We start from the raw sequence: 72,089 nt of genomic DNA, 5'->3' as shown, positions 1-72,089 counted from the left end.
AATATGCATTAACTATCGCAAACTTAATGCCGTCACTCGTAAGGATCACTTTCCACTTCCATTCATCGATCAAATGCTCGAACGCTTAGCCGGTCATGCATATTACTGTTTTCTTGATGGTTATTCAGGTTATTTTTAGATAGTCATAGACCCTGCTGATCAAGAAAAGACCACGTTCACGTGTCCATTTGGTACATTTGCATATAGACGAATGCCTTTCGGCCTTTGCAATGCACCTGGTACTTTCCAACACTGCATGTTTCACATTTTCAGTGATATGGTTGAACGTTTTATGGAAGTATTCATGGACGACTTCTCAATATATGGAGATTCTTTCGATAGCTGTCTGTCAAATCTTGAAAAGGTCTTTACACGTTGTGAAGAGAAAAACCTTGTTCTTAATTGGAAAAAATGTCATTTCATGGTTACTAAAGGAATAGTTTTAGGACATATCGTTTTAGAAGACGGAATTGAAGTCGACAAAGCTAAGATAGAAAAAATTGCTTCACTTCTTATACCAAAATCAGTTCGAGACATTCGCGCATTCTTAAGACACGCAGGTTTCTATAGGAGATTTATTCAAGATTTCTCAAAGGTTGCTCGACCTTTAACCAATCTCCTGCTTAAAGATGTCATTTTTTACTTCAGTTTCAATTGCAAACAAGCCTTTGAGATTTTTAAAACCGCAGTAACTACCGCTCCCATAATTCAACCACCTGATTGGTCTAAACCTTTTGAATTAATGTGTGACGACGACTATGCTATTAGATATCTGAGGGCAACTCCGAGAAGATAAGAAGATAAGCCAGTTGTCATTTACTATGCGAGTAAAATCTTTAATGAAGCTCAACGTAACTATACCACCACTGAGAAAGAGTTTCTCGTCGTTGTATATGCTTTGGATAAGCTTCGTCCTTACCTAGTGGGTTCTCCAACTATTGTCTACACTGACCATGCGGCACTTCGTTATCTATTAGCGAAAAAAGATGCAAAACAAAGGTTGATCCGATGGATTCTCCTTTTGCAAGAGTTTACTCTAGAAATTTGAGATAAAAAAGGTTGCGAAAATGTGGTTGCAGACCATTTATCACGACTTGTCAGTGATATTGATACTGATACCGAACCTATTTGTGATTCCTTTCCAGATGAACACTTGTACTCTATTTTTTCGTCCCCTTGGTACGCTGACATAGTAAATTACTTAGTTACCGAAGAAGTCCCTTCATCTTGGTCTCAGTAATGACCGGAAAAAGTTCTTATCCACGCGTGAAATTTTATTTCTGGGGGTGATCCCTACCTCTTCAAGTATTGTTCGACCAACTAATCCGCCTTGCATCCCGATTGGGAACACAATGATGTGTTATCCTTCATCATCATGAACAATCTTGTGGTGGTCATTTTAGTGGTAAGAAAACTGCGCCAAGGTCCTACAATGTGGATTCTATTGGCCAACACTGTTTAGAGATGCACATGAGCATTGCAAAGCATGCAATCGCTGCCAGCAGCTAGGACGCATTACTCAACGCAATATGATGCCCTTAAATCCCATTTTAATTGTGGAAATCTTTGATGTATGGGGCATCGACTTCATGGGTCCATTTCCAAATTCACATGGCTTCCTATACATTCTAGTAGCAGTTGACTATGTGTCAAAATGGATTGAGGCATTGGCATGTCGTGCTAATGATCATAAAACGGTCGTTTTGTTCATAAAAGAAAATATTTTCTCTCGATTTGGTGTTCCAAAAGCTATAATTAGTGATGGGGGAAAACATTTCTGCAATAAAATTTTTGAATCTTTAGTAAAAAAATATGGAGTCACACACAAAGTGGCAACTCCGTATCATCCTCAAACCAGTGGTCAAGTAGAAGTCTCTAATAGAGAGATCAAATCCATTTTGAAAAAAACTGTCAATCCATCTAGAAAAGACTGGTCTCTATGATTATCTGATGCCTTGTGGGCATACAAAACAGTTTTTAAGACACCTATAGGGATGTCTCCTTATCGCCTCATTTTTGGAAAACCTTGTCATCTGCCGGTTGAACTTTAGCACCGTGCTCTATGGGCCATCAAAAGCTTAAATTATAATACTAACGCAGCAAGCATGAAGAGAAAATTGCAGTTAAATGAGCTTGAGGAAATTTGGAGTGATGCCTATGATTTCTCGAAATCCTATAAAGCCAACATGAAAAGAGTGCATGACAAGCACATATTGAGAAAAGATTTCAAAGTGGGTCAAAAAAATTTGTTGTACAACTCAAGATTACACATTTTTCCAGGAAAATTAAAAACTCGATGGTCTGGTCCTTTCACCGTCTCTGCTGTCACCCCTTATGGGGATATTTCTTTGAAAAACGTAAATAATGACAACGAATTTCAAGTAAATGGCCAACGCCTTAAACATTATCATGAGTTGCGCTCTCCAGATGTCGAAGAGACTCTTCTCAATGATCCAGTCTACATAGACTAATAGATTCGATGGTGTACTTCTTTCCATGTGTTTAAACAGAGAAAGTACGCCATTTGGGTAGCCGGGCCCTCTTCTATTTTCTTTTCTAAACATCCCTAGAGTGTGTGGTTTAAAACCATAGTCCAAAAAACTCTACTTCTATAAATGTCTTACGATGTCGAAAGCAAATGTGCCTCTGGAAAACAATGGGTACCAAAATTTCAACTTTCTTTCTCCTCCTTTTCTATTCTCTTCCTCGCTTCTCTCCAACTCATCATTTTGGTCTAAATCTCACCCCATCTCGAATAGGTAATGGTGGTAGTACTTTTGCTTTCAGCGGCGAAAAGGATGGGGTGGTGTATGAATTGTCAAACTCCTTTCTGTCCAGGTCTTGATCTTCTATCCAAGATGAGCCGGTATAAGGTATATTATTGTCTGACACCAGCTCAGCAGGATAAACTTCGTCGTCGTCCCGTTGTTCCCACAGGTTGGGATTCATCTTGAGGATCTGATGTTAAAAGACTCACATTCGTCTTGAGAATCTAACGTTAAAAGACTCACATTCGTCTTGAGGATCTGACGTAAAAAGACTCAACATGTATATACTCGTTTTTTTATTAGCACCAAGCATGGTGCCCAAAGAGAGTCGTGATATGCAACATCGGACATTTCCTAGTTCGTGCGGGCAATGGATTCCACCAGGCCAACCCCGATCGGTTTTCTATGTGGATCATCAAGGGCGGTTTGAGGTTATACCATATGTACTAAGGGTAATATTATTATTAGCCCATTGCACATTGGTCAGGGATGGTATCGTCCTGAACCCTAGGCCCCCAAAACATAAAGGTTAAGCCACAGTCTGGCTGGATTGGGTTCGCCCAGAGCCGACATAAAAGTTGCCTGAGTTAAGTTGTTGTGATGTGTTGTTTTATTTGGACTGCCGGTGTTGTTGACACGTTCCTCTCGACTTGTACATTTGTATATAAAAATTGTAAACAAATAAATACTTAAAAAAATATAATAATAATACAATAAATAAAAATAAATAAATAAAAAGGTTTGAATGTGATTTTGTCATATTCCAGTATGGCATTTTGAATCCTGATCGTTTTGATATATCATTGTTTCAATTTGGAGTTAAAACGAATCGAAATTCCACATTTGAAATTTCGGAACATTTCGGGACATAAGGGGAATTTCTGGAAATCATTTGGGCTTGGGCCAAAAATTGGACCTGACCCAAAATCACGGACCCGGTTATAAAAACCCACGCGCGAGGCATCCACGCGTCCAACCCTCACATTTCTTCCCCCCCCCCCCCCAAATCCGGATCTTGGTCTCCCTCACACTCACCTCGCACACGCGACTACACATACCTGAATTCAACCCGTGCACGCGGGCTAAACGCCACCAATTCGAACCTTCTTCCTCCATCACTCCTAGCAATTTCCACCCTCAGAAAATCATCTAGACCTCTCTATGGCAGCACGAAGGAGAATCACAGTTGAGAAACTTTTTGAAAATCTCTACAATTCCGGGATGTTTCATCCATTTTTCGATGAGGAGATTGCTAGTAGAGAGTGGGAATATCTCTTGCATCGAATTCCAGCTTAGTATTCCGAAGATTTAGTGTTGAAATTTTACAACAATGGAGGTTTCTGGGGTGATGAATTTTGGATTACGACGGATGGGTTGGAACGTGAACTCACGCTGGAGTTAATATCGAATACATCACATATTCCAATAAACTCTGATAGTCCAACTCTGTTGTTGTCAGAATATCCGACTACGAGGGACTTAATGTTTGGCACGCTTCTCGAGGGAGAGTACAATGATGACTTGAACTGCGTGTACCAACACTCGCTCAGACGAAACCAACTAGCTGTCACTCAATGGCTGGCTTGCAACGTCATTGGAACTTCAAAGACGTTTGACGTGAACAAGACATTCTTGCACCTGCTGTGGATCCTCCAGGAGAAGAAACACACTTTCTGTATGGTCCATTTCCTGGGCCATGTTCTTACGACTGAGTCAAACAATTCGACTCCTCTTGCTATACTTGTTACTCAGCTTATGTTTAACTTAGGATTCCAGTCCGCTACTCCTTTCATTCCAACAAGGTCTTTTGAGAATTTTGGAATTTTCGAGACTTGTGTTCTGGACCACTGGGACCCAATAGCTCGAGATGATATTGAGCTTGATAACGTACCTCCTCCTCCCCCTTCACCACCCGACTGTTTTAATGAGGCTACCATGCACCGAATCAACACTCCCATGGAAGCCTTGAGACACATGAATACTAGTATACGCAGGATGTTTCTTCATCAAGAAGAGATGCTTACTTTCCAAAATGACTTCCAACAAGAAATGCGCAATCGCCAAGGCCGTTTCCAGAGAATGATGATGGCAAATCAGCGGCAATTTCAAGATCAATTGCTTTCTGATCTATAGGCCACATTCCGGACTAGTCATTTCGGCCCGGAAGTTAAGTTAAAATGGCCCGGCGTATTTAAAAAACCCGGGTTCATCTTACGCTAACCCGTAAGATTCCCAGTAGCTGTTTATTTCCCTTGGTTTAGAAATGACTATGTCATTTATTTCCCTTATGCATTGCATTTTTAGTTCTATTGTGATAAAAATATTATATATCGGTTGATTTCTCATAATTTTGTATCTCCGGGCCGGGTTTGAATGAGAAATTACTTATGTTATGCAATTATTGTACTTTCTTCCTCGATGCATTGGGCCTACTATCAAAGCCCAACGGTCAGAACCCAACGGACTGATCCAAACGGTCAGAAGCCCAACGGTCATAAATCTAATTATAAATACAACTCTCATTTTTCACCTTCACTCATCCCTTTCTCTCACTCTTCACACTTCACACACAAATTCTCATTTTCTTGATCATAATGAATCCAATCGAAATTATGGGAAAAAGGAGCAACGCGAATGGGCTATCACAAGATTAGTGATAACAGTGTTTATCATTATTCTCCTGTCACTCATGCATAACATGATCCATAACATCTAGATCTATGTAACCATTTTTTTTTTCTGAATTTTTATTTTGTATATTAGTATGGTGTGTTAAATAATTCTCACACATTTGTATGCGGTTTCACGTATTAAATGGAGAAGTTTAATATTAAATATTTGTGTATATTAGTTGTCTTTTCCTCTCTAAAAAAATAATAATAATAAAAAATAAAAAATAAAAAATAAAAACATAACAAAGAAAGACCATCCAAAACTCACCAAATTAATTAATTGATACTCATGTCTTTTTCAGAGAAGACCACAAGCTACAAAGGTGCAGCGTAACACTTGTCACACATGCACTTCGATTATTCTATCCATATGCTATTACTGAGGTCTGATAATCATTTCTGAAATTATGTGTAAGTCTAACTACCTTGTGAAACTTTCCTCCGTATTTTCTAACATTGAAACATCTTATTAATTGTTTTTAGAAATCTGACATAACAAGACTTACTATGGATCCCCATTGTTGTTGTTCATAATCACATGGGTCATTAACTACACTTGGAATCCAGATTGGTACAGACTCATAGATTGGCTATAAATCTCTTCTTTTTCAGCCATTCTCATTCAAACAATTCTCACTATCCTTCCCTCAGTAATACTACCAATGGATCAACTAAGAAAAATAATGCCCGAGAAAGACTACCTAAAAGTTTTAGAAGATGGCCGGTTTTATCCTTATTTTGACACCGAAATAATATGTCGGGGATGGACGCCTCTTCTATATCATTCAGCAGTTTCTTATTCCCAAGAATTGGTTTTGATGTTCTACCAATTTATAGAGCCTGAGAATGGAAAATTCTACTTCAATGCTTATGGACGACGATTGGAATTGACTAGGGAAATTATCTCCGACATACTTCAAATACCAATGAATACCCAGGAGTGCCTTTTTCCAGAGTCATCATTTTTGATTACATCAAAAAGTTTACTAAGAGCTACCATATCTTATGGCGAAGTGGGAAATAGACATCACGTTGTTCTTCAGCGCTCTTTGAAACAGAATCAACGAGTCGTGCTCCACTGGTTGGGACACAATGTGATCGGTACATCTCACCAATCAGAAGTCACAAAGACTCAACTTCACCTACTTTGGATTTTGCAGACTCAAAGAGATGATTTTTGTCTAATCCAACACCTCTGGAACGTGATCACCAGGAAAACAAGAAGGTCAGCACCTCTACCTCTACCCACTTTAGTCACGCAAATTATGATGCGTTGGGGTTATCCAGTCATTTCTCCAGAAACACCACTTCAAAGAGCACATATTAGCGTACTCCAAACATACTACTCCACTGGTTTTTGGACTCCTGATACTCTAACAGATGAACAGAACGACCCAAGCTCAAACCCTGACCGTTTCTTTGATGAAAATGCCATGCTAAAGTTTTTTAACCCCATGGAAGGCATTCAATTTCTTCATCACGGCATACGGGAACTACACGCTCGTCAGAATATCATCACTACAACTCTTAAGGATTTCCAAGAACGTCAAGCAAAGCATGATGTTGAATAGGAGGAAATATTGGAAAATCATTCTCGGTCCTTACAGAATCACGCTCTCCTTATGGAGAATCAAACTACACTCTATGCTAGCCAAGGGGACATTCAGATGCAGCTCGGCCAACAAATGGAAGAACTAAACAGTCTGGTGCACGATATGCGTCTCCAAGATCAACATAATAATTCATAATATTCTAATATTACTAAGTCAATAAATAAATAATCGTATATGTTATTACATTTTTCGTCGTATTATGAATTTTGTCTTACCTTTGTGTCTTCTTTTGTATGAAATGCTTAATAGGATTGTCATCATTTGCGTTGTGACTAATATAATTTAACATGTGCTTACAGGAGGGTCTATTCTCTTACATACTCATTTATCCATCCAGTTTGCCTTTGTCGTTACCTATTTCTTTACTTCATCCACTATGGCATCTTCATCAATTGCATCTTCATCAAACATGGTATCTCCCAAACTCATTCCTGAGAAATCCTTTCGATTCATCTTTGGATTCCAATACCTATGGCCATCTTTTCCATGACTACATTACAAACATCGAGTGGTCTTCCCTAATTCTTCAACGACCAAACTTATTCTCCGAGTTTGGTCTGCATACTTTTATATGCTAATATGGAAGACACACCAGCATTCAACCATGCATGGTTTCTACTTACACGGTTCACAATCCAAGTTGGTGACACACCTCACATCTTTTCTAAACAACAACTTGCCCTAACTTTGGATCTTCCATACCACGAACCTGCTGCATCATGGCATTACATCTATCATAATTCTTACCGTTCCTTTCAGTGGCAAGCATTTTGCGACTCTTATGGTGATGGTCTTGAGATTAAAAGAGAAGGAAATGGCCATGTGCCATGGCGTGACATCACCATTCCATTAGCAAGCATGACCATGAACATGGGGACTGCGATGTTATTTGTTCCCCTGAACATTATGGGAGATTGGCATTTTTCTACTGCCAATGAGGCTGCCTGCGTCGTCTTCAGTGCACTGGCTCAAGGTCATACATTATTTAACATCTTAGGTTGTGTTAGCTCCAACCTGAAACGAGCTCACACTTTTCAGGATCAGTATATACTTTTACCGGTCACCGCTTGCCGAATCATGAAAACGCACTTCCCAGAGTTTGCAGCTACTTTTCATGATTGGATCAAGGTAGATTCTATGTGCCCGGCAAACAGAATCATTCGTTCATTGAGGTTTCGGCAATGGAAGCGTCCCGCTCGGTACCTGAGGCATGTTCGTTGTTACCCGAAGGATGAAAATATGAAGAAACATTTGAGGAAATCTGGAGACGAAGAATGGGCAGAAATTTGGCAGACTATTATCTTTTGGCGCGATGCTAAGGAAATGCATTTCCTTAAAGAGGACGCCAGACCTTCACATCCTGCTGGATGGTAAACTTGAGCTTGCCATTGTACATATATCTAGCTAAACCTTATGTTTGGTGTGCTATTGTTTTTCATGTTTCGTATGCTATTGTTTTCATTATTTCGTGTGTTATGTTTAGTGTGCTATTGAACATTTTATTGTTCTTTCTGAATAATATATTATGTTCTCCAACCTTTCTGTTTCAACAATCTAGCCCTAATTTTGCTCACGGTTCTCAGGTACTTTCTCTCTTTAATTATTGATACTTCGAGGACTAAGCATCATTCTGTTGGAGGTGCTTTAACCCTGTAGCAAATATTAGGCAAATTATAACCTGTATATAGTTTTTATTTTCATGTTAATAATAATTGTACTTAGTGACAAAGTCTTGTTTCCTTTTCAATGATGAAAATTGTCTAGAAATCTCACATTAGTATCCGAATTAGGATTTATTTTTAAGAAACTTAAGATAATACGTATGCAATAGTTTATACATCTTTTCATGAACATTCATGTACTGAGTATCATCGATTATACATAGCAGTAAGTTTCTGGAACCAACGGTTAGTTACTTAAACTATAAATCCTATGAGAATCTAACCAAAAACCTTGACATGAGTGATTTGTGTGTGATGACATAGAGGAGTAGTTTTCCCGATTAGAGAAAATCACGCATCTACTTACTTGATCACCACCCGAACCCTAGGCGAGAATTTAGGCCATCTTTGGATAGACATAGCTAAAAATTCTTACCTGATACAAATTTTACCGCTAGTCACTCCACTAAACCTTTCATAAAACCTTTCACTTTCACCAAAAAAAAAAAAAAAAAATCCTTACCCATCTATTAAACCAAATAAAAGAACCTACCTAAGTGATGAGTATGAGAAATAGGATGAAATATGGAAAGAATAAAGAGAAAGACTTGTCCCAAATAAAAGTCAGTTACTTGCTTCAGGAAAGAAAAATATAATCATGTTCTTAAGCCATTTAAAAAAAAAATCCATTAGGGGCTTAAGAGCAAGGTTGGAAAACTCAGTTAGAAGAAGGAAAGAAAACAAGGATTTCTCTAGTGTAAATATATGAAAACCCTATTCTCTCATACTCGTAAATTTTGATTATCCATTTCCATTTTCTTGTACACTATCACCTAAGCCCCACAATACCTAATAAAGACCTCTAGCTCAATTAGGAGTAGGGTGGTGTGATAATAAGTAGTAGACGTGATTGATCGACATCGGCTCCTCTGACTGTCATTGAGATGTGAGGAAACGTGTGCCCAATGAACACTGGAGTTAACAAAACCTGAGTGGAAAAGTTTTGAGTGAAATTGTGTTTTGACACATACCTGTGAGAACCCATTTAGGTACACTCTCCAAAGGATTCAGAAACAACCCTGCTAGTATATTTCAATGAAAAGTTCACTGCATGCATGATCATATGTAGATGTTTTAATTATTGAATACATATTAACTTGAGTTTCAAAGAAATCAATCCTCGTTCCCTGATAAGGAGATGTATGGATACCTGAGATTAATTTAGGAAACGAGTTTACATTTGAAGTCGTTGTAGTATAAATGAAGTTTGTGAGTATCTTCTCTGAAAAACTCTCATGAGGCTATAACTCGTCCATTAGGGAATTCCTAGTGGTTTAAGGCCTTGTTGCATATGGTCAATGCATCCGCACTCTACGAAATGAGAATTAGTTAGGACTACACATTTTTTGCCACTTATCTATTTAATGTCTTTTCTTTGCTTAAGGACAAGTAAAGTGCTGTTTGGGGGTAGTGTGATAAGCACCCAAAAGTGTATTATGAAACCCCGTTGAGACATATAAATTTGGTTAACTATGTGTTTAATAATCATGAAATAAATATGTTTTCATACTTTTGCAAGTATTCGCAGTAAACATGGAAATATGGTTTAAACCTGCGATAAAGCACGAGGAACGACATACATATGAATTCTTCCAAATCCGCACAGAAACATCAAACTTCCGAAGCTCCTACCTATTGAACCAGGACTCCGAATGCGACAAGTGAGCTGCTCAGACAATCAGGGCGATGAACTCTACGCATAGTCGGGAAGTTGTAAAATTGCCCAAAGACCGGACCGTCACTGGACTGCACATAGGACCCATTATGTGGGCCCACAAGATTGGATGAGTCATCAATCATGGAGCATGTCAAGAAAAAAATGATAAATTATTGGTGCAAAATTGACACCTTGCATGTAATTAATTAGATTAGGTGTTAATAGTGAAAAAAAAGGCAAGGTGTCACTTTGTTTTAATGTGGTGGATAAAAATGAAGTAAATGTGGTTTGATGTTTCACATGGGAGGAAATGAGATGTCTCTCAAATGGAGAAGAAAACAAAACAAGGGGGAGGACACTCCATTTACTCCCTTGACTTCTTTTCCTTACCTTGTATTATTTTAGTTCCTTAGCCATTTTTATTATTTAGTTTTTTGTTTTGGTAAAAAAAAACTTGTATAGTTTTAATGGAGGAAACTTTGGTTTTCTTCTAGGAAAATAAATCAAAAAGCAAGTGAGTTAGATAATTAGTCTTCTTTTTCCTTTTTCTCTCTCTCTTTTTGTATTTCTAACTAGTAATCCTTTGTCCCAAGGATCATGAGCTAACTTCCCTTTAGGGGAGTTAATCCAACTCATATGAGGAAAAATATTTGTTGTTAGGTTGGTAAGTTGTTTAGGAAGAACAACTAGACCTACATCCTATCCCAAAATGATAGTTGGTGTAGTGTCTAGTTAGGAATCAAAGTGATGAGCTTAGAGATAAGTCATTGCTTGGTTCCACTTGCTAACATGTATGAGCTTAGAGATGAGCCATACATGCTAGGGATCAAGTTTTCTTCCATTATGGCTTGTCTATGAGTCTAGGAAGAATCAAATGAACCTATTCAAATCAACATCAAAAAGTTAGTTTCACATGAGGAGGATTGGCTCTCCACATTTTCTTTAGCAATTTGTATTTTGTCTTAGTTTCATGATTTCTAATCTTAATGTTTTTCTTTAATGTTTGTGTAGGAAAGAAACTTAGTATTTGTATTAACTTACTCACTAGTTCCCTAAGAGTAAAAACCAAATTGTAGTTGTCCTAGACTTTTGGTTAGATCGAATCTTTACTCCAACTATATGAACACGAAATTTTGTGAGTAAGAAAACTTTGAATTAGCTCTTTTGCCAAATTAGAGAGACAATCTCTAACGTAGTAAAAAGAGACCATATCAGGGATCACCAACAAACTTCAACACAAAGGGTCAAAAGTACCAAATATCATCTCAATTGAGTATACTGAAGATGCTCCAATACCATCTCCTAGAGTAGGAGATGTTCCAACACCCCGAAACCTCATATGGCTTCCAACAACAAATAACTTCACAACTTCACCATGCTCATGGGCTTGAGCATCTACAACTTCAACTGTGGCTTCACTTTCATTTTCAGTTGTGTACCCATCTACATCACAAGGAGCGGCATCAATCTCCACCTTTTGAGATATCTCTCCAACATCTGAACATCTATTCAAATCAAAATTCCCAAAAGAAACAAATTTTTGTTTCTTCCTGATGTTAGGCCTTTTGATAGTTTAATGTCTTAGAGACACGAATCCTCAAAAGACACTACTATTCAATGTCACCTTACTCATGTTTGCTCGTTTGTATACTTAGAGTAGGGTGTTCGTCTAAACCTTAAAACTAGGCCAATTATTACAACTGAAATTTATCTTTTAGAGGGAACTAGTGAGAAGGATTTGATAGATAGATTTCTACTTCCTAAAGATGACATAATACACAAATTATCTAGAGATTACAAGTTGTTTTCTTAAATGAGATAGAGAGAGAAAGATAGGGAGAAAGGATTAACCTACTCATGCAAGAATTAGTTACATAGCTTTTTAGAAAATAAGATCACTACATCTCAAGTCCCTAGCAAGATGGACTCATTTCTAAGTCCATCTTGCTAGCATAAGGAGTTTAACTGATATTTCATCTTCGAAATATCCCTTCAACTCCTAGTTTCATTTTCCACCAGCCGGTCAAATTCAAGGGTCTGTTTCGCCAGAAACTCGTGCGCGCGAGTTATCCTAGTGTCAATGGATCGCGTGCGTGAGCTAATCTAAAGCTCCAGGCTCCAAATTTGGTTGGTCTCCATCATTTTGTGACGGGATGTCAAAGAAAACCTAAGTATATAAGCAGTGAAATTGAAATCCTAATTCGTAACCTGGTCCTCATATGAGTATCATTAACCCTCCCCTTGGGAAGGTTTTAGCTCATGATCTTAGGAATGATTATGCAAGATGTTTGATGTATGCTAAATAAAATGAAAAGAAACAGAATCAAAAGAATGTAAAGAGCTGAATTTAAGCTAGAAAGCAAAAGATTTTATTAAGAAAACTAAAAAATGGCTTCCATTAACACTATTCCAAGAACTTAAGTTTTTGCTAAAAAATAAAACATGCATGAATGAGAGTGAATGCTCCTATTCTCCATTCAATACATATATGAGCCTTCCCTCATTTTTCCCACATGAAACCACCTTCCACATTCAATTCTATCTTATCTCTAAAACAAAACCAATTGACACCTTGCACAAATTGACACTATTAGCACCTAAAGTCTAATCAACTTAATTAATGTCATGCAAGATGTCAATTTGTGCCAATAATTTTCATATTTTGTCTTGACTTGCTCCATGATTGATGACTCATGCAATCTTGTGGGCCTGCAGAGTGGGTCCACGTGCTACGTCCAGTGGTGGACCGGGATTTTGACATTTTTATAACTTTCCGCCGTTGCGTAGAGTTCGTCGCACTGATTGCCTGAGTAGCTCACTCGCTAAAATTGGAGTCCCGGTTCAAGAGATATGAGCTTTGGAAGTTTGATGTTTATGTGCATGTAATCCCATTTTGACTTGATTCTGTCCTGTTTAGGTCTCCGAGCTTTAGTCCGGCTTTGTTGGGCTTCACATGGGCTTCGTAGAAAGACTTCATATATATATACACTATTCCCGTACTTTAATACAGGTTTTATTATCATTTTTACATTAACTGCAAAAATCTGCAAAAGTACAAAAATATAATTATTTAATGATTATTAAACACATAATCAACCAAATTGTTATGTTTTAATTTATGGGGTTTAATATTACAGTTTTGGGTGCTTATTGATAAGTACTAAAAACTGTGTTTTAAACCCCGTAGAGACATAGCGTTTGGGTCAATTATGTGTTTAATAAATATAAATTAATTGTATTTTCATGTTTTCACAGGTTTCAATAGCCAATGATAAAATACACACAGAACCTGCATTTTAGCATGAAATACAGCTGAATAAAGCTTGGACTTGAAATCTTCAGTATCAACTCATTTAAAGCTCCAAACTGCCAGCAAAGCTCATGGACTCAGAGAACCATGAAACAAGTTGAAGAATCCAAACTTGAATCCCTAAGCCAACTGAAAAAGAGATTTTGGTCAAACTAACCTAAATCAGCCCAAAAGTCAAGGAGAAAACTTCAAATGGCGATATCTTCCGTCTCCTAACTCTAATTCATGCATTCGACTAGCTAAAATGATCAGCGCAGAAAACTCTACACAACGGTATCTAGCTTCCAAAAAATGGTCGTACGGTTTGGAATATGAAGATAAAACCAAAGCTTGTTACTATTTAGTCCAAGCCCATTACTATTCTAGATAATATTTCTAGAATATTTCTTAGAATATTTTTAGAATATTTCCTGGGATATTATATTTTATTTGTAACCGTTAGATTTAGATTAGATGGATTGAATCTAGACCGTCTAAAAAACTATAAATAGAAGGGTCTAGTTTCAGTTTTTCGGATGGAATGGTTAGCATTCCATCAATAAGAGTAGAGTAGTTTACTGCTTTCCTAGTGTAATGAAGAATTTAATTTCCAGTTTTTAATTAAAATGTTTTTAATTCAGCTTTATTTTCTGTTAATTAGAATAATAATTTAGTTTCTATGATCTCGGAGTAAAAACTCTGCCCGAGTAAAGATTATCTCTATTAGGGAGGGTGTTTCGATAATTATAACAATTAGGAACCGAGTAAGTTCACTCAGAGATGGGGTTCTGAATAAATTTCATGCGCTAATAACGCTTGTTCAGAGATAAAGAGTCCTTATTAGGGATAAAAAAATCGAGACTAACTTTTTTATTGGAGAGGGTGTTTCGATAATTATAACGATTAGGAACCGAGTAAGTTCACTCAGAGATGGGGCTGAATCAATTCTACGCGCTAATAACGCTCGTTCAGATATGAAGAGTCGTTATTAGGGATCAAAAATCGATACTAACCCTTTTATAATTCGTTCAAACGGATTTTCTATCTCCGAAATCAAAGTCTATTTTCTTTTATTTTCATCATTTTATCACCTAAATCCATTTTCACAAACATCATGTGATCAAATTAGTTTTTGTTTATAAATAAACATTTGCAATTTTATTGAAATGTGAACAAAATGACAAACCCCACCGCTATGTTACAGACATATCACTTATCACTTCCCAAAACCACGTTCTTCCTTCATATGACAAACAACCAATTGTGTAAACAACTATCAATAAGTTTGGGCATGAACAAAGCTCTCAAGAGAGTCACCAAATCTCAAACCCTAGCAACCAATTTTGTCTCTCACCTTCTCTAGCTTCTAAACCCTAACTTTGTTTTAAAGTGTAGCTAAAAATTCGGTGGGTTCATTTCGGCAAATGGTTGCCAAAATATTAAGGCCCATTCGGCCCATCCCAATAGAGCATATATAGAGATATCATAGAAAGTATCCCTGCCAAATACAAATATATAAATCTCCAAGCTCCAGCCGCAAGCATCATCCTCGAACAAGCACTAGCAACAACATCAAAAAACAAAAACAAAGGCTCCGAACGCGTAGGTCTCGAAAGCTCCAAAAGGCTCCAAGCAATGCCATGGAAACTCCAATAAAAAAAATCCTCATTTAGAGGTAGCTCAAGAATTGGGTGTAACAAACAATGGAAGAGTTTGACCAACAAGAAGAATGAAAGCTGAGTTGGATCTACAAATCAATAATAAACACCAATTACAACGTCAGGGGTGATGTATCCAATCAAATCATAAACAACTTTGGGAGATACAATCAAACCAACTATAAAAAAAATTCATCCAAAATCAAATAATTTTTTCAACACATAACAACTCTCATCCATTAATGCATTATACCAAAACTTCCAACATCACTTAATACATAATGCAAAAGCAAATACTTATAATACTCCCCCTCAAATCCAAAGACATGCATATTACGCAAGTAACTCCCTATAAGTATTTTGTCGCAACAAAGAATGACATCATAAAAAAAAACAATGAATTACCTCAACAAGAGATTGTAAGAGTCAATAAAACACCTGAGTACTCGGCACCACTGCGGCATAATATAAAGGGAATCAAACTCTGAAAAGCTGAACCATCAAAGACAGCAAATACAAAAAGCTACTCAACAAGAGAGCGAAAAACAAAGCCGGTGAAATACCATAGAACTCAGTACCATGACATAAAAGGGAGTCAAACACTTACAAACAAAAGTGCTTATTAACCAACCAATAATCATCAGGGAGTCCTACCAAATCGTACAAGAAGAGAGTAGAAAAAAATTTGACCCGTATTTCTCAACCAAAAACAGATCAAGTCAGCCAAGAGATTGAGAGCTCACTAACAAAACCAAAAGAATAGAACAAACGATAATACCACAAGATTATATTGTAGTGAATAGTAACCAGGTGAATAGTACCCATATGAATAGCACTTGATGAACAGTGGCCAATGAATAGTATCGTGATCAACGCAAGTGAATAGCCCATGAACAATAACTCCGGTGAACATTATCACGAATAGTGCAAGCAAACAGTAAAACCAATAGCATAAAAAAATAGAATCAATAAGAACACCACTAGATCTGGTTACCGGAAAAAATCTCTAACTCACATAAACAATCAAGAAATGGCCCTTAGCCCCCTGGTTTAGATCCGGGTTCATGTAAACCCTTCCCTTCGCTCCGTACCATAAAACCTCCCTATTTCTAATGCCTCGTGACGTAAGCTCTCTATTTTTTAGATTATACAAAAATCACAATCCCTTTCTTATCTCTCAATCTCTTTCTATTTCTCTTTTACCCTTTGGAGAAAAAAGACCCATTTTCATTATTTAGTTTCTCTAATTCAATCAATTTCCATTTCCTTTGTTTCTCCTTCGATCAAATTTAGTTTTGAGAGGTTTAGTTCGAAGTCAGCTTTGGTTAAACTAAAGAGGAGTTTTCTTCATTGACATATTTGAGCAAATCAACAAATTCATCACTTCAACTTGTTTTTCAAATGAGGGGGCACAATCTTCTTTAGATTAATGTTCAAATCAATTTTATGCGTACTGGAATTGTTTTTTACACAGTAAGTAGTGCAACTTCATCTTCATCACCTAGTGGGGATGGATATGCATAACTCTATTCTTCTCTATGTGAATTTTTTTTCCTTTGGTTTACATCAAAATTTGATATTTTTCGTTTTCAGTGCTATAAATAGAAATTTCAATAAAAATTTAAAATTTTCATAAGAATTTTGCTATGTTAATTTACGTTTGCATAGAAATTTTGTATGCAAATTTGTCTTTATATAGGAAATTGAATATGCATGCAAAAACATTTTTGCATATGTTTTTTCAGTACACATATGGTAATTGCACTGTGTAAAACTGTTTTTGTGTAGTATTAAATTTCACTCTACAAATTCAGTATTAAACTATTTTTGCATAGAACTTGACTACATAAATTCAGTATTAAACTGTTTTTGCATAGAACTTGACTACATAAATTCAATATTTAAACTGTTTTCACTGTGCAAATTTATTTTTGCATAGAACTTGACTACATAAATTAAGTTTTTCATATGTCAATTAATTTTTTTGCATAGAAATTTACCTATGTAAAGTTACTTTGCATAGCACTTGACTACGTAAATTAATTTTTTTATATGTCAATTAATTTTTTTGCATAGAAATTTACCTATGTAAAGTTCCTTTTGCATAGCAAGCACTTGACTATGTAAATTATGTTTTGCATATGTAATAATATATTTGCATATGTACATAGCAAATTGGCTATGCATCAAATTTTTCATACCAATTTCGATTTCGAAGTATTTAGGTTCTTGTTTTGCAAAACCACGTCTGTTTTTGAAAAAAAAAAAAGATTTGTATGGATTATGTACATCTTGTTTCTTTTGATGGAATACAAGGTTTTTTATCTACAAATCTACAATCATATTTAGTTTTTCTTTTTTAATTTTCCAATCATTTCTTTTATTTTTTTTCCATTTCAAAATTCTTGAAGATAGAAATGAGATCCCTATATTTTTTGGGTTGTTCTTTACTCCTTTGTTTTTCGGTGGTAAAGATGTTGTAGAAGGAGAGAATGTTGATCTTTTTGGGGCAAAGGGGTATTTTGGTCAATTTATAGTTGCGGTTTTCCATTTTAAAAAACAGGGAGGTTTTATCATTTTTTTTTTTTTTTGTATAGAGGGAGGTTATGTGTACCAGTTTAAGGGATAAGGGAGATTATTCTTAAAACCTGTATAAACAATACCACCAAAAAGAATAAAAGAACCTAACAAACTAAACTGGAAAAAAAAATCACCGAAATCTAGTCAATAACCAGTCACTGGTTGCCGAATTTAGCAACTGGTGACCAGATCAAGATTACAAAATGACTCACTCTCCTTATATATAGAGAACACATACTTTAACTAATATCTACTAAATGTGGAACTAGACCACATACTAGAACTTAGATATATCTCAACACCCACATTTATGCAAATAATTATGCAACAGGTAGGCATTGGAATTTTACTAGTACCTAGTTCATTGCTTTTTTATTGCGCTAATCAACATTACCTAGTTCATAAAGTAAGCCAAACTAGGCCAACGCCAACCAAACTAGAGGCAAATTTTCCCCAATGATACTAGTTTTTTTTCTCGATAAGAACGAGAATGCAAAATAATGTAGCAGATTGCACATTTCAAACATAAATAACAATGCAGTTGACATAAATAAAGTAATAAACGCACAAGAAACATAAAATGATGAAACCCTACAAGGTTACAAGATATAATGATTTTCAGTACAAAGATTCAGGATGCCAGGAACTAAGAACCTGGTGTAAATGCGTTCGTCCAACGGTCAACATAGTTAAGACTCGTGAACAGGGAACGATGTGGTGCGCGTCACACAGACCAACTATATATCAGCAATTTTCACTGTGCACTTGCTTAACGATCAGTTTTGGTATCAGACCACACTGGGGCACTGGGCTGATATTTGGATCCGTGCTTGTGAGATGGAGCCAACATAATAATGGTTTCTCAGAAGCCATAAGTGCTCAACCAAAGCTAGCCTCGGCGAGATTGTTCCTTCAATCCGTTACCTAATACCTACTATTGAATGAATTGAAGGTATGGTGTGAGGTCAATATGCAGACGCCTTGAATTGTTAGAGGCATCATACATACATGTGGGGCGTACTTGTTATATAGTTCTTTAATACCCTATATTTTCACATGGACGTGAGGAGTTCAGATTCCATTTTGCAGGCAAAGCATTGACTGTTCAAACTTCAAACTCCAAAAAATTAAGTTGATTGATCCTAAAAACATTAGTGTGTATTGATATTTTTTGATTTTTCAAAGGAAAACGATTACTTGTTATAAATTTCCTCGGATACTTCTTAATTTTGAAGGAAAATTTTATGGTTGTTACTTGTTAGTCAAAGGCAGGAGAGTATTGGTTTTCACGGGAAACTTTTTCTTCTCCAAGCATGAGGAATGTTCCAGTCATTGTCACCAAGTACGGTATGGGTTTAAAACGGTGTATTTGAAAAAAACTTAGTTCGTGTTTTAAACGGAACGTCTCGGGAAAAAAAGGGAAAAAAAACGTAAAAAAACGTAGGGCATAAAAAACGGGTTTAAAACGGTAAAACGGGTTCAAAACGTATAATACGTAAAAGAAACGGTAAAAACCGATGATAAATAATATAATAGATAAAGAATTTGATTTTTTTATAATAGTAGAAAAAAAAATTAACACATAAAATAAAAATAAAAATAATAAAAATAAAAGAAAATTCAAATACATGAAAGTATCAAATTATCATTACTCATCCAAATACTAGAAGTTTTAGATTCAGTACCAAAACACGACTCTAAATAAGATACTACTAATTACCAACTATAATGGCATAATCAAGTTCTACAAATAAGTTAATAACTTTAAAATTTATAATTAATTATTAATAGTTCAAAACAAAATAAAACTGTCTCAATAAGTCAATCTAACGCCCACTCTTCAAAAAGGTAAACTCCAAAACCCTTTTTTCTTCTTCGTGTTTTTTCTTTTAGATTAAAAAAAAAAAAAAAAAAGTAAACGGAAGATTTTCAAAATCTCGGGTTTTAAACGTTTTTTAAATTTAAAACGCATTTAAAACGGGTTTTTTTTAAAAAACCCGGGTTTTAAACTATAACCAGACGCCTTGCCAATATCTCGGGTTTTAAACGTTTTTTTGAAAAAAAACGTTTTTCTTAGTGACAATGGTTCCAGTAGATATCGTTTTTCATGTAATATATATCACACAGTGTTCTCTAGTTTTTCTGTGTCAGGTGCAATACCATGGAGCCCCCAGTGATCCTGATGAGCAAGGCCCACGCGTGCGATTACACGCACACACAAAAGATGGACACATACCTGCCGTCAGAAATTCGCAATAACGCTTGCCAAACCAAGTCGGCAAGTCTTCATATTAATCACCCCTTCTTTCGGTGTACACTGAAGATAGCAGCAAAGCTCAGAAAACATGCTTTAATTGCCAATGGGGTCTTCCCTGTAGGCTCCTGAATGTGACGATGTTACTTTTGTTCCAAAAGAACCGAGCAAACGGGTATGGTTAAAAGCTATATACATTCCGCTCCAAGTCCCCCAAGGCCCATTGCCCATAGAATAAGACAACAATGAACAAATGATATACTTCAGACGCAACTCTTGAACCAAGGTTGTCCACTTGTCTACGGGTAGCAGGTGCTCCAAAAACCGGCACTGAGTAAGGAATTTAACTTTGATAGGAACATGTAAGTCCAAATTCATTTCATAAGAAACTAATGATGGTTGAATCCTTTGCTCTCAATGTGATTCGTGCAGGTAGTTGGGAAGGGCTTGAAAACATTTCGCTTGGTCCATTTCCTTTCTTATGTGCTATTGCCATCCTCTCTATTTATTTGGTCCCCAAACATTGGCAATTCCTCTTGCCTTTGCCATACTTGCATCAAACCAAGCAAAACAATGTCAGAACTAGATTGAATTATATACTCTGACATTTTTCTTTTCTTTTCTTTTTTTTCGCATTTGCTGTAATGATGTTTAACCCCTTCAGAACTCTCTCAATATTGAGGACAAAAGAAAAGACGTGGTAATAAAAAAGGTAATATCCTGAAAATATACAAACAACTTCACAGGCTACTTGTACAACTGTACAAGTTAAAAGCAAAGATGGTGTCGAACAAGTTAAAGAAAGGGAAAAGGAAGGTAAAGAAACCAATTAAAAAGATGGTCATTGGCATGGTATTATACAACAGTGATATCCTGAAATGTAACAAACAAGTCAGGATGGAGTGTCAAAATGAGAATATGACAATGGCTTGTCCGCCACGTCAGAGATGGATACCATGTATACAAGTAAAGAGTCATTCTTTGTGAAAATGACAATCTAGCAATGGATTGTCATCATAGAAAATCATCCATTCTGAAACCACCAGAAATGTTGTTTCAGATTTAATTACATAACTAAGATTTTTGATTCTTCAGTTCATTTACATAGTGATATACATTCTACAAACGACTTATCTTTCACGGAGATGGTTTCCACATCAAACGGGTCGTCGTTTGCTAAAAGCAGTATTGCATCTCACACTGACAAGAATGTCTCTCACCTGGTGTGTCATATGCTCATACTACCCTGTGACCCAAGGGAGGGGAGGAACTGGTATAAGCTCCCTTTGGCAAATGAAGGGAGAGAACCACTAATGATGGTACTTCTGCCCTTTAAGAATTGTCCACGCTCTAGAATATTGGAAGCCAAAGGAATTCATTAGTCACTTGTTTTAACTAGAAAAAGCAGAAAAATTATGATGATAACAATATACTAAACTTTCTGTTAGTAAAACTCAAAAGATGAAGGATCAATCCAATACAAAATTACAAACATACAAGCAACCACAAAGTGAACCACAAAAATTCACACAACTAGCAGAAATACATTTAATGGGTTTACTCAACTAATCAGTTATGTATTTAATTATATTTATGAACTGGATGAGAACTCGGTTAGATAGTTAGATACTATATAACATCTCTCCTTTCTCTCAATCATCTATATGAGGACAATGAAATAAAATCCTCAGTCAACCATAAATGATTCTGTATTCTTGTCTCAAAAAGGGAAGACGAACTTCAGGAGTGCCAAATAAAGAAATTGCACTTTGTGGGAGTCAAAATCCGGAAGTAGCTATCAGGCTGATATCCTCCTTATTCTCACAAATTACATGTTTGTAGCCCAACAAACCTTGTCCAAGACTCATCTAAGAATATGTGTTGTTTGAGCATAATGCAAATATGGCCCTAGGATCCCAGCCTCCAACAATTTGTAACTAAAAACTGACTATGAGTCTATCTTGGTATCTTGTATCCCTTGATCCTAACCCACCAAGGCTTAACCATATACCCAGTCTCCAAAGTAGCATGTCCTGTGGTGACAGGGATTTGAAGTACTTTTCCGACTAATAGGTGTAAAAGCATCCCTTTAGTGTATTCACTTATATTGATGAGACCTTCTTCCCATTTGCACAGAGTTCTTCATACAAATCTCCGGCTTCTAGTACTGAATATGTGGAGTTAGATCTTACTCCCATTGTTACACCTACAATGCAACCTTTTGTGTCTCCAGTTGCTCCCACGCCAAGTGTACCACTGGATCAGCCTCAGCTCCATGTGGCCCCTTTGATTACCTATCAACAGCATAATGTTCCTTCCACACGAACAGTGTCTCCCTCACCTGAGGCTGATTCTTCATCTCCATCTCTACAATCACATTCTACTTTTGACTCTATGGTTATGGCTGACTCTCCATCTACAATGCTAGAGCCATCCTCTGCTCCTATCCCCACAATTTCTTCTGAGTCGACTCGTATACCTCCATATGCTACAAGGTTACCATCGGGGCACCTTACGACAGGTACAACGCACAGATGGCAGTCAGATACTGATGGGCACAGCTACAGTGAATTTCATTAGTCAATTGCGTATACAAACTTGAGATGAGTTCTTTTCAAACTGGGGAGAATGATGCAGAACATGAGTTCGTTTCTTTCAAGGTTCGGTAGTCAAGCCCATGAGCCGTGAGCCCACTAGTTTAGTTGCTGCTTTATTGTCATTAGTATAAATAAGGGCTTATGGTTAGGGTTTCAGGGAGTTGTTTTAGTTGTGTTTATGTGTGTTATGAATTATTGAGTGAGATTCAATAAAAGATGAGACTTTTAGGGTTCTATAAAGAGTAGATTTCGATTAAGTGTTGCTTCCGCCACTTCAATTTATATTATTTGGTATTGGAGCGGTTGATTTTTAGGAGATTGTGCATAAAATACTGTTCACTGGGGGGGTATTGTTCATCGAGGTACTATTCACGAAATACTGTTCACTAGGTTATTGTTCACTGCGATTTATTCCTTTGAAAAAAAAAAAAAAAAAAAAAAAAATCAAATTTTTATTGTTATTATGGCAAATCACAAAGCAAATCCAAGTCGTCCTCCATCCATGGATACTCGCATGTTTCGTTTAGAAGAAAGCATGAAAAACATGACACAAATGTTCTAGAACTTGATCGAAGCAAGGTTTCCAGTCCAAAGAGAGGTGCAACAACCACCTCCATTACTACAGAATAATGGTTCGGTGGCTAATACTGCTGATGCGTCTCAGGTTGACGGTTCAATCCCTCTTCTGACGGCTGCAGATCTAGAAAACGATAGAGAAAACAGAGTTGGTAGAAAAGATAACACCAACAGGGATCTTCCCCTCAATGGGGAACGTGAGGGTGTACCCTTCAATGATGGCGCCGCTTGGCTGCTGGCAGGTGTTGAAGCTCCCCTATTTGGCGCTCCACCAATCTTTGATAAGTATGAAGATGAGTCTAGTTTTGTTGAGTATGTTGATCCGGTTTGGGAGGGTTTTGATATTCAGTACACAAAGCTCTTTAGTTCTGTGCATCTAAAGTTACAATTGGAGGTATACGTATTTTCTATTTTGGGATGTGGTAGTATTCCCATAGAGCAAAGAAATCATGTTGGTGGCTTGAAGCAACACTTTATCGAACCCTAAAAGTCTCATCTTTTATTGAATCTCACTCAATAATTCATAACACACATAAACACAACTAAAACAACTCCCTAACTATAAGCCCTTATTTATACTAATAACAATAAAGCAGCAACCAAACTAGTGGGCTCACGGCCCATGGGCTTGACCACCGAACCTTGAAAGAAACGAACTCATATTCAACATCAGATACCCTATCCCCAAAGCACTTGCTGCTGAGTTCACTATTGATTCTAAGGAACCAACTTGTTATTCTCAGGCTGTGAAGAATCCTGCATGGAGATCCGCTATGACTGATGAATTCAATGTGTTGCTCAAGAACCATACATGGTCCTTTGTGCCACCCTCTTCCATTAAGAACACCGTTGATTGTAAATGGGTGTTCAAAATTAAAGTTCAAGGCAAATGGTTCTATAGAGCGACCCAAAGCCCGTCTAGTGGCCAAAGGCTTTCATCAACAATCGGGTATTGATTATGATGAGACCTTCAGTCTGGTTGTCATACCAGTCACGATTTGTATTGTTCTGAGTATAGCGACCTCTAATGGTTGGTTTCTGCGTCAACTTGATGTGAAAAATGCCTTTCTTCATAGCCATTTATCTGAGACTGTGTACATGACCCAGCCACCTGGCTTTGTCGACCCTCGATATCCTCACCATGTTTGCCGCCTACATAAGGCCATCTATGGGCTCACTCGGGCATGGTTTCAAAGGTTCAATACTTTCTTACTCCAGTTTGGGTTTACACAGAGTCGAGCAGGGAATCAACTTATGATTCTCCTTCTTTACGTGGATAACATTTGTAGGGAAAATTCCAAGTATCCCCTGATCTTCCTCTGTGCCTTGTGATCTGGAATCCTTTGCTGAATAGAAAAGGAATGAGATGATGGTGAGTTCAGGGTTGAACCGTCTGACGGCTGCCTACGTATCTCCTTTGTTATTTTGGAGAATCAAACCCTATTTTGCGTAGTTTCTAAGAGCGAATCCTTATGGTTTATATAGGAAGGGCTACGAGAGTCCTAGGGTTAGGGCTGTTTTCACCGCTTGTGAGTTCCCTTCCATCTTTGGATTCTGTCTTCCTATTAGGATTCCTCTTCTTATTGAAGTCTGAATCTATACCATATTTTATGAGAGGTAAGTTTCCTTGTCGATCATAATGTCCCATCATGTATGGGAAGATTATATCTAAAAGGTAACTCCTAAGATATGTCATCACGATTCCTTCTTTATCATCAAAGATCGCCATCTTCGGTTTCATACGCTCAAGAACCGCCTATATCGCTTCTTGATGACCGGGTAACTCATATGCTGAAGGCGGTCGGTCATTAATGACACACGTCCATTAAATACTCGTCTTTGAGCACGAGATCACTTATTCACAAAACCGGATCCGCCGGTCCCTCGCCTCATTTTAGACATCTATAGTCTTAGGTTATTTTCCATACACGTGTAGGCGCCAAGATCTGCCGCTTTGGTGAATCTTTTCCCAAAACCGCTTGTTGAACCGGCTGACGCGCCTAACTAATTAAGTGCTCAAAAGACGGCTCGAACAGACACGCCGTTTCGCGAAAAAGGTAATGATGGAAGTTCCATCCCGAAAAGACGCACCGCTTGGGCTCATCCTAACCGTCCATCTAATTTGAATATAAAGGATCTGGTAAGAGAACTTTCATTATCTCTTCTGCTACCTTTTTCTGCATACTGAACCTTTTGATCTCCCGTTAGGGTTTAACCAAAGCTTGAAACTTTTCCTCTTTCTCGATCATGAATCCCAACTGGTCACTTGTACACTTCGGAGATCTTTCCTCCCTGGAACTAATCTGCGAGAAATTTCACATCCCTGAAGATATCGGCCTGGAGTGGGGAAGGTTATCTGATGAGTTAGCCTACAAGGAGGTGGCACTCATCACCATTAGTCGGTTAGAGGTCGGACTCACTTTCCCTCCACCCATTGCTAAGAGAGTGTCCGATTCACTTCAATCTTGCTCTTGGTCGCAAAGACTTCCCTTTTTCTGAATCATATGTACTTTGCCCTTCTTGCCAAGAGACATTGGTTTGCTCTAAACCGTTAGGTCTTCACTTATTTTTATGAGGTCCGGCGTATTTGAGACCAGTCGTACTATTACCTCATGACCAGAGACAAAAATTCTCCGATCGTCTTTTTTGAGGGAAAGCAGAGTGACGAAGGCTGGGATGATCACCACCTTCGTGTGTTGGGTGATGCGTGGGACGTTCGCCCCTGCGATGCTGATGGTGAGCCAATGAGAATTCCTGTTCCCAAAAAACACACCCATGCTCCAACCAATAAGTTTTCCTACTCAAGTACTTTATAACTTGATATAAGAGTCTTTCGCCTGAATATCTTTTGCTATTATTGCTTAGAGGACTCTTCCCCTTGGAATCAACTAATTGCAATTGATGCTGCTACGGTGGACATTATCAAGAAAATCCCCAAGGAACAGAGGATGCCATGGGTAATAGTTCCTGATCCCACCCGTCTTTTTGAATATTTCAACATGTCTACTGAAGAATTGCTGCAACTTGTTCCTAGCTTTTCCCCCTTTGGGATAAATCGTGGAATTCGAAAGCATAACACTTCCTCCTCCGTTGATCGATGGATGCGGACTTCTTCCTCCTCCAGCCGTCGGGATGAATCCTCTTTGATTACTAGAAGAAAAACCGCAGCGAGAAGAGAGTTCGAGGCCGCCTCCAAAGGATCTTTGCGATGTCAAGTTCAATTCAGGAGCTCATTGCCGCGGATGATTCAAGTGATCATCGGGCGGGAAGGGCCCTAAACTGCCTCACGAACTGCTGGCGGCCAACAATTTTAAAAGGAGAGTGCGTGCGTCCAACCGTTCTAAATTGAAGAGGTCTGATACCACTTCTGATGTTGCCCCCCCTGGTAAGAAAACAAAGTTTCGCCTTCTCTCTGTTAGTGAAGACCCACTTTTTAAGGTTCCTACTAGTATTCCCCCACTTGTTAAGCCTTGTAAGAATGTAGTTGTACCCCCATCAGTTCCAGTTCCTTCTACAGGTTCTGAATAAACTGGTGATAATGTCCTTCGATCGCTGACCCTCCCTCCCCACGATCGCAAGCGGGAAAGGTATTCAATGAAACCATTGGCCGTAATCGTCGCTCTCCCTCCTCCTCAATCCAGTGATAGGAGAGGGGTGAGTGATGACATTCCCTTTCCGCCAAGATCTCCAGATTCCCCTGAGAGGGAGATGATTGTGGAGATGAGGCGTTGGGGACGAACTGATGAACTACACTGCTACCAACAAGCACTCGTTAAAGATGCCGATATTACGCTTGAGTTTTGGAAGGCTGCTACTTCTTCTTCATTGACAAGACCGGCCAACATAGCCGGACCTTGGACTGCCCTTTTTGCCCGATTTGGCTGCTCACCTTGCCAAGATAAAACTTTCCTCTCGCTCGTTGTTCGTTTTCTTTCTCTCATTGTGTTTCTTACACATCCTATATTCTTCTCCGTTAGTGAATAACTTTCTGGCTATGAAAGAACCCATCTTTGTGGCCTCCGCCGATTCATCCACTAATGTCATGGCTACCGTGAAATGATCCGGGCTAAAAAGGTCATTGAGAAGAGAATAGCGGAGTCGCAGATCCAGTTGACCATTTGGCGAAAAGAGAAGAAATCTGATACTAGCTTCAAGAATATGAGAGACACTATCTCCAACCTTCGGAGTGGAGCTCTCTGGAGAAAGCCCAAAAAAGAGCCACTGATGTTGCCACTTGGAAAGTGAAGTTCTTGGAACTGTGGGCCCACTTCACTACCCTGCAAGCAAAACATGACCAAGTCCAAGGGGAATTTAACCGTAGGAAAATCGAGATGAGGACCCTAGGGCAAGCTATTGCCCATGCAAATAAGGTCATGTCAAGCTATGGCAGGGATCTAAAAGAGAAACGTCTTCGCTCTGATAAGAAGGCTGATGACCTCTTGGCAGAGACCTCTGAGTTCTATTCTCAAGTGGTGAAGGAGGTCAAGAAGAGGCCAACTGAAAATGTCATTCGCTTTGCTCTGCGAGTACTTGATGTTTCTCGAGAGTCTTTCGATGCTGCCAGACAAGTTAAGTTTGAGGAAGCTATTGAGGCTACTGGATATGTCTCTCAGTTGGATATTCAGGGGCAAGTGACCAACCCTTTCATCTTGTTTTCTGATCTAGACACCAATATCTCAGCTATCTAGGAAGAACTTATGCTTGATGCCTCCTCATCCTTTGAAGAAGATACCGATGATGATATGCCTCCCGTTCAACTTCCTTTTCTCGCGGTTCCAGGTTTCAAAGTGAGTGTTATGTTCAAATTCTTCAACCGTTTTTTGAAATAATCCAACCACACAGTCTGTTCTTGAGAGTGAAACATGAGTTCCTGACGATGGTGCAACAACAAGCACTGATGGTGAACCAAAATTTTGATTCTACCCCTGCTTCATAAGCTTTTCAATTGATGATTCACATAAACAATTATTTTTAAACAATTATTCTATGGATCTATAATATTGAGCTATGTAGCTCACATACAATTTACTTACTGAGCTCTGCACTCTTCTCTATTTTATGCGATGCATCTTGTTTACTTTTATCGAGCTCTGAAATCTTCTAGTTTATGTATACATTAGAAGCACTTTATGTTATATGACATGTGTTACTATGCATATTCTACCCTTGATACCCCCAAAGTTTATTTAGAACAACTATAGGTGACCCTAGTAGGCTAAACAGATTAAAATGAGGCATGACCAGAATCTGATCAGGATATCATGGGAGCCAATCAAGTCAACTGTAATTAAGAGTTCGATCGCAATAAATCATATGTCTTTGCGAAAGTAACTTGGTGCCATAAGCAGGACACTGTGTTAAATAACTATAGGTCCTATTTATTTTAAAAAATAAATAGGTTGCGTGCTAGATCTGGATCCAACCCAGATCTTCCCATTAACTCCTATGTTGATGTTTTGAGAGCGCTAGAAACTAGTATACAGTTCAGGCTCTCAAGAATACTATCTTTTGCTCCAAGTCAAACTGGCATACAGTTTACTGAACAGTTAATGTGGTCGAATTCTCTAAAGGCTTAACCCATCGAGGATATTCGCAATTTAAAAGAACTGGCGTACAGTTCCAGCTGCGTGGGAATGGGAAAGGATTTGACGTACAGTTCCAGCTGCGTGGGAATGGGAAAGGAATTGGCATACTCAGTATCACTAGTTCAACTTTCCCATACTCAGTATCACTGGTTCTAAAACAAATTGGCATACAATATTAATATTCTTGAACAGATAGTGAGAAGATGATTCCCTAAAGGCTTAGTCCATTGTGGATAATAAATAAAGAATTAATACAAGGAATAAATTCGATGGCAATGTGGAGCACTTTATTGATGAATTGGAGAGGAGTGAACAATGCATAGAAAAACATAGAATAACAATTTACTGATAGTACTTGCGAAGATGCTGCGCGTTCCATGGTTTGACAAGAACTTCCCCTTCAACAGGTGCGGAGATAATAAAAACCAGTTCGACCAACCTTGTCAATGATGTAAGGTCCTTCCCAGTTGGGCCCAAGCTTGCCGTTGGGCTCTGGGATCTCGCGCAAAACTAGATCTCTAGATTTGAAAGATCGAATCCGGACTCTCTTGTCGTATGATCTTTTCAGAATCTGCTGGTTAGCAGCTAAGCGAAGTGCGGCACCTTCTCGTTTTTCATTTAGGAGATCCATTTCTCTACACAACAACTCCTCATTATCCAGAGTGTGCACAACATCTGACTTATGAATGGGAGCTACCAGTTCTGGAGGTATAACAGCCTCAGTTCCATAGGTCAGTAAAAAAAGTGATTCACCAGTTGACCGTCTGGGTGTAGTTCGGTATGCCCATAGGACCTTAGGTAGTTCCTCAACCCATAAACATTTCGCGTCGTCTAATTTACACTTCATGTTATCCAAGATGACCCTGTTAGAGACTTCAACTTGGCCATTGTCTTGCGGGTACCTTGGAGTTGAGAACAGATGGGTAATGTGAAACTCCTCACAGAGTTCAGCGACCAATCCTCCAACGAACTGTTTCCCATTATCTGAGATGATAATTTTGGGTATGCCGCCTAGACAATGTTGTTCCAAGATGCCCATAGGACCTTAGGTAGTTCCTCAACCCATAAACCTTTTGTGTCGTCTAATTTACACTTCATGTTATCCAAGATGACCCTGTTAGAGGCTTCAACTTGGCCATTACCTTGCGGGTACCTTGGAGTTGAGAACAGATGGGTAATGTGAAACTCCTCACGAGTTCAAATAATTAATCCTCCAAATAATCGCCCGTTATCTGAGATGATAATTTTGGGTATGCCGCCCAGACAATGTTGTTCCAAATGAACTTTCTGACGTCATGTTCTCGAATGAAGACAAGGGGAACCGCTTCTATCCACTTGGTGAAGTAATCCGTCGCAACTAATAAGAATCGGACATTGCCAGGAGCAGGTGGTAGAGGTCCTATGAAATTAGTTCCCCATCAAATAAATGGACATGGATCGCCAACGGGTGCGGTTACATTTGCTAGAAGCATGGATTAGCGGAGCATATCGTTGACATTTTTCACATTTGCGGGCAAAAACCTGCGCATCCTTTTGCATATAAGGCCAAAAGTATCATTGCCTTGGGATCTTGAGAGCTAGTGTTCTGCCCTCAGCATGGTTGCCACAAATTCCTTCATGAACTTCTCACATAACCTGTTCAGCAAGGTGTGGGGAAAGACATCTGAGATGAGGTCCCAGAAAGGACTTCTTGTACAAATCGTCTCCAATGAGGGTGAATCTTTGTATCTTTGCAAGCAGACGCCTTGCTACATTCTTATCCTCAAGGATTGTCCCGTCTTTGAGGTAGGATTTATATGGATCCATCCATTTGGAGTAATGGCCGGAACAACACAAACCGTTTATGAATCGGATCCAATGCTAGATTTCTCCGAAATCTATAGTGATGGAACGCGTGACTCATCGTTGCTTCAACAACGAGGCAACATATGCCAAAGCATCTGGCGTCGATTTTCGGTCGAGGCGGTGATAGAGCTCAATGTTTTCAAACTTTCCTTGAAGACCCTTTACCGCCTGTATTTGGCCATTCATTCGTCCTTGGCCTCATACCACTCCATCTACTTGGAACAACTAGTCGCGGAGAGTCACTAAAAACTGTGAGGTGTGTTAGACCAGTCGAGGGCCATTGTGAGGAGGCCGCCAAGTGTCGCCTTCATACTCGCCTCATTGTTAGAGGCGCTCCAACCTAATCGGATATATTTCTCCAGCCGCATATTGTCGGGAGTAACTAACACAACTCCAACTCCTGCACCTCTGTCATTTGAAGATCCATCCACAACCAGCTGCCATCCGGAGCTCGACTCCCATAGATCTGGACGGAAGTTTGGAGATTTAGGCAGGATGCCATCATCGAAACTGGGGGTGGTTGAATCGTACCCCGTGTAGGTCATTGGGAAATCTCCCAAGAATTTTGCTAGTGTCTGACCTTTCTCTGAGATTCTGGGGGCATAAATAATATCATATTCTGACAATTGCATAGACTATTTAGCTAGCATTCCTGATATGTTCGGTCGTTCCAGAACTGATCGCAATTGGTATTCTGTGATCACTCTGATGGTGTGGGACTGGAAGTACGATCGTAATTTCTCTGCAGCAAAAACAAGTGCTAAAGCGACTCTTTCGAGTTTAGGGTACCTTGTTTTTGCTGGTAGGAGCGTCCGGCTCAAGAAATAGACAGGTTTTTCATCCACGTGTATTAGTACATAACTAATGCCGTAGTCAGATGAACAGAGATAAAGACCCAGGACTTCTCCCTCAACAGGCTTTGAAAGGATTGGCGGTGCCCCCAAATATGTTTTGAGTTGATCGAAAGCCTTTTGGCACTCTTCCATCCATGCGAAGGAGGTGTTCTTTCGCAGTAACTGAAAGAGGGGTTTGTACTTATCTGAACTCTTGGAGATGAACCTGTTTAGAGCTGCTAACCTGCTAGTAACTTTTTGAACCTCTTTCATGTTTTAGGTGAGGGGCATTTCTATGGCCGGGATCCGATCTGGGTTCGCCTCAATCCCTCTCTTAGTAACTAGGTACCCTAAAAACTTTCCTGATGATACAGCAAAAGCACATTTCGCAGGGTTGAGCTTCATGCGATATTCTCGAAGAACGTCAAATGCACGTTTCAAATGGGAGAGATGATCACCCCATTTCAGACTCTTGATCAGGAGATCATCCACATACACCTCCACAATGTCGCCTATTAATCCTTCAAACATCTTGTTTACCAAACGCTGGTATGTGGCTCCTACATTTTTCAATCCGAATGGCATGACGATAGCGATCTGAGGCCATCCTCGCCATGAACCGCATGCTTGTGGTCCTCTTCATGTAAAGGGATTTTGATTGTAGCGGACGACCCATCTGTGAAGGATAACACCATGTCCAAAATTGCCATCCACCAACTTGTCAATTCGTGGCGGAGGTAGTCGCCTTTTGGACATGCAGGTTCGGATCCATGAAGTCAATACGATTCTCCATGACCCATTATTCTTTCTTCTCGGGATTATATTAGAAATCGAGCTGGGAAATTGATTTCCCGACAAAATTAAATTTGCCTTTAGTTTTTCAACTTCGACTTTTATCGCCTCGGATTTGTCGGCACCTATCTTTCTCGGTTTCTACTTGACTCATCTTTGCATCATCGCGGACATTGAGCTAGTGGCATGCCACGTGGGGGCCAATTCGACGGCATTTCTTGAATGACCAAGCAAACACATCTCAGGTTTCCCGGAGGAACCAGACGTAACTCGGCTTCTTGAACTTCAACAAGGTGCCGATGAAAGTGGTATTTGGCGAAGCTACCACCTACAATTTCTACTTCCTCTAACGGCTCCGGTGATGGGGATCCTCCTCTCTCGTGGGGACCAGTCCGGAGAGGTGGATCCAATCAGAATTGCTATTTGGCGGGTTGCCCCCTCCTCGTTGGTTGCGGAGCTGGGGGCGCTTCATCGCCCGGTAGCGAAGCATGCTTTGGCGACTACCGATCCCCTCGATCGTCTCGATTGTCCCGTTATCGCGGGAACTTCGATTGGTGATAGGTGCTAGAAACGACTCGAAGTCCTCAATGCAACCGTGTCCCGCCAAGATCATATGATAGGGTGTGTTAGCTTTTACTACGACAAAGTTTATGATGAGAGTTACCGACCAAGAGCTCACGGTAGTTGGATCTCCCCTAACCGCCGAGCTTTTGTCCCCAATTGAATCCATATAGGTTGGAGTTGGTGGCAACCATTTTAGAGTCGAATTTTTGCGGCTTTTTGAATGCGGGTAGTATATAAGACATCTGGCTGAAATGCTTGGATCAACCAATATGCGATGCAAATCATAATCTCCAAAAGGAAGTGTCAAAACAAGCACATTTTCATGGGGGTCCGGATCTTTGCGCAATATCGATTTCTCGATGAAGAGGATGAGTGGATCTTTGTGGGGTACCGCGTTAACCTGAGCTCATGTAGTCAGCTCGTTGTTCATGATCGTCATCTGCTTGGCGATGCGCATCTGATATCGCGTACCCTTCTCAGTGATCTGTTCATTCCGCTTACTTGCTCTTCCGAGAATCATATTTATCTGGAGTCGGCCATTGAGCAGTCTAGTACCTGGGGGATCCTGAATTGATGTGCTGATCTCCTCAGTCTATACTGCATTCGCATGTTCGTGTGCCACAAACTGCTTCAAATATCCCCTTTCAATCAGATCATGTAGTTTATTTTTCATGGTCCCGCGGTGCTCAGTCTGCTATGACCACTTCTTATGGAACTTGCGTGTAGGTCCTTTTCGTCTCGGGTACCCGGGGAGCTGGCTTTTAAATTTAGGCGCCATTTGAGGTAGCTCTAATTTTTTTATCGAAGTTCGAACCTCATCCGCATTTTGTTCGTAGGGCAAAGTTTACGTCCATCGGGGAAGAGCTTCTTCAGCCCTTCCACACGGCTTCTTACGTGGTTTTCCATCCGCACTCACCGCTACATTTGGTATTGCCTCCGGGCATTCGTCCTTTTGATGGAGATTCACCGCTTTCACGATTACGATTACCGCTCTCTTTGATTTTGAGGGGAAGAATTTCCATTCCCTTCTCGAGGAAGCCGAGTGAACCGTCCGGACTAATCTTCTTCGCTTCGACGTCCGATTCTCAGACATCTTCTTCTCACCCCGCATGAGTTTCAACCCTGTCAAGGAGTTCCTCTAAATCGCGAGGTGGTTTCCTGGAGAGAGATCCGAATAAAGTGTTATTTTCATCCAACCCTTATTTAAAAGCTATTATAGCAGTCTGTTCGTCGCAAGACTTTATTTGGATTGAAATTTCCATGAACCGTTGCATGTAGGATCTCAACGCCTCTCCCTCCTTTTTCTTGATGTTGAACAGTGTATCGATCTGTTTTGGCTGATGCTTGTTGCATGAGTACCTGTCAATGAAAGTTTTAAATAGTTCCTCTGAGGACCAGATCTGACGCTCAGGTAATCTGTGGTACCACTGGAGCGTTGATCTAGACAGGGAGACTTTGAACTCCTGACACATGATATGGTCATATCTCTCATATTGTCCCATAGTGGCACGATACAATCGTGATCGAATCGGATCGACTTGCCACTAAAAGACATAATCACTTCGGTTGTCCGTACCCACGGGATATGGCTTCCTCATCACCCGTGATGCAAAAGGAGATCTGCCTCGCTCCCATTATGTCGATTGAACAAGGGAATCTTGCATTTTCTCTCTCGCACTTGTCATCCGATGCATCCGGCGGATTAGGTCATTCTTCTCGGTTTCACGACTTTCTTTCGTAGAAAGTTTCGCTCGAGTTCCTTTTGGTGTCGGGGTCGACATTCACGCGATCCCGTCGATGGGCCTACGCTCGAGGTCGTTCTCGAAGTCCTCATCCGAAGTCTTTCAGATTCGACTCAAATAGATCGCGCCGAACTGGGTCCCCACGCCTTGGGTTCCTAGTACGACTAGCTTCGGGAGAGTCGTCATCATCGAGATCGATGAGTGGCTCCTTCCCCGTGTCGGACTGATATAAGTGCCTTAGCAAAAATGTAGTTCTCGCTCAAGGTTGCTTTTTGTTTGTTCCGTGAGCCCGCACCGCCGACTCGCTGAGCAGACTCTAGGTTAATTGAGGGACAGTTCTTTTTCCCATTTGACGCGTTCCTCCCGAAAGATTATTCCTGAGACCTACTCCGAGAACAACTAGTTCATCAGTGTTGGTCATAGGTCCTTGGGGGGATCATTCGCATCTTGGCGACTGACATTCTCTCCCCCTTTAGGCATCTCGTGCACTTCTTCTCTGATGGCGACGCTGTGCATGGTAGCGCCACCCTTTGTTTTCTTTACTCTTGCCATCACAACAGTAAGAGTTTTTAGAATAAATCAATCGTTTGGAACGAATATTTACCTGCTTTCGTTCCCACAGACGACACCAAAAGATGTAGGGGAAATTCCAAATATCCACTGATCTTCCTCTGTGCTTTGTGATCTGGAATCCTTTGCTGAATAGAGAAGGGATGAGATGATGGTGAGTTCAAGGTTGAATCGTCTGACAGCTGCCTACGTATCTCCTTTGTTTTTTGGAGAATCAAACCCTATTTTGCGTAGTTCCTAAGAGCGAATCCCTATGGTTTATATAGGAAGGGCTACAAGAGCCTAGGGTTAAGGCTGTCTTCACCGCTTGTGAGTTCCCTTCCATCTTTGAACTCTGCCTTCCTATTAGGATTCCTCTTCTTATGAAAGTCTGAATCTAGACCATATCTTATGAGAGATAAGTTTCCTTGTCGATCATAATGTCCCATCATCTATGGGAAAATTATATCTAAAAGGTAACTCCTAAGATATGTCATCACGATTCCTTCCTTATCATCAAAGATCACCATCTTTAGTTTCCTTCGCTCGAACCTGCCTATATCGAGTTCTTGACGACCGATAATAACTTGTTATGCTTGAAGGCGGTCGGTCGTATTAGCACATGTCCACTAAATACTCGTCTTTGAAGCACGAGATCACTTATTCACAGAACTAATCTAATAGTCCTCGTCTCATTCTGGACATCTATAGTCTTAGGTTATTTCCCATACACGTGTCATCTGTTCAGTGATGGAAAATCCCCCCTACAACATTGTTCTCACCGGAAACACACCCGCCTTAATATCTTCATTTATCTCCACCCTTGGGTGCGAGTTTGAGATCAAGGACCTTGGTGCTCTCCACTGTTTTCTGGGTATTGAGGTCTTACCAATGAAACCTGGCTTGCACTTATCACAGACCAAGAACACCATGGGGATTTTTCAGCGAAGGAACATGCTTGATTGTAAACCTTGTGGGACTCCTCTAAGTGCCAAGACTCAACTTTCAGCTACTAATGGTACTCCATTAAAAGATGCGTCTGAATTCCATCATCTTGTTGGTTGTCTCCAGTATCTCACTCTTACACGGCCCAACATCACATTTGTTGTCCATCACGTTGCTCAATTCGTTAGCTCTCCCCGTACAGATCATCTTCTTGCTGTCAAGAGGATATTGAGGTACCTTAAGGGTACACCTTGGAATTTGGCTTGGTTTTTCGGCCCTCTATTGGAACTCTTTCCATCCATGCCTATTCTGATGCAGACTGGTCTGGACACTTGTCGCTCCACTACTAATTACTGTGTGTTCTTGGGTCCAAATCTCATCTTTTGGACTACAAAGAAGCAGCACACCGTCTCATGCTCTAATGCTGAATCAGAGTATCGTGCACTTGCTCATGTTTGTGCTGAGACAGTGTGGATCGGTTATTTTCTATCTGATCTTCAGCTTCCTTTCTCCAGACCTATCACACTCTATTGTGATAATCTCAGCACCACCTACATGGCTTCTAATCCAGTGTTTCATGCTCGCACCAAGCACATTGAACTGGACTAACATTTTGGTAGGGAGCGTGTTGTTTCTGGCACTCACCTTGCTCGTTTTGTCCCCTCTATTGATCAAACTGCGGATATTTTTACTAAAGGGTTGCACAAGCACTGCTTTCAACTTCTACGCTCCAAACTTGTTCAGCAGAGACCGCCAAGTTTGCGGGGGAGTGTAAAAGCATCCCTTTAGTGTATTCACTTATATTGTATTTCTACTTTATTATTATTATTATTATTATATATATATATATATAAGTACTTATAAATATACCTCACAGAGAAGAATAAATTGATTCATTATTTTCTCTTAAACTTATTCTCTACAATAGGACCACTAGCAAGTGCAAAGCCAGAGACTGTAACGGATTTTATGTTAGAGATCCTACATAGTCTGCATCAAAATATCTGACAACTGTGTTCGATTTCACTACTGCAATATCAACAACCGCAAGAAGTTATAGAAAATCTCGCAAGCAGCAGTGCAGTAATGTACCATCTTTGGACTGAACTTCACCCAATATGGTGGATGTACTAAAACACAGATTTGCTTCATCTGGAAGTTGAGCTTCTATAGCCACCAACTGCTAGACAACAACTTGAAACTTGCAAAAATACTCTTTGCATGATGTTGGTCCCTTCCATTAGTTACTTTGTGAAGTGGCATCATTCCCATTTTGCTCAAATGCACATGTTGTAACTTGCAAGTGCCTCAGAGTCGTATATCTTTATTGCATCTCCTATTTTAGAGGTTCTGCTTTGACGAGTGTTTCTATCAACCAGTGAAAAAGAACTTCCACCCTAGTGACCTTTAACACATGGAGTTGAAGGTATACTCAACTCGTTTACAACTGACTCCTTATACAAACAGAACTTATAAAACTAATGTAATTAAATTCTCATTCAATTGAACTCAAGGAACACTTTTATGCTAAAACCATGTCCATTATACTTTTCTCATTCGTGAGGACTAGTCCGAGTTCATCAATGGCGGATTCTATAATACTCATGGTGGTAGGATGAGGTGGTCTGACCAATTTGTAGTCACATAATTGGCTTGAAACTCCTGAGGGGTCCTAGATGTCTTAAAGTAGAGATGAATCCTTCTCCTACACAAACCTCAACAAATATGCCCCTTCATCCAATCCAATCATCTCATGAATTTGAAGAACTTTCTCAGCTCTAAATTATAAAATATCAAGATTAAGAGAATTAGGAACTGGGACCTAAAGTAAGAAAACAAACTAAAGTTTAATTTACCTGTAAAGCTGCTCCAGAAGTACTACCAATGCAATTTGGTGATTTAGGACCATAGAGGACAGCTTGATTGTTACATTAGCACGTTGACGCAACTGCTTGCCATGACCATAAGGTCCGCCGATGCAAAATGACAAAGTCGGTGATCCCTAGAAGAGATCCAAGTTTATTATTATTGTTATATTGTACAACAAACAATTTTCTGATAATATTTATCCACATTTAAAGTCTTGAACTCGAAGAAGCTACCAAAAAAAAGGGTGAAAAAGAAAAAGAGGAAAAAAAATATATGCCACTTTGTAACTCTCAAATATAGAAAAGAACAGATATGCAACAGTAGTAAAGTCAGTGTAACTAATAATGGAAGGAGTTAATTAGAAAAAATTAAGAATAATCACAAGAAGCACAAAATGATTTATCAGCTTCATGGGAGAAAAACTCAACATTTAGTTTGATCTGAGGAGAATCAGAAATCACAACTCAAGTTGAAGACAACCTCAAGCACGAAGCCTCAAACAGCATTACAGATAGTCAGAAGCTTATATCAGAAAAATGGATGCCTGAGACAGTAAGGATGACATGTATCTAAAGAGTTCCTTGACGGATCCATTGAGGGTATACATCCAACCTAAACGCTGTCAATCATTCCTAAGATTCCTTAGTGATAGTATTTAAAGTGAAAATATTTTTCACCAGCACTAAGCTTCTGCAGAGCCTGTTTGGTTCAGATAGAAGGCTTGAGCAGCCTGTATAGTCCAATCATTTTTATGACCGAACCATAGTTTGAATTTTCAACTTCTTAGTGGGAATGTTTCCTTGATGATTGTCGGTGGAGAAATAGGATTTAGGATGCCAATCTAAAATAGTAATAATGATGATGATCAATACTGTTTATATGGTTCAGTAGTTAAAGCCTACAAGAACATTCTCAACTAGGCTAGAAAGTAGGCATAAAGGAGAGCAAGACTATACAGGGACTGTTTGAAAGACAGAAAGTAAATGTTACTTAAATTACAAGATGCGTAACATTGCAAAATAGTCTCTCTGCTGAGCTCATGCTAAATTTTTAGTGACCTTATTGCAAGGAAATCATGCTAAGAGGCACACTAAAATGCGGCTCAAATACATCGGGCAACCAGAAAATAGTAGGAATACATGAACATGGTCGAGAATGCGTTTACAATTGTTTCTACACAGCCAACTTTGTAAAATTCCAAGCATCTTCTTAGGAACTGAACTGATTCATTGATACCTATCAAAGTCAAAGATTGGCCATCTAAATCAACTAATATTTAATTTGGATAAACTACATGTCATCATTCATATCTATTAAATAAATTGTCAGTATTACAATAAGTGATCTTGTGAAAAGAAAGAACTCAGTTTCTGTGTATAGAATGATAACAGGTATTAAAATTAAAAATAATGGTTACAACACCAACTGATTCAGTAAGATTATGCAAGTTCGGATAAAGTGCATACTGTATTCCCTGCGTCTCCCAACAACTCGGCCATTTGGACAGACCCTATGTCTAAGCCATGCTCATCCAATACGACAACCTGTGGCCGACAATCCCAAAACACATGAAAATGGTTAAAATTTCCAGCTAGAAAGTAAATCAATTTAGCATGGGGAAAAGCTTTCATATGGTTTACTGCAGAGCAAAATAACAAACATGCCGCACAAAACAAGGAAAGCCAAAACCAGCAGTCATGTAGTCATGTCACTTAAACCTGAAGGAGGGGGGTGGGGGTAATTGTGTTAATGCGAAATACGTTGTTGGAAGTGGTCTGATAACTACAGGTAAAAATAACTCGGGGGGGACCAATAGTGTTAGAACTGTAGCACATCCTAAACAGCCTCCAAGCAGAAAAGGGAATCATTTTGAAGGAAAATTAAACTAGTATAGTGTGGCATCTTCATATAAAGAACCAAGAGGCTATACTATAGAGAAGTTGGATACCAGACTCCAAAGTTTTTTCAGGCATACATGATAAGTATATAGCAAAATCAGGCAACCGTAAAACAAAATACAATCAAACTATTAGAAAAACGATTGTGTTTTCTACTTTTCTTAGATAGTTAGCGTGGATAAGAGTGATAGAAGTTAAGTTCACATATTAATCTAGTCAAATGAACTTTGAGGCTTTACCCAATCATCCGACTTAAGGTGTTGCATGACGATCATATCTTCCCCTTCAATTTGAGCATTTACATCACTGCTAACAATCAAATAGCGCAGAGAGCTAAGTTAGAAACAAAAATAAACCAACTGGAAGATTTTACCATGACCTTGGTGTATATCTTACGTAATTATATCAAACAAGCTGTGTGCGTGTGCATCGTTAGTATGTAGTACAGCCAACAGTGATGACCTTGGTGTACATCGTTAATAAGTGTCCACAACCACATTCACTTTTAAAAATGATGCCAATATTGCATCCAAACCACCCTTCAAAGCTTCTTTTTACACAATCATTAATCAATATTTGCTTCATACTATAAAGTATAAACTGGCATAGTTAGTTAGTAACCAGTCTGCATGTGTGTGTTTTCGTAGAAGTCTCGAACTAAAATGTTAATGTATCATTAATCCACAACTAACAATAACAGTATGCTTAAACAAACAAATACAAAGTAAGTATTACCTAGTGTTTTTAGGATTGGACCGAATTTGAACGTCATCAACTGCACAGTAGTACTTAAGCTTATCTTTGTATTCATCAACCAACAACTGAACACCATGCGACCTCTTTTTTCCAACTGTAATTAACCGTATTGGAATTGCTCTCTGCACATGTTCCAGTTACACTACTAATGAACAGTAAAAGAAAGAGAAAAAGTTTGTTGAAACTACAGTAGTTGAGTATACAAACTTACCACTGATTGACCAGAGTATTTACATTGTCTACCCGAGGAAGAATAATAAGGAGGTGGAGATGGGTTTTTGGCGCAAATATTTTTGGCCATTTTTGAAGTGATAAAATAGTCAATCCTAATAATAAGCCTAATAGATTATAGGGTTTTTTAGACATAGACCCCAATTGGCGTGGTCGTTTGATATAGACCCCCAATTTTTCGGACATTTGTTTTGCACCCCCAATGTAACCGGTCGACTAGGTCACTTATGAATTTTTTATTTGGTGACCAAAATACCCTTATGATGTTTTAATATGGAAAATACCCCACCAGCTGTTTATATCTTGAACCAATCATCAATTAAGCCGAATTTCTAAACATAATCTTAATATTGCTATATTACAATACTGATTCAAAGAATTAAGAATTTTCAGCAAAATTATGTCTTGAAAATTCATTATGAACAACGTTTTCCATATATTTTTTCTATTTTTTGGCCGATTCGATAGTGATTGGTGTTGTTTTGAAACTTTTGATGTCGATTTGATTGCTAAACAAACCTCATTAGGAGTCGTCGTTCAATAACAGATCGACAACTTAATCTTGAACATGCACTTGTGATGCATTAGCTTCCCTAGTGATGCCTAAACAATGTCTACAGGTCCAATTGGCTGGATTATTCCCCAGGTACAACACAAGAAGGTAGAAACACCTAGAACTCATGGTCCATCAATTAGTATGACGATTCAACAAGAAAGCATGGCTGGAGATAGGTTAAAAAGATAATGTGCCCTTCCCCATAGATATGGGGTTCAAGCTAGCTTTAAATATTTCAAACTACATGCTCGACTACAAGTCAGGATTCAAAACAGAGTGTGAGTGAGTCACACTCCATTACAAATTGTCTTGTAAACAGCCTTTACATTCATGGTAATGGTATCTCAAGCATCTATTTATTGAAGCTATTTTCCATCTATTTTTTGGCCATTCAATAGTGAACGGTGTTGTTTTGATGTCCATTTGATTGTCAAAAGTTATTAGTTTTTATCTACACAGTTATTTTGAAGCTATAAGCGCTGATTATGGGTGTTTAGATACCCTACTAATGGGCTGTTTTTGGGTTTCTATTGGGGAAGATAATGAGTGAGTTGACTCAATAATGAGTTGTTCCAATTGACTACTTGTTTGGAATATTATACACCTGTTCCGGTTTTTTACCTTTTCTTGAATTGCATCTTATATCATTGACACGTGTCCAAGTGTATTTAGGTATTCACAAAAAACCCAATATGGCCAACTTGTATTGACTGACAGTTGACCCAGTCAACCAATGAGATTGGGGATGCAAAACAAATATATGAAAAATTGGGGGTCTATATCAAATGACCACCCCAATTGGGAGTTTATTTCTAAATAACTCAAGATTATAAGAAGTTAAAGTGGGCCCAGACTTTCAACCAAATGTGGGCTTTAAATAGGCTTAGATAGAGAGAATTGGATCTTGGGTACGTCTGAATCGGGGGCCTATTTTCAGCCTAGAGTTTGGGGCCCAGTCACCCACAAATGTGGACTGTCTCAGGGCCGGGGCACTGATGACTTATGACAATAAATGTGCCACGTGTAACATTTCTATTGCCCAATGTCACAAGGAGGGAACAGCCCAAGGAGCAATTTTTTTCTCATATATAGACTAGCCTCAATGCACGTGTGTAACCACACGTATTCTCAAAACATGTGAGGGTCCACTGACATGATGGTTTATTTTTAAAAAGTGACAAACTTATAAATTTGGGCTCAAAAGGTCATGTGAAATTTGTCCACTGATACATGATGGTTTATTTTTAAAAAGTGACAAACTTATAAATTTGACTGTGATATGATATTATGCTATTCAAACATCTGCCATGCCAAAATTACCATTTTGCCCACAACAACCAAATCTAAAATTTGCAAACTTACTGTTTTGCCGTCTCTAAAAGTCAAAAAAATAATAAAAAAAAATTGAGAAATTAAGAAATTGCCACCTTGAAATGTAAAAATTATGATTTTGCCACTGTGACAGAAACAGATTTCACTATTGCTCGCATCCTAGATTTTTTATACTGTTTAGATTTGAACAACATGAGACCATTAGTATCTCGTGTTTATGGCAACTTCAAATTCTTGTCACCTGCACTGCTTCACTTTACTCCCTATCCTTTTCTTCCTCTGCATTGGCTTAGTGGGTGCTGCACCTATTATCTCAATTGAAAACTTCTACGTTAGCTCTTGCCCTCGACAAAACCTTTAATGACTTGGAGAATACCAATGTTTTCTTCTACCTTAAATTCAACAACCGCCAGCTTGAACCAAAACATTTCCCCCGAATTTACTACATATGACACCCTCAATGTTACCGTTTATTTTGGCCAGAACCCAATTGTTCCAGTGGGGACTGTTTCAATCCCTAGCTTTCATCAAGGATTTGATGGGATAACTCATCACCAAGAGAGGGTTGGAACTGCTGGAGTACCTTGGGAAACCGCAAGAATGGAGGTTTCTGATGGGACAATGATGTTCCAGGTGGAGTTAAATACAACTGTGAGATATAAAAAAAGCTTTTATGATATGTTTTCAGCATTTTTTGAACGATCTGGGTGGCATCTTTCTTCACAGTATTTTGATCGATCAGTTGGGAGAGGTTGTTGATATGTTGATTCACTTCGTTGATGTCGTCCTCAGCGGTAACTCCATTAAGGTTTTGGGACTCTACCTAGGTTATTAGTGCAGCATTTTCTGTCGGAGTAGGATGATGCTATCGTTCACATTTCCAATCTGGTTGACCAGATTCTGTACTTGTTCTTAGAGGCTTTCCATACTTTGTGGGCTTGAGGTGTTTGGAATGTTTGAATTGTTGTGGTTATCTCAAGAATTTCTCCCCACATACAGCACCAATGTAAATGTTAGATTTGGATTAACCTTACAAGCGTAGGCAAACTGAGAGAGAGATGGGGTTGATGGGTTGGATTTAACCGAGTTCGTGTAGACAAACTGCCTACGTATCAAGTTCTCTCTACTGGGGGGAGACTTGAATCAGGTCAGACGTAGTTCCTCATCCTCTTATATAGGCAAGATGCTCGCGCCTCCTACTCTCCCGCGTCAGGTCAGGTTCAGGTCTCCTTCTTATTAGCGAACCATGATGGCGAGTTATGAAGAATCAATGAGATGCGCGCCTGAAGCTTCAGTCTCGAAAGCTATAATAAAGACATACGTTACAAGCTGTTATGAGATGGGATGAGTGAGCTTTATGGAGGTTGTCTTTGGGCGAGATCGTCTTATCGACTTGAGTCACTTAGACGCGAGCTCTCAGGTCGACCAGCTGAGATCGGTTGATCATTGCTCTGATTGAACATATCACTTTGCCTAAGGTAAGTCACTATGAAGCGAGCTCTGATGATGAGGATTCGAAGTTGGTTGGTAGTTCTGTATATGCTGGACACGTGTGTGATATTCATTGGATGTGAATATTACTTTCTCGCACAGCCCCATCTCAATAGGTCCCTTTGTGCGGAGGAGCGACCTGCTGAGAGAGAACGATAACACGTGTTTAGCACATATGAGGATGCGAATAGATGTGAATAGAAATAACAACCAGCTCATTTTGTGGAATTTGAAAAGACGCTACATAATGATACGTGTCGGTCTAGGGTTTTAGTGTAATCATGATGTACATTGGGAACTTAAGGGTTTTTTTTGTTTGCACAAAACGCTGCTGGAGAACTAAAGAGTTATTGTTTTTCAGACTTTGCCAAAGTTTAGAGTACTCAGGTTAGTTTTATTCTTCTTCTCCATTTTTGTTTTACTTCTCGTCTGCTTTGATAGCTAGGTTGTGTTGTTTTGTGAGAAATCACTAGAAAGAAATATAAGAATGTCTGATTCGGATGATACTTGATATGATGAGATAATAGAAGAGTCGCTAAGGTTTGAGAGTGTGGAGGGAGATGTGAAGTCTGATTCTGTCACTGCCATAGCTAGTAGTGCAAGTTTTGCTGCTGCATCGTCTTCTAGTCGTTTACCTCCTAGGATTGTAGATAAAGACATTGTGAAAAGCTTTGTGGAGTTGAGAAAGGCTTATGGTATAACTGTGAGCAAGCTAGCTATTTACGACCTAAGTTCTATGCAGAACATTTTTAGTACGTAGTTCGTTCCAAGAGATTATGGTGTTGTCGTTTGTGAGGGATAGCTGAGGGCTGGGATAAGGTTACCGTTCTCAAGGTTAACCTGTGATTTTTTGAATTTTTGTGAGAAAGCGCCCTGCCAATTTGTTGGCAATACGTGGCATTTGTTAAGGGTTTTCGACCTATTGAATGAGAGCGGTGAGTATTGCATTGAGGTCGCAGATATTGTGGAGCACTTTGCTATGAAGAGGTCTAGGGCAAATAACTTTAGTTTACAGAACTTGATTAGGAAGTCTAGCGTTCTGGATGGGGTCAGTAACGAATCCTGGGAGAAGAGGTTGTGAATCTCGCATCCTGCTTTCGATTCGAGAAGTAAGTCATTGTTCTATGATTCTGGCAAAGAACTATTGTGCTTTTGGGTTTAGTATCCATACTAGGGTTTGTAATTTTGCTGGTATGTTTATGTGTTCTTTGTTGTATATTGAGAAATATGTGTTGTGTTGAACTGACTTGTGAACTGGTTGTCTTGCAGAGGTCGCTATTGCCAGGCGAACTAAGCGTGGAGTGATTGAGAAGTTTGCCAAACTAAGTCGAGCTCAAAAACGGGCAAGGCTGGCGAACGACTTTGTGGAGAGGAGAGGGGAGGTCGGGAAATACGGTTGAAGAGAAGGAACCAAAAGAAGTGAGCTCGTGGTCAAGCTGATAGTGAGTCGTCAACTGAGTGCATAATGGAGAGGGGAAACAGTGGCATCGTTACGAGGGAAGAAAGGAACAAGAGTCGGGGTGGGTATGGGCATTCTGTGGGAGGGGCCGGGACCTTGGGGTCTAGAGGTGGGTTGGTGAGGCGACTTATCCAAGGTGGCTAGGATCATGGACCACTCTACTGGGAGTGGGTTTGGTGTTGTTGACACGCGCTCCTTTTTATGTGTAGATGGTATATGGATGATGTAGATGGATGATGGTTGTTGAACAAAATAGAAGCGTATCAAAACTTAATTATCCCTCAATAAGTAAAGAATGAGTAGGGTATCATTCCACTTTTAAGTGTATGTTATGTGAAGGACGGGATTGGAAAGGGGGTTTGAAGGATTAAAAACTATGATTGTAGAGATTTTAGATTCTAATGCTAAACTAAACTAAATTAACTAAACTATTGAGAATTTATAAGAGAGAGAATTCAAGAGATTAGAATCTACTAATACTTTTGATTTATGACATTCTGCTTCATGGTTGTTCTTACAAGTAGATTACAATTAGGCAATTGAGCGAGTGTCGATGCCCTCTTGGACAAAACATCGTTAACAATTAATTCTACTTAAGGTTGTTCCTATGTTTATGCTATTAATATCTTCTTTCCTTTTATGTAAGCTCGGGCAGCCATTCAATGTATTACTGAGAGCAACATCAAGAAGTACTTCCTAATAGGGCGGCCATTCAATGAATTACCACTTAAGACAAATACAAAGAATACTTCCCCTAGGCAGCTACTCCCTGAGCTACCCCTTCTAAGGCAACACAAAGAATACTTCCCTAACTCTAAAGAACTATACTAATAGAAGAAAAGTAAAGAATACTAGCATGATATTAATATTGCAAAACATAAACCATATTCTATACTTTGATCCATCCCCTGGTGTGGGTAATGAAACTAATAACTAAAAATATAAAGAACTAACCTGATTGAAAAACACCATGAACCAGAAGAATCATTAAACCTTAAGCTAGCATCGGCTTCATCTCCTCCCTTGAAGGAGAAGATTAGCCTTCCATAAAGAAAGAAGAACATGAAGAATGAGAAGAAGAAGAGTCGAAGAACATAAGACTAGAAAGACTAATTTATTAAGACTCGACTAGTTAAAATAAGAGGGTACCATTAATGTGAAACACTATACATCAATGTCATCAAATGCAAATCCCAAAACACTTTAAGAAATCAGTAGACGAACATCAGTGCCATACTTCATTCTTGTATAAAATCGAAGTGTCTATAAACTTAAAAAGGAGAACAAGTGAATGTGAGCATAAATTTAGAGAGAAATATAACTTGGAACTCACATTAGGCTGGAGTTCACCAAACTGGTTAAGTATCTCAAAGAAAATGCTTGCACCAAAAAAGTTAAGATTTCGCAACTCCGAAAGAAAATGGCATATCAATGTGATGCTCATGTGAAGCAATCAATGTGTAGTATTTTGCCAATAAGATAATTTGATATAGAAAGTGAAGGATTTGACATACAGATCTGCACACCCAAGTCCAGAAAGTTATTATAACAATGGCATATCAATGTGATGCTCATGTGAAGCAATCAATGTGTAGTATTTTGCCAATAAGATAATTTGATATAGAAAGTGAAGGATTTGACATACAGATCTGCACACCCAACCCGGTCTTGCTTATCGGCCTTTGCAAAGACATTTGAAGCAAAACCCTCTGTAGGGAAGCAATATCCCCATTAAGAAACATTGCATAAGAAACATAAGCGATCTCAATACAATGACCTCCAGGACCGATCTATGGAGCAGCTCTCTAAGAAACATTGCATATGCGACTTCAATACATCGACCTCTAAGACCGACACGTGAGAAAGCAGCTCCTCAGATATAGGTGGTGCGAAAAAACTTCGGCCGAGACATCACAATGCAGCGAGAATCATCGATATTGAACGCGCCGGGATAAAGGCATACCCCATCATGTGTAATCATGACCAAAATCTTACCTTCATCGGGAAATGAGGGTCACCTCACCCACTCCCAATGAGAAAACAACTAAAAATAACCTCCTCCCTACACTTGTCCACCAGGGTCCCATTGTCCCAAGAATCCAAGCCCCCCAAAGCCTATAAATACCACCTAATGGAACTACGTGAGACCTGATTCTTCTCTCCCCAAAAAGAGATCAAGAGAAGATATGTAGGCAGCTCGCTCAGGAGCGAACTCGGTCTAATCCAAACCCTAATCACCCCTTTATCTACAGTAACCAGGAAAAAACCTAAACCATCCTTTACATTGGCGCCATCTGTGGTTTCGATTACTTGAGAACCACCTTAAATTCGTTCATCCATCACCAATTCTCAAGCCCACGAAGCATGGTCAGCCTCGAAGCTCAAGTCCAGCACCTTGCCCACCAGTTGGGAATAACGAACGAGAGCATTTCCTTGCGCAGGGAGGAAAATGCTACTTTATGAGCTCAAAGGATAGTTACCAAAGAACAACAAGTAGGTAACGGAGCAGAGAACGGCATCAACGACGTTAATCAACAGATTAACGAGTTATCACAAAGGATTGGTCAGAACGCCGTAAAGAAGGATTCGACACAGATTGTGCACAAGATGCTTAAGACATATCGCGCGTCTCCGTTCAGCGCAGAGGTTCTCAATAAACCCTCTCCACAAGACTTTATCCAGCCACGCTTTCCCATGTACGATGGCAAAGACGCGTGCCACGAATTCGAAGATGTGGCTCGCTACATTCGTGAGTTTGGCACTTTTACTCACCCGAAGTTTGATCATCTCCACTGCAGATTATTTCCAGCCAGTCTCAAGGATGGCGCTCTTGATTGGTTCTTTTCACTGGAATCTGATTCTATAAAACCTTCAACGGCTTACTAATTTGTTTGCGCCAAGATGCGTCCATAATAATAGGCGGAAGAAGGCAGATCTTGATTCTTTGTTTCAATTATCATTCAAGGAAGACGAAACTATTCGTGAGTTCCTAGGACGGTTCAAGGCCGAACTATTGTGCATGGAAAGCGGCTTGAAAGAATCTTTTGCCACACTGGCCTTTTCCAATGCTTGCCGAGTGCGTAACACCGACCTCTCCAGGTCGTTGATGAAGGAACGCCCAGAGACACTGTCCGAGCTCTACGCTCACGTGGACAAGTACATCAAGTTGCAGGAAACTTTGAAACTCCACGGCTTAGACGAGAACCAGGAGGTGGCAGCAGTTTCAGATCGTCTACTCCAAAGGCAAAGAAGCTTTCAGTCGCTTGTCCCAAAAGCCGATCCCGATCGGACAAGAGCGTAGAGTTCGCTATCCCGACGCTGCTCCCCCGCCACATTCGGGTAAGATTAAGCGAGCCCCTTCTTTTCGCCCGATGTGAGGCAACCAGAGATCGACGACAAGCCATTTTATGCGATTTCACAACGCCAAATGCCATGAAACCGATGCATCTTTGGGGGCTTAAACATTATCTCCGGGATCTAGTGGAAGCCGCCATATAAAACGATACACTAGCATTCCCGGCGACGGCTGACTTGCGTCACAAACCGATGGCTAGCCGAAGTGCGTGAGTCGATCTCCACCTCGCGCCACTACCAAGAGAGTTCAAGCTCGTCCTCGCAGCAGAGGGCGCCCACGAGATCGTTCGCCCGAAATGGCGGCGGACTCATCCGATCGCGACAATGATCGAACTATTCACGTGATTACTTTTCCCGACGATTCCGTAACCTCATCCGAGAGAAAAGACGTCGTCGTGTCGGCTCTTGAAAGTCTATCATTTCACTTCACAGGCAGCTCCACGCGTGGTTCCGCAGTCGCAATAGCAGTAATATCATATCACTTTCACGGAGGCCAACTTAAGCAAAGTCCGCCTTCCTCATAATGATGCATTGGTAGTCCATGTCAAAATTAGCGACCGGGCCGAATCAGCGGCCCCGATCGACCTAGCCTTCTGTGACATCTTGTTCTACCACACCATGCAAGAGATGAACCTTCCCAAGTCCATCCTCCTAGACCCGACGCCCCCGCTTTATGGGTTCAATGGTTCCCGGGCGATCCCATTGGTGATATTATACTTCCATTAATGGTGGGATCTAGAGAGGACAAGATCACCGCAATACACGGTTCTGCGTTCTAGATGCAGAAGTCATCGTATGAATGCCATACTTTCGGACGACGTTGGATCCATCAAATGCGGGCGGTACCGGCGTCGCGTTGCATCAAGTTCTCCGCTTCCCGGACCTAGAGGAATGATGGAACTTAGAAGCAATCGGCTTTGAAGCGTACCATTGTAACCGGATCCCGCCAACAAGTGAGATCGCCTCGCGGAACCAACCCCGCCACACATGAACCCACCGCCCTAATGGCACATGACTTAGTTGCCGAAGTCCAGCCCCGAACCGCCAAGCCGAACGGCGGGGCTCTAGCAAGCAGATTTTCTCTCCATCGCGATATACCGCGACTCGCTCCCGAAGTCCTTACTTCCGCCAAAGAAAGGTCTCCAAAGATTGATCCAACGTCCGAAACCGTCGCCGATAGAGTATCGGTCGCCTCTCAGCTCGTGTTAGGCCGCCACAGATGACCGCAGCCTCCACACCATCAATGTGCATGCGGCCCAGTCCCATTCCCCGTGTCGGTATCCCGCCACGTTGCCGCATCGTGTCGCTCCACCCTCAAATGACCGGTCACCATGTCATCCCCACAAAGTGTTCAAACCTCCCGATAGCTTAATCGCCCGGTAACTTCGCCCGTCAGTTCTACAAAATCTCCAAATGGCAGCGAGAAAAAGTGAACCTAGGCACCGAAGACGACCCCAAGTTTGTATATGTAGGGGCTAACCTCGACCCCACAATCAGGACCCACCTTGTAAATTTCTTATCTATGAATAAAGATGTTTTTGCTTGGTCGTATATCGATGTGTCCAGAATAAATCCCGCACTCGCATGCCATAAATTAAATGTTCATCCCAATGCTAGACCCGGTCCAACAACGACCCATGACTATCCCTCTGCGTTTCAAAAAGCCATCAACGACGAGGTTGACAAACTCAAGCAAGTCAGTTTTATCAGAAAAGTAGATTATCCGGAGTGGATCGCTAACATCGTGGCATTACCAAAAAAAACGGAACAGTTCGCCTATGCGTCGATTTTACGAATGTAAATCAGGCCACACCAAAAGACAGTTTTCCCCTACCTTGCATTGACCGACTTGTCGACCAGACATGTGGTCATGAGCTTCTCTCCTTCATGGACGCGTACAGTGGGTACAACCAAATCCCACTCGCAGAGGAGGATCAAGAGAAGACCTCTTTCATTACAGAGCAAGGAATCTATTGCTACAACGTTCTCCGTTTGGCCTGAAAAACGCCGGAGCAATGTATCAACGCCTGGTCACTGACATGTTCCAAAACATGTTAGGCAACACCATGGAGGTCTACATCGACGATATGGTCATCAAAAGCAAAAAAGCCGGTGATCACCTCGACCACCTTGCACAAGCGTTCTCTAGATTACGCCGTACGGGCATGAAGCTGAATCCAGAGAAATGCCTTTTTGGAGCGTCCTCCGGCAAATTTTTAGGGTATCAAGTGTCTCAACGAGGGATCGAAGCGAATCCAGACCAGATCCGAGCGTTCTTAGACATGCCCGATCCCCGCACGAAGAAACAAATACAGAAATTGTCAGGCATGGTCGCTGCACTCAACCGATTCATATCAAGGGCATCCGATAGGTGTAGACCGTTCCTGCAACTCCTTAAAAGGCGAAAGGCGGTTCGTGGAAGCGATCAGTGCCATCAAGCATTCACCACTCTCAAAGAGTACCTCACCACGCCCCTCGTCTTAGCCAAGCCTGAAGATGGAGAGACTCTGGGGCTCTATCTGGTCGTATCCGATTTCGCCATCAGCTCAGTTCTCTTCAAAGAGGAAAACAATTCAGAAAAACCAATCTACTTCACAAGCAAGACGCCACGACAAATGAAAAGAATTACTCCTTCCCGGAAAGAGCCGTACTTGCTTTGTTGTATTCGGCACGGAAGTTCAGGCCTTACTTTCAAGCGCATCAAATCAAAGTTCTTACCGACCTCCCATTGAAGAAAATCCTCCACAAAGAAAACAAGACTACTCGAATGGCAGTTTGGGCCGAAGAACTCGGCGAACACCACCTGGAGTTCGTACCACGGATTTCTCAGAAAGGACAGGTCGTCGCCGATTTTCTAGCAGATTTCCCTGTTGATGACCCCAATTGGGAACAAGAAGCCGACCTCTCAAATTCGAAAGAGCACATCAAGTCCACCTGGTCTCTCTTTGTCGATGGTTCTAGCAATCCTGGCGGCAGTGGCATAGGGGTTGTCTTAGTTTCACCCGAGGGAACGGTGATGGAGAAGTCAGTTCGCATCGACTTCGCAACTTCCAATAACGAGGCGGAGTATGAGGCACTGATCAGGGGACTTCGTATGGCGCTGCAGCTCGGTGTGAAAGAGCTCCAAGTCTTTAGTGACTCGCAGCTGGTTGTTCGCCAGGTTGCAAAAGAGTACACTACCCATGAAGGTAATCTTTCAAAATATATTCAGGTCATTCATCAATTATTGCCTTCTTTTAAGCAGGTACACATACATCATTTCTTATGCGTGGCGAAAACCGCTATGCGGACGGTTTAGCTTACCTAGCAACCCGCACCGAAATGCGACCCCAAGACAACTACTCATAGAAGTAGTCGATCGACCTGCGTACCAAGTCGAGCACAACCTGATCATAAGTGACCTATTCCCTCTCTCCACCAGTCAGTTGAGTCAAACATGGATGCAGCCTATCATCGACTATATCCAGCACGGCGCGCTCCCTGAGGAGCGTACCAAGGCTAAGCAGATCCCCTATCAAGCGCGACGTTATTGTTTGTTCCATAACAAATTGTTCAGAAAATCCGCTGGTGGCCCACACTTGCGGTGCATCACTCCAGAGCAGGGTCAGTTAGTTTTCGCAGAGATCCACGAAGGAGAATGTGGAAATCATGCCGGAGGTCGCTCTTTAGCCCATAAGGCCATTTCACAAGGATATTTTTGGCCCCGTATGCAGATCGATGCTAAAGCATACGTCCTCAAATGTGTCAAGTGTCAAACATTTGGCCATAATATCATCCAACCTGCCGCGAATCCGACAAGATAGCAAGCCCATGGCCATTCCACATGTGGGGCATGGACATCATGGGACCATTCATCCCACAGAAAAGTACGGGCTTCCGCTTTGTATTAGCTGCAACCGACTACTTCACCAAGTGGGTCGAGGCTATTCCTTTAGCACACGCCAAAAGAGTCACATGTCGAAACTTCATCCGGACTCACATCATCACCAGATTTGGTTTGCCACATACATTAGTAATGGATAATGGGCCTCGGTTCAAAGGTAGAACGGTTAAAGAATTTCTAGCCAAGTGGAAGATCGTTCACGATTTTTCTACCACCACAAGACGCCAGAGTAATGGGCGTGCGTAACCGATAACAAAGCAATCTTGAAAAACTTGAAGAAAAAGATTGAAAAGAATAAGAGCCAATGGCCAAATCAATTGAGAATATTCTATGGGCTCACCGCACCACGCCATGATCCAAGATCGGGCCGAATCACCATTCTCCTTATGTTATGGCTTACGAATGGTAGTAATTCCCACCGAAATGATCCTACGACTCGATCGAACTTGTCGAAGTCGGGACCTACAACGACTCCGTGTTAGCACGAGAAGTCGACCTGTTGGAAGAAAAGCGGGACTTAGCTGCCATTAGAGTCACATCTTATCAGCAAACTCTGAAGAACTCCTACAACAAGCGAGTTCATCCTAGGTCTTTTCAACCTGGCGACCTAGTGCTGAAAAAGACGCAAGACGATTCCAAGTTAGCACCCCACATGGGAAGGCCCCTACATCGTGGAACGCGTCGTCGGCAATGGAGCATACTGGATAAGAACCCAAGAGGGGAAGATGTTGCCTCGACCTTGGAATACCTATCTACTGAATTTTTTTACCAGTAGCGCCATTCATGTTGTATATCCTTTGTTCACATTAATGAAAACTAAGTTTCTTGTGTTAACTAATACAATATAATCTATTTACTTGTATTGACAAGTCAAACAGTTTACACAGCATAGATAATCAACACGCGTTCTCGGGTCCGCCATCCTCGGCCAAAAAGACGTCGTCGCGAACGAACGCCTCCGCGAAAGCATACAACTCCTCGAGCTTACGGGCTCTACAACCTCTCCAAGTCTTGTTACGCCGAGGACCTATATTTCTAGGATCGACCACACGAGAACGCCTCCATGAGCATACAAATTCGAGCTTACAGTGCTCTACAACCTCTCCAAGTCTTGTTACGCCGAGGACCTATATTTCTAGGATCGACCACACGCGAGAACGCTCTCCTCGCGAAAGCATACAACTCTCGGAGCTTTACAGGCTCTACAGCCTCTCCAAGTCTTGTTACGCCGAGGACCTATATTTCTAGGATCGACCACACGAACGAGAACGCCTCCTCGAAAGCATACAACTCTCTCGGAGCTTACAGGCTCTACAACCTCTCCAACTCTTGTTACGCCGAAAGTACCTATATTTCTAGGATCGACCACACGAGAACGCTTTTCAGCCCATACAACTCCTCGAGCTTACAGTTCCATAGCCTCACTTATCATTTGTCGAAAACCTATACTCTAGTGGTCGACCGCCACATGCATAATACCAATGGGCATTACGCTTCTATATCGCTTAACACTGCCTAAAGCAAGACATTCCCGGCAAAGATTACTTATAAATTCAGAAAGAATACACCTAACGAAGAACTCTTCAACCTCGATTCATATCATCTAAGCAGGCTCCTAGCAGTTCTCTCTTACAAACAAGGTGACAAACGGCGATAGTAATAAATACATGAAAAACACTTTTGCTACCGAAAGCATTGAACTACAAACCACGCCAAGATAATAAGCGTGGAGAATAGAAGCAAACAATCAACATTAGCCATGCGTTCTAAATCCAATCCATACTAGTGCTTGGCCATAGCCATTACAACTCGCGTTTTACCGATCTGGCAGGGCTACCCGTAAAAATCCAGATCGGTATCGATCAAACAAAACAACGAATCGCCACTTCCGCGGAAACCAGGTTCGGTACGATCCGCTAGTAGAATCGCTTTCGAGCAAGCCTCGAAAGTACAAAATTCTATTGTTTACTCCCCATATAAGAGAGGCAAAATCAACACATCATCACAAATTACCACAAAGAGAAATACGAAGACATCATCAAACATCGGTTAAAACATGCTTATCTTGGGGGGTCACACTCCTGCCAAAGACCGCCGGTCGAAGCGGACCTCAAAGATCACCCGCGATACCTTGTTCCTGGCTTCACCATCACCGCTCTCTTCAGACATGATATTTCGGCCCAAATAGCGGCATATTCGGCACAAGCCGTGGTGTATGCTTTCTTTGCCTCATGAAATTTATACCCCTTTAGCATTTCTTGGCATAAGCGCATTTCCCCACCTCCTTATCTAGCTCGGTCAGTCCGGAACCGGCGTTCTCTCGCAACAAATACGATATCTCGTCGTCATTACTTCCAAATTCCTTTTCAAATTTCCACGCAGCCCGCGATACACCCACCCACATGAGAGTTATCATCAGCTTCAATGCCTTGCACAGCATTCTTCAGCCTATCATACCCTGCAAGAAACTGAACAACCAAAGTCAACAGACCGAAAAGACATTCGAAACTAACATAAACACCTACTGCATCACGAGTTTACCAGACAAGCCGCCATATCCATCGACCCTAGAAGCATTTCCATGCTTTCATCCTTCACCTCCTCCTTATCACCATCCAAAGACCCCTTCTTCGGCTACTTTCGCTATGGGGCGGAGTGGAAACTACTGATCAACGTTTCACCGTCGCTTTTCTTCCCGTTTTCCCCATGTAGTAGAACTCGCTCCCCACATCCCTAGGACGCGGGAACGAGTTCTCACCAGCATGTTGTGGCGACCTGATCACAACGCCACCAGCCGGACGACCAGCCCTCCTAGGTCGTTTGTTGCTTCTGCCCCCACCAAAAGCAGCCTTAAGGCTTTCCACGGTCTCCATGCACGTGAGGGGAGAACTCTATCTCCTCCATGACCAGTGGAGAAGTTTCTCTCAGACGCCCTTTTCCTTTACTCCGTTTGCTGCATTCTGCCATACTTACACCTACGAACAAAGAAGACGCAGTCGGAGTTAAAGACCGGGGCAGGATTATGCTTAGCAAGACATGTTCCAACGAAGAGAGCAACATTACCTTTCAAAGCAGCGGTAGTGGAAATGCACAGTGCGAAGAAGAAGAGAAGCTGGAACAAACGTTCAAACACCTTTGGTATTCCGCGAAACGGTTTCACTTATCAAGTAAACGTCTTTTTCCAAACAACGCCATAATTACCTTGAGGCGCCAAACGTCGCCTAAGTTGCCCGCCATCATTATTTCGCCCTCGAGCCGCCATTTGCCTTACACGTGGCATTCCCATCAAAGCGACACGATATCATCGATACAGAAAACGCGACAAAAGTAACAAATGTGCAACATCGCAGAAAGCAAATAACGACCTTCTTTAAACAACACTTTCATACGATTGTTCTTTTAGCCGGTCACGAGACTACTTCGAAATCCAACCCGCTACGCAAAGTTAACTTCATCCGTTACCCCGAACTAGCACGAGATACCAACTCATTCAACAAAACGTAATACATAAATGCAAGAAAGGCGAACCGCCTGGTTACCCCCAGAAACCCGGTTCTATTGTATCGCAAAGATATAAGGCGATAAGAGACATTCAACAAATTTACAACTCGCCCTCCCCGGGCACCACAGTTAGTTCTACAGCCTCAAAAGCTTCATCGACCTCCGCATCCCTCCCGTCCACTACGATCGATCGCCATCCGGTTCCAAACTCATCGTGGCGTCAGTGCACCGGCTCGACACCACACCCGCGGCTCGGCATGATCAAGGAGGAGGCAATCGCCCCACCACCGCCTCTCCTCGCATTACCTATTCCATCGGCGACGGAGACGGCGTAGCCGCGCGTGTTCCTCCTTCAAAGCCTTGTAATCCGGCTTCCGGATCTCCAAAGTCCGTGATCCGGATCATCATAGGCCTTAGTAGCGTCTGAAAGCAACCTTTCTTGCGGTGAAGGGGCATAATCGTTCGACCTTCCAATTTCCACGATTCGCGGCATGAGCGTTCCGCCCTTCTCGCTTCTTTCTAGCCTCGGATATTCGACCGGTATCTTTTCGGCATTTTCGCCAGATTCAGATTTTCATGAGCATTCCGCAGCTCCTCACGCTCCATCTTAGCGGATCCCGCACATTCTTTCACTCCTCGGCGGCTTCAACACGGACTCTCTATCCGCTTTTAAATAATCGCAAATCTCTTTCAACTTTTGGAAACCACTGACAAGCTGCCATAATCCACGTATATAAACAAATCAAAGCAACGAACATAACAAAACACGCTATATCAAAGGACAACAAACCCACGTACCAGACATTGCGCGATTTCCATCCGCCGTATGTTATCCGCCAGTCCCTTCTCATCCAGTTCCTTGCGATTGCCATCTAACGCGATCTGTTCCAGCAAGCAGGCCGATACCTTACTCGACCTGAAACTGCAGTCAGTACGCTTTATCGTTCGCTGCCCTCCGTGTTCATCTAAATACACGAACTGGGCCTCCAGGTCATCAACACTCACAACAGCCTTCCCACTCGCCTTGCGGGGAGCCTTCGCTTTTGCAAGCGGATCGGGTTCCCGCCCTCGCCGAGACGGACTAGATCCCACAAGGGTCGCCAAGTCCATGACTCGCCAGCCTCGCCCGACTCCGGTGCCCACCGCTAGCACCACCCCCCCCCCCCCCCCTACTAGAGCTCTCCCCCAGGGAGTGTCGCACCACCTTAGCCATTCGAGCCCCCTCTGGCTCAGCCACTTCAGCTCTTCTCTTCTCCGACCTGCCCCTGGGACGAGCAGTGAAGGCTACCGTCTCCAGTTCCACAGGAGCGTCAATGGTTAACCCTTCAGGACGAAAACTCGAACTACCGGCCCTGCATTATACCACCGAGGAGGGCGCCGGGGGCCACGCGCGCCCGATCTCGGTCCTCCCGTGTTATCAGATCACTTGTACGCTTCTCCATCCCCACCCGCTTCGTTCGACCTAGAGCTCGCTCTTTTTGAGCCTTTCTTTTCTCCCGGATCGCAGCCCCTCCTTTTTCCTCAAAGAAATGAGCAAATTCCGGAAGCTTCGCTCGTTTTTGTTCTCGACTCAACCGCTGAACCTTTCTATCTCCTCGCGATCGGTTAAATTGTCCCGCCGCAGAAACTCGCAAACAAAACAAAGAGATGAACCAGTTAGAACCACGATTCGGCCACCCATTAAAGTGTCACAGCAAAGAAGACAAGCCTACCCAATCGGCTAGGCTACACATCCTAGTTCGCAACCTACATCCACTAGCACAGTAGTTGCCAACTAGCAGCAACGGCCTCTTCGTCCAGGCCTCATTGCTTACACCATCGAGCATAGCAGAACGCGTCACCATGGTTTGCAAGCTAGAGTTCAGGTTACCAGACCGCCTCATTACGTAGTGCTCTATTATGTCAGACACCCCTATGTGGTATTCACCACTGGCATTCAACAGGTCGAACACCTTAAATAGTCGCCAAGTGTTACCAACGAACTGGCATGGAGACTTCCCACAGTGACTCAAGAAGTCACAAACCAATTTCGAGAACGGTATCTGCATGTACGCTCTTAGCTGACCTTCACAGATGATTATTCCACCATTCGGAGGATTGTACCTCTCACTACTTAACATCTTCACTTTCGGCTGGTTCAGATATTTCCGTGTCGGGCACATTGATCCCATAAGCCGCCAGCAACTTCGTGAAACGAAGCTAGCAAAGACGATGCTCTACCGCTCTTAGGGTAACTCACCCATCGGGCGTCATCTCCCTCGACCCGGAATCGTACTAGCCACGCCATCTTCCTCGACCCGATCGACTATTAACCTCCTCTACCCTAACTTCTTCATCCACTTCCACCCCCACCACCACCACCACCACTCAACGAGTCTTCATTCTCCTCTTCATACTCTCCGCAGCTCGGTGAAATCTCCCGAACCTCTTCCGAAAGCGAAAGTGTCGCCGAAATCCGACATTGTAGTATTTCTTTTTCTCAAATTACCCAACCTTAAACCTTACAACCTAACACCGACCTACCAACTTAACAAACCCTACTTTGGAACGAGAAGAAAGCAAAGTGGAAATGAAAAGCAAACAAAGAATGTAAGCACTCACCCGCAGAGCCCCCTAGCGTTTTTGCGGAAGAAGAAACCTGAAATGCCTTTTGGTTATCCCAAATTTGATTTTGTACAACCGCCGCTTTCGCCCCAAGAAGTTATGATTACGGCCTATCATATAGCCCACACACGTGTCCAAGGACCTGTCTTTTCATGGGTTCCGAATAACGTGGCGACACGACTCCTTTCCAACTGCTATGATTCTGTCACGTGCCACCCACGCCCTAATTTTTCTTTCCCGCCAAAACCATCATGCTACAAGATTCGAACTCAGCGCCATCTCAGTCAGAACGATCACCATAGCTCACTCATGCTTCACCCAAGTATCAATTCTTCTCTCAGCAGATCGCTTGCACGAATACAACCAATCTACTGAGAGGGGGCTGTGTAGGGGAGCAATATCCCCATTAAGAAACATTGCATAAGAAACATAAGCGATCTCAATACAACGACCTCCAGGACCGATCTATGGAGCAGCTCTCTAAGAAACATTGCATATGCGACTTCAATACATCGACCTCCAAGACCGACCTGTGAACAGCTCCTATATAGGTGGTACGCAAAAACTCAGCCCGAGACATCACAATGCAGCAGAATCTTTGGAGACCAACGCCTCGGATAAAGGCATACCCCATCATGTGTAATCATGACCAAAATCTTACCTTCATCGGGAAATGAGGGTCACCTCACCCACTCCCAATGAGAAAACAACTAAAAATAACCTCCTCCCTACACTTTTCCACCAGGGTCCCATTGTCCCAAGAATCCAAGCCCCCCAAAGCCTATAAATACCACCTAATGGAACTACGTGAGACCTGATTCTTCTCTCCCCAAAAAGAGATCAAGAGAAGATACGTAGGCAGCTCGCTCAGGAGCGAACTCGGTCTAATCCAAACCCTAATCACCCCTTTATCTACAGTAACCAGGAAAAAACCTAAACCATCCTTTACACCCTCCACATACAAGTTATCTTCAGGCCCCAACTTCAAAGACTTCTTATCCTGTAAAAATTGATGAAAATATTTATAGCAATGATGATATGTATCTATAAACAATAGATGTTCTAAAATGAGTACCTTTTCAGCTCCACCACGAAGAACAATTGTTGCTGTCCTACCTGATGGACATCAGCAAAGTGGAAGACAGTCATGTGGTCATCATGTGGACAACGTCATTCAACCAAACAAATATGTAGAACATAGTATATGGGACAACCTATTTTGTTTTCCGTTTTTGAGATGGCCAAATAATTGGACTGCTACCTAAGATTATGAAGACCACTATTTAGCATTCACCTGAAAAGGCCGTTCTCGGCAGTATAGCAACTGTCTTTTCAGAAATGTGATTGCACTTTCTGTTTCTTCAAGGATTGGTGTAAATTGTGATTCACATTCATGTAGTTGATTATTCAGGAAAACTCTACACCATCTTTTCAAGAGTTTGCATGGTGAATGATCGTGCTGCAGGATAGGAATAAATAACAAAAAACTACACATACTGCTTGAAGAAGATTTAGAAGTTGAGCTTCGACATTCTGCCTTCGTGAAATGGGCCTCTCCCCTGGCCAATTGGAAGAATACGAGGTAATCAATATTTCTAATAGAGATGGTAGTGGCAGAGAAGTCCTCTATTCAATTTTTTCTCTGTTAAGAATTGAACAAATCAAAAAAATTGAATAACAACTAGAACTCAAGGATATACCATTGTAATCCACCGAAAATTAGTTTTGAGGAGTGCGAAAATTAGTTGGATCGAGATGATGATTTTAGGGATCTTGAAATGCAGCAGTGAGAGAGAGAGAGAGAGAGGAAAGAAAGAAAGTTATGTTTTATATTTAGATTTTTTTCGTTTCCCTATTTTGCGAAATTTTCAAGTTTTTAATTTGTAACACTTCTCCAACACTTTTTAAGCGTTAGCAATTAATTCCAGAAATTCACCCAAATAAACCAACGCTTTACAATATTGCCAACGCTTATTTAACGTTGGAAAATTACTAACGTAAATAACCGTTGCAAATAAAAAAAGGTGCGTGTTGCAAATATCCTATTATGGTGTAGTGGAATCACGGTTGGATAAAGTCCTGAGGGGAGGATTTACTGAGTACCTCCACTGTGAATGGGGACGCTCTATATGTCTTAAACATCTTTTGGAACGATCTGGGTGGCGTCTTTCTTCACAGTATTTTGATTGATCTGTTGGGAGAGGTTGTTGATCTATTGATTCACTTCATTGATGTCATCCTCAGCGGTGACTCCGTTCGGGTTATGGGACTTGACCTGGGTTCTTAGTGCAGCATTTTCCAGTCGGAGTAGGGTGATGCTATCGTTCATATTTCCGATCTGGTTGACTAGATTCTGTACTTGTTCTTGGATGTTTTCCATGCTTTGTGGGCTTGAGGTGTTTGGAATAATGTTTGAATTGTTGTGGTTATCTCAAGAATTTCTCCCAACAGACGACGCCAATATAAATGTTAGATTTGGATTAACCCTACAAACGTAGGGAAACTGAGAGAGAGATGGGGTTGATGGGTTGGATTTAACCGAGTTCATGTGGACGAACTGCCTATGTATCAAGTTCTCTCTACTGGGGGAGACTTGAATCAGGTCAGACGTAGTTCCTCATCCTCTTTATATAGGCAAGATGTTCGCGCCTCCTGCTCTTCCACGTCAGGTCAGGTTCAAGTCTCCTTCTCATTGGTGAACCATGATGGTGAGTTATGAAGAATCAATCAGATGTGTGCCTGAAGCTTTGATCTTGAAATCTATAATAAAGACATATGTTACAAGCCGTTATGAGATGGGATGAGTGAGCTTTATGGAGGTCGTCTTTGGGCGAGATCGTCTTATCGACTTGAGTCACTTAGACGCGAGCTCTCGGGTCTACTAGTTGAGATCGGTTTATCATTGCTCTGATTGAACATATCACTTTGCCTAAGATAACTCACTATGAAGTGAGCTCTGAGGACGATGATACGAAGTCGGTTGGTAGTTCTGTATATGTTGGACACGTGTGTACTATTCATTGGATGTGAATATTACTCCCTCACAAGAGTGTTGAAGGAAGATGATGCCGACTAGCAAAGTCGGTAAAACCTTTGGGTGATGATACCAGAGGTTTGGGGCTCGAACCCCGCCAGCAACAAAGAGTTACTGATCTCATTTAAAACAGGCTTACCAAAAAAAAAAAGCGTTGAAGGATAAAAGTAGGTTGATTGGTACTCTAGGACCAAGGTTTGCAACTCTAATGGCTCTGTTAAGGACAGGCTTTCCAATTAAGAGTTTAATGGGGGCTTTCCAATTAAGAGTTTAATTATCATTGTAGTTCATAATTGCTTATATGTAGCAAGCCATAGTATACATACATCTTTCCTTATAGCCTTTTAGGAGCACAATTGTTTTAAAATGTTGTTTTTTGTCGAGAGTTTCGGAAGTTTTGTCAAAATTTTACAAGAAAGAATGGGTACATGATGAATTTTTGTGTGGTAATTTTACAAAGGTAATTTTAATAACCCCCAAACTCATATATTTGGCTATATATATAGAAATGGCCTGCCACACACATATCGACGTATATATATATATATATATATATATATATATATATATATATATATATATATATATATATATATATATATATATATATAGTCCTTCTCTTAAAAGTAGCTACTTAAGTTAACTTTAAAATAAGTACATAAGTAAAACTTCACATACAAAATGAATTTAAACCTATTTTTTTTTGTGAATATGATATACTCAATATTAAGATCATCTCTACAAAATTTCAGCTCATTTGGAAACTTCTAATATTGGCAAAAAACAATTACAAAAATTCAACATTTCTGGACCGTTAGATTTCTTTTTAAAGATGACAACAATTTTTATTTATGTTATAGGTTTCCAAATGAGCTGAAATTTTGGGAAGATAATCATTATGGTGAGTGCTTCATAACCACAAAATATTAGGTTTGAATTCATTTTGTAGGTGAAGTTTTATGTACGTACTTATTTTAAGTTGACTTAAGTAGCTATTTTTTAGAGAATTACTTGATATATATATATCCTTAACAGTTCTTTATTTGTCACAAAATAAAGAATGTTGCGTGAAGGTTTTTTTTTTTTTTTTTTTTTTTTCAACTTAGGGCGACATTGGGAGTGTCGGATGACAGTACCAATGGCATGCGGAGTAAAATTTGCGGGTGAAATTTGTAGCCACCTAGAGTTGGTCAGATTTTGAGGAAAGATTTGTCAAATTTCGGAAGTGAATCTGTAGGTGATACTACCACCACCTAGAGATGCTCTAAGCTTTGCTTCATTATCAGTTGCGTTGGAGCAGTTCACAACAGCGCCGAGAAAAGCTGTTACAAGAAAGCATCCAACTCCAATGAAAAGGATTGACGCTTTATTGATTATTTCATCAAAAAAGTAGTTCATGGTTGTTCCTATTACACTCAGAATGCAAAGTTTGTTAGAAAAATGGTTAAGAAATGAAGTTCCTTGTGTTAGGAATTCTTAGACATTTGAGTAGTCTAAAAAACATTTAATAATGAATGAGAAATTGTCTCTAGTGTACCCACTTGAGTAGAAATAATGTGACTTATACTTTAGCCTTTGGTTTATGGTGTATAAGTAATATTTCTTCTAGAAAATAGTTTATTTAACTACCATAACCGAATTTCGATTTTTGCTTGAATGGTCATGTCTTTTCAAACTATCGTGTCTTTTAAAAAATGTGCACCTCTTTGAAAAGGTACGTTCTCTTCTATAGAACTCGACCGTATGTTTTGTTTAAAAGAGGCCAAGGAAAAAGTCTTTTGCATTAGTTTTTTGTGTATTCTCTCTCTCTCTCTACAAGTTTTTCGTTGTTCGAGTACAAACACAATGTTGCGTTCATTGAGTAATTTGAATTGGAGTGCTACATTCATAGAATTGATCTGAAATCCGTTCTATCTTGGGAGACAATTGTTCATCAACCACGAGCACCGAGAGGGAGCAAATTTGTCTTAAGGACATAGTGATCATCACTAGGCTCGGATTTGAAATTTGGTAATTTCGTTTATTCGTTAACCGAAAAAAGGTTTGTTTACATTACAAGATATATTTGTTGTTTATTGATTTTGTGGTTTACTTAACAATAGGTATATTTTTAGGAGTAAGTTTCCTACAAAGTTGTGGTGAGGTCTTGTATTTACACCATACTTTATGGGATTGGCACCCCTTTGGCAAAAGGGTAGAAAAATAATAGTTATTCCTTATATGTTCTTTTACACCCCCACATGCCCGATAGTTCAACGATGGTGAGTTGCTGTGAGATCTCACATTCCACGGCATTGAGTTGCCGCGAGATCCCACAATCCACGGAATCGGGTTGCCATGGAGGATTTTTTTTTTTTAATTATTTTTTTGTTTTTTTTTTCAATTCAAATTTTGAACACACACAACATACGGATACCTCATCTTTTTCTTTAGAACTTCTTCATACGCTCCAAGAACAACACCAAACCCATGAAAAAGAAATATACAATCAAGGCAAAAATTTTCATACTCTTTAAGAAAAATTTGTAATCAAGTTGATGAAGAAGAGTTTTGGTAATTAATGCAAACAAAGACTCTATTTTGGTGATCACAACCATCTCATGGCAACTGGCTTTTTTTGCGGTAGTTATCAAAAAAAATTTAAAACAAAAAAGAACCCACAACAACAACCTTTTATGGATTTGCCATCTCGCGACAACTCTTTATTGTGGACATTACCTTTTCGCGACAACTTATTGTTGTGGGTGTTTTTTTTTTTTTTTTTTTTTCAAATTTAAATTGTTACGTGCATTTGTCGTCAAAGTTCACAAGATTGAGCGATGAACAGGGTTTTATTAGCAAAGGATTAATCTTTTAGATTAAATGGATACCGTGGTGGAGATCTTTTAGATTAGATGAGCAAAGCCTTTTGCTTGATATACACCAACAATGAACGCTACCGTTGGATAAGAGAAAACTGTCATCCAATAACTTGCTTTCCTCCTAAAAACATTAAAATAGTTCAATTCATCACCATTTCTGGTTCAATGGGGTTTCTTTGCTTAAGGTTTAGGGTTAGGGTCTAGGGTTAGGGTATTGGAGAGATGAGAACTGAGTAATGAAAATAAATGAACTGAAAATATCGAACTTGTGTATTAGGACAACGTATTGGAGTGATTTCTTGCTGAGTAAGGCTAGGCAAGAGTGTAAAAAAAAGCATATATTGGGCCTAAAGCCCACAATTCCATTTTAATTTCGGATAAAATATATAGACTTTTGTAATTATGTCAAAAGCCCACCCGATCAATTTTTTGGTTATATTACAAATTTGTCCCTCACCCCATCTTCTCCAAACAAAAATCTGAATAGATCACAAACTAAAAAACAAACCCTAATTCTCCAAATTGAACAGAAAATGCAACATGGCAACCCAAAATGAAGAAATTTACGACAATTCGATCGATTTTGTATAGCAGAAACCGGGATCTATTCAAAACAAACGACAACCAACTACTAAAAAGGTGAGAAACTAAATTTTTTAATCTTTATATATATGTTTAAAATCATTGCCTTTAATTAACATTCAACCCAATGATAATTTCACACTTTACGGTTTCGATTATCGTCACACTACAACAATGAGATAGTGATAAGATTGTTGGGTCTAATACAACATGAGTGTTGCACTGAAATCAACACTGCAAAATGGAAATACATTACATTAGTCTAAAGAAATTGTTTTCTCTCAAAAGAATGTTTTCTTACATACAAAATCTCTACACAAGCAATGTTTTCAAAACTTAAAAACTTTCGTTTCAAATCAAATCTCTACCTATTATTTTAAAAAAAAAACTTAAAATTTTTCTTATTAAATTATTTTCAAACTAAACAAACTATTTTCTCTTATATTTTTTTTTTCAAAAGGTCAAACATACATATTCACTTCAATTTAATAGTCAACTTAAGACATAGTCAATAATATATTAAATCTTGTGAAATAATTAATTTTGAAAATTAATAAAAATAGAATGTGTTACAGATAGAATACGTACATAAATGTAAGTTACAAAGACTTCAAGAGCGTGGAAGTCTGGAAGATACTGAAAAGATGGGATACATTAAAAGAAGTTGTCAAGTGCTCAAAACATGGATCTGAGTTAAGGCATTCTCACTGATACATTAAGAGAGAAATGATAGACACGTAATGTAACACGGTTTTCGTAGCCCGCTGCTTTTGTAATGATCTCAGCATACGAAGACTGAGAAGAAACAACCAAATATGACAAGCTAAGTGAGGTTAAACAGGGTGGAGTGTGGAACTACTACTACCTTTATTTCATGACTTCAACATATTCTTTGCTAGCTTCATCCATTACTAGCATGTATGCACGTGCAAAGCTTGTTATCCATCTTCTTTTGTCCGTCGTCTAGTCAGAATGGATGGAACTTCCCCATCTGATAAATCCAAAGAAACCTAGCAAAAATGGTAAGACTAGAATTGCGAACTCTTTTGCAAAGCCGTAAAGAATTTATCGGAGGTTAGGTTTTTAATTGAGAAGGGATGTTGGTTTTGTTAGTGAAAATTTGGGGAAAGAAGAAGACGAAGTTGTTTCTTTGAGAAGGAGTCGAGCGTATAGAGAAACCAACAGAATATTTCTATCAAGAAATTTATTCTAATAAAACCAGCCGGATTTATAAAACATTGATTAGGACACGTTATACGTTTTAATCATTAATAGAACCTGATTTTCATTTTCAATTATTAAAAAAGACAAATCCATGTTGATTGGACCTTTTATTTTTCCTTTTGTTCCATACATACCCTTCTTTGCTTTCTTTTTAATTAGAAACAGAAGAAACCATCGAGAGAATTAAACGAAAAGGAAACGCAAGATCGATCGATTTGGATTGAAGATTGAAGTTGAATCTAAAGATTCTTCAAAGCATTTCATTCAATTTGAAGGCTTTTTCTCAATTTTATTCTTCAAAAATCTACGCTTCATTTTCTTCGATTTGATTTTTGTTTTGATTCATTTTTTTTTGTTTGTTGGATTGAAATGTTTGTTTATTGTTTTTGTTAACTATCGTTATTAATTTAGCTTATATTCCTTTGACATTCGTTTGTTTGAGATCGAGAATCGTAAAAGTATGCACTCGACGACGTGCATACCTTGTTGAATTAGGTTGAATACGATTAGAAGCTTGTTTTAGTGTCGCTTTTTGTTTGATCTAAACATATGTTTCTCATTTGTAGTTATTTTAATATATTTAAATTTCTTTATGGATCTAAGTTTTTGAGTATGCACAAACAACCCATACCACATTTTTATTCTAAGGTTTTGTTGTGTGAAATCACTTTTTTTTATTGTTTGACCTGAAGTTTTTTTTTTTTTTTTTTGATCGCTTCTTATGATTGTAGGTTAATTAATTTTGAATGCGATGTTTATGATTTTTCCGATCTTTCTAGTTTGTGATGTTTCAATGGTTTGTGGTTGTTTGATTTTGCAATACCTCGTACCCTCGCATATCAAGAAGTAGTATGCACCCATTAACACTTATGCATACCATTTTCTTTGATGTTTGGTATGCACCGACGCTTGCATTTTTCTTTCGATGTTTGGAATGCACTTTGAAGTTGTGACATATTAAGGTGGTATGCAACTATTTGTGCATACTAGGGTACTATTGTCTTTTTCGGACAAAAAGTCAACTATTGTCCTTGAGAGTGTTTTTGAAATACGGGTGGGTTTTTTGGTTCATTATTTCAGAATTTTGTCCTTTTTAGTTTTGTCCCCTATTTCTATCGGTTTTATTCCGGTTTTAGTCTTTTTACCCATTTTTTTCATTTTTCTTTCGGCAGATGGACAATCTACGGTCCAAATCAAATCACTGTGCATTAAATTGCATACAAAGTTGTGCAGTTGTGCTCATTGTAGATTTGGGGTGTGTTTGTTATGATGGAAAGGAAAGGAAATACTATGGAAAGGAAAGGAAAATAAGAGTGGTCCACCTTTTCCATAGTTTTTAAAGTCGTTTGTTTACCCAAAAGAAAAATGGGCTTTTCCATATGGAAACAAATGGAAAAGGTTTTGTGTCTTTAGCTAACCCCCGAAATTTTTGTGGAAAGGAAAGGAAAGGAAATAGATAAATAGGAACTTACTACTAATACACTCCACTCAACAATACAATTATTCCTTTCCATAGCTTTTGCAAACAAACATGATTATTCATTTCCCTAGTTTTACTTTCCTTTCCCCCGGTTTTAAAACACATACCATTTAAAATTATTTCCTTTCCATTCCATTCCATTCCATTCCATAGTGGACCACCCATTTTATTTCCTTTCCTTTCCATGAGTTAAAATTTAACAAACACACACTTGGTAATAAAACCTAGTGTTAAAAAAACCACGATGAGTTTAATATAGGTACTCGCTATGGGCACAACCCATTTTGTATTGGGCGGCTCAAAAAATATATATATATTTTTACAAAAATTTGTGATTGACAAAAAAAATCGTAATTTGTGTTGGGCACCCCCCACCTACATCAAAAGTAACTTGTTGCAACCTTCTATTGCCCTTACCCTAAAAGACCCCACTTAAAAAAAAACAACAACAATTCTGAGTCCAAGAATTTCCAAAAACAAACATATCTAGACGGCCATAAATACCGCTATATAGTTCGCTCAATCGACCCACTGAAGTCTTCCAGAGGAAGCTAGAGCGACACTGCTAAATCGTTGGGACACCATCAAGTATTGAATCCAATTCCCAAACAACCCGGGTTGGCCGCAGAAGCTAAGCCCAAACGACACTGCTAAATCGTTATTGAATTCATTCAAACGACACCGGGTCGCAGAAACCTTTCAATCGCTAAATCGTATGAAGTGAATTCTCACGGTATGCAAAGGTCGTTTGAAACCTTCCACATTGGAACGACCTCGTGGTGTCGTATGAAGTGAACCGTATTCATATGACAAAGCTGCTCCCTTAGCCATTCTGCTCTCCATTCATTATTGGTCTTTGTAATAAACTCTTCACACCTTTTCTGAAAATCATCACCACCCTCTTCGTCTTCAGAAATAATAGTTTGTTTTCTATCATAAGCATAAGCATCTTTGTCGTCATCTTCATCATCTGTGTCATATCCTTCATAGGCATAGTAGTCGTCTTCATTATTTGTTTTCTATACATCCATTATCTCCTCCACTTCTTGTACTGCTTTAGGAGGAGAGGCAAACCAATTTTCTGTTTACACCTCTGGCAGTCTATAGTTTCCAAGAAGAATGACGAAATTGAAGATAAAGAAGACAAAGGTTAATCTCCAATTCATTTTGGCAATCAAATTCTGGAAGAAAGCATGAAGTTTGTGAGTGTTTGTGAATGAGAAAGTCATAATATAATAAAGTGAGGTTGTAGCTAATCCTAAGATGAGAAATGGAAGTCTGGGTATTTTTGCAAGTATTTTTGTGAACCTCATTCAATTCCTTGTCTTGTAATCTCATTATGTTTGCATTTATTCTAAATGATAAACGTAAAGAATGAAGTTAACTGGTTATTTCCGGTTTATATTTGTGCGGGCTTTAGTGATGGGTCTGCCCAAGACTTAATGTTGTGCCCAACATAAATACAGACCCCAACTTGGGTTGGGGTCTGCCCAACACAAAATGGGGTCTGTCAATAACAGGACCCTTAATATATTTCCTGCCCTTTAATCCACATGAGTTTTACTTGAGTTTAGTAGCATTTATTATTTATGATAAAAGGTGACGCTAACTAAGTTGGGACTAGAACTAAAGAAGGAAGAAACTCACTTGTAAAAGTTTACTAGTGAAACTTGTAGCACCAAAGTACCAAACTGTAGGGGCGGCGGTATTTACACCCCAGAAAATGGAATTAGCACCCCTTGAGTAAAATCACTGGTATCAGCACCTCTCCTTTAATTGATACTTTCTTGTACAATCCTCTTTTTTATTTTTATTTATTTTTTTGAGCAAAAGGGAGTTAGCCCCTAAAAAGGGGCGACTCCCTAAGATTACAAGATTACAGACTCGACGACAACTCAACTAAGGACCGTGCTAAAACAGGGTCCAAACAAGAGTACGGAGGGTCTGTCTACCTCTAAAAGATAAACTATGGGGGACAAAGTTTAGGGTCCGACTAACATAGTAAATTTTACACTCAACTAATTGAGATAATAACGAGTATATATCATGAGCTACAGAAATTGCTCCCCAAGAAAGCATTAATCATCTACGCTCCAAAGCAGCAACAAGGGTAGTCTGACAATATTGCCACTTTATTGATTTGCAAATGTTGTGCTAATTTCAATCCTTTTAAGGATAGCTCTGGCTTCGGCCTCTTTTGCGTCCCCAAATCTAACTCTGTCATGTCCTGCACCAATGCATATACCAGCAGAGTTCCATAAGGCAAAACCAAGGCCTACTTGGACTTTGGAATGTAATTGTACACTCCATTTAATCAAGAAAAAAAAAACACCCCCAACACATCTATTTATCTCAATTTCCCAAACCAAAGAAAATAAATAAATAAGAAGAAGAAAGAGGCGCTCGTGACAACTAACTCTCTCCCCTCCATAATCAATCTCTGCGGTATATGGAGCACCGTGGCATTCCAGTAGGGGAAAAACAATTTAAGAAAAAGGGGCTATGATAGTGGGTAGCTGTGGGTGTTGCCTTTGGGTGGCACCCTTGTGTCGTGACTCATGATTTTTGTTTGTTGCAGTATATTAGGGGTGGGCAATGGGCCGGGCTGGGCTAGCCCGGCCCTAAACATTTAAAGCCCTTCAGATATTAAGGCTGGGCTCGGGCCGACCTTAAAGTCAACATAAAGTCAAGCCGGGTCATAAATTTAAATCTCAAGCCCTAGACCCTACCCTAAGCCCTCTTTAAAGGCTTTAGGGTCGGACCTATATATTTTCTTCTTTTACTGTGCAAAGACAAAAGGAATGCCTAGTTTAACAAAGTGACTGAATATTGCTAAAGCTTGGTCAGAGGACAAGTTACACTTTGCTAAAGGAAAATTCATTGACTGTGGGGAGGTAATACAACAACAGAGACTTGAGATCCCCTTAATGAACTAGAATAATATATGTTATAGAAAATAATCAAAATTAATTAAGTATACCATCCATCTTTGATGCTTCTAGGAGATGTACTTGCAAAGTAACAAGACGATTATATAGAAAGTTCTTTTTTTTTAAGAATAAGTTCGAACCGCTTTAATTAATTTTGGGCATCTCCAGAAACTATTAAAAAGAAGGTTACAACAAAAAACATAAACTGAAAGTAACTTGAGTTCCACAAAACTCCAAAATCTTTTCCAACAAAGAATACCAATCCGAACAAAACTCAGACAAACTCCACCCAGTAAAAGAACCCAAGTACTTTACCACCAACATCCTTCCTTCTGGCCTCTTCATGATCCATGATGCCAGCAGAAGTTGTCAACACAATATATCCAAACTGTCTAGATGGAAGCAACCTTGTAGTCTAAGGCTCAATGTCTTTAACGCGAACATCAAAACGAGGACTAATGACTCCACACTTGTTAAGTCGCGCCATTGAGTTCAACCACAATCTTTCCAAATCTGTGATCATCGACATACTCAAACTCCCCAATATAACCATGCTTCTGCATAACAAGAAGGAACTTGATTTTTTTTATATAGAAAGTTCTTAATCCTTCACAAATGAAACAAGTATATTATGCATGTTTCCAAGGGAATAAAGAATGTTGCATTTACCACTTTACCAGTGCACTAAGCTGAAAATGCTGCTTTAGACAAGCAAGGTACATAGCAAGCACTATGGTCTTGATAGGGTGAGAATCTCATATACAAGAAGGCTACAGATGACAGCCAAGACACCATTGATTGAGC

General features: G+C 40.1%; 1 protein-coding gene across 4 annotated transcripts; it reads right to left on the bottom strand.

Annotated features, from left to right (window-relative positions):
* Positions 1–14,922: 14,922 nt before the first annotated feature.
* LOC147509224 (methyltransferase) lies at positions 14,923–41,100 on the bottom strand. 4 transcript variants are annotated; one of them, XM_086599200.1, is made up of 7 exons: positions 40,975–41,100; positions 40,743–40,885; positions 40,247–40,313; positions 39,576–39,653; positions 38,097–38,242; positions 15,784–15,833; positions 14,923–15,467 (listed from the first exon to the last, which is right to left on the bottom strand). In XM_086599200.1, the coding sequence occupies exons 1-6, from the start codon at positions 41,062–41,064 to the stop codon at positions 15,785–15,787; spliced, it is 573 nt and encodes a 190-aa protein (XP_086455326.1). In that variant the 5' UTR covers positions 41,065–41,100; the 3' UTR covers positions 14,923–15,467; position 15,784. The 4 variants fall into 4 exon arrangements, with proteins under 4 accessions (XP_086455326.1, XP_086455325.1, XP_086455328.1 ...); XM_086599199.1 differs by lacking the exons at positions 14,923–15,467; positions 15,784–15,833 and adding an exon at positions 20,671–20,752; XM_086599202.1 differs by lacking the exons at positions 14,923–15,467; positions 15,784–15,833 and adding an exon at positions 21,124–21,607.
* Between the last annotated feature and the right edge of the window lie 30,989 nt (positions 41,101–72,089).

The sequence above is a fragment of the Coptis chinensis genome, chromosome 3 (assembly GCF_015680905.1).
Source record: "Coptis chinensis isolate HL-2020 chromosome 3, ASM1568090v1, whole genome shotgun sequence".
Classification (NCBI taxonomy): Eukaryota; Viridiplantae; Streptophyta; class Magnoliopsida; order Ranunculales; family Ranunculaceae; genus Coptis; species Coptis chinensis.
This window is presented reverse-complemented; position numbering and strand designations above follow the sequence as displayed.

Coding starts and splice junctions, on each gene's coding strand:
- LOC147509224 (XM_086599199.1), bottom strand. CDS start 41,064: ATGGCCAAAAATATTTGCGCCAAAAACCCATCTCCACCTCCTTATTAT. Junction 39,654..40,246: donor ACCTTAAGTCGGATGATTGG/GTAAAGCCTCAA, acceptor TGTCGGCCACAG/GTTGTCGTATTGGATGAGCA. Junction 38,243..39,575: donor TGGGAGACGCAGGGAATACA/GTATGCACTTTA, acceptor GATCTCTTCTAG/GGATCACCGACTTTGTCATT.